A 58,249-nucleotide genomic window follows, 5' to 3' on the forward strand; every position below is an offset into this window, starting at 1 on the left:
CGCCGGTACAAACTGACAGTGATGTCGGAAATGCATGATTGGCTATCGAGATGGATCAGCCAAGCCCTCTGTGGGTCGAGGCCCGTCGGCGTTAAACTGTTATCCTCGATGCATGTGACCTTTCATTTGACCTCTTGAACAGTCTTTTTTGTTGTTTTTTAATCCATTCTGACAAATTCAGCTGCAAAGTTAAATTGATTTCTTGTTATTTTTATCACAGTGTTATTAAAAGTCCTACACCGCTCGATGTCCCTGAAAGTCTCACTTCCTGCCACACTGAGGCATGAATCCAGTACCAACTCGGGCTTGGTAATTAACTTGTTCTAAATGCTGTAGGTCCACGTCTGGCCAGTAGGGGGCAGTGTAGCTTCAAGATCAATTAATATGGCATCACAAATTATTCAACCAATCAGATAACAGAATCGGGTTTGGTTCCAGTGATTGACTGAAACAAGATGGAAATACAAATTTTATTCCAACAAGACTAAAATGCTTTTTTTTTTTTTAGCAATGAAATGAATTTTAGTTTAAAAATGTCCACAAACAGGATCATGTGACTAAATGTGATCCAATGAATGAGGTTGATGTTAAATTTAAACAGTTAATAATCTGTAAGCTATTACTGAACTGAACTCTGATGGAGGTGAGGAAGTCCATATTAGGTTGTTGGCACCTCTGAAAATAAAGATTTCCGTCCTTCTTCGATTGAACCTCTTTGTTTGTTTTGAGTTACACGTTGAAAAGTGGCTCTTTAAAAAGAGAGCAGTTCCTGTTCCTGCAGCTTTCATCAGGTTAACTCCAAACGGTAAGTTTCACCACTGTAAACTATTTAAATGTTGGTTAAATAATCAAATTTGTACATTTATCTTTTGGAATCACAGTATGGAAACGATTTACATAAACCAGTTTTGTCTGATAATAATGTGGGAATAATCATGATGGTTTCACTGAAACTGAACCATTTACGGATTATTTATAACTTTGATTAGTTGAACCTGTATTTCTGTTCCAATGAAGGTTTGATGATTTTCATGGGACTAATTGTTAACAGTACTCGAGTCCTGGAGTTGATCCATACGATCCTGAACAAACTGTGATTCAAGATACTGTATGTGAAATCTGCAAGGCTCTCCCAGGTGGTCAGCTTAAGTCACTGTCTGAAGGCTTGAAGCGAAGGTCATGAGTTCAGAACCAGCACCGGGGAAGAGATTGATGTGGTTCTACTGTTGCAACACATTCTTGAAAGCGTTAAAAAACTCAGTAATTGATGATGATAATGATTCCATCATCATCAGTTACAATCTGATGACTCAGTATTGGGGATAGAGATTCAGACTCTCATATACAGAGTTCTGCAGTTTCACGTTGGAGAGACTCGTTGCCAAGGCGATCAGGAACACAGTTTTTATTTTGGATGAATAATTCTCTAGGTAATTTTTAACTTTTTTTTTCTCTATAATCTGGTTTCATCCTCAGCGCTCTTCCAAGGACAAATGCTTGATTTTCCAGGAATGTTCCATAACGATTCCCACAGCTAGATGGATAACAATAATTAACTTCGGTGTTAAGACTTATCCACTCCCTTGTAGGGAATGATCAGCCATTAAATAATCACTGCAGCGGATTAAACATTTCTGACCGATGGTCAAACAACACAACTAAACGTCCTTTTATGTTTATCATGTTTCACAAACTCGCAGTTATACTTTGGTTTTGTTGAACATGTATGATGATTGTTCTTCTCTTTGGCCAAAAGACGCGTCCGATGACAAAGACCCTGACGATGTGGCTTCTGCTCTTTGCCTTACTCATCCCGTCCTACCTTCCCGTCGTGGCTGTAGTCGTGGATTCAGTTTCAGACTGCGACCAGTTTCTTCTAATGAAAACTCCACCGCAGATCCCAGGAGTCCTGCAGGGTGGCGTCATCCAGACCCCGACGCGATACAAGCCCATTTGCCAGACTTTTGAGAACCAGGCGAGGTATCTGACAGTCTACGACACAGAGAACAAGATCCCAGTGTTTTCTGCCTACAGGTTCCGAGGCCAGAAAGGCAAGAGACCGCCATCAGTCTGGAGGATCGAGCCACAGGTTTGTTGACTCGTTAAAATCCAGCCTGGTCCAGAATCCTCTCCAGACATTCTTAGGCCAATGTCTCAAGAGGAAATCAATGGCTGGAAAGAGCTGCTAACTAATGAGTTAATGGGCCACTTCTGTTGAGATTAGGGTCCGGTGGACCATGTACCTTCAACATGGCTGAACTCTGGCATGTCCCACCTTCCACGGTGGTTCAGTTGTATTTGCAATGTCTTCTCTCCTGAAGTTCAAGTCCGTCCGATAGTCTTTGCGTCATCCTGTTGGGGTGGTCATTAACTGGTACCTGAACCAACTGAACATTCCGTCTTCCGTCTTTTGCAGCTTGAGGAACGAAACACCAACAACATGAGGGTGGAGGCATACACCCACCAGGCCACGAACAGTGACTATCGGAATGCCGGTGATTTTAACCGGGGTCATCTATTCCCAAGCTGTCACGCTTTTGGTACGGACGAAAAGAATTCAACGTTTACCTTGACCAACAGCGTCCCACAAGACAAGTCTTTCAACAGCGGCAGCTGGGACAGGATGGAGACGTGCGTCACGTGCGTTCTGGAGAAATATTGCATTAACAACAATAATGTCATGGAAGCCTTTGTGGTGACTGGGGCAAAGCCAAGCCAGGACAACCGCCTCAACCAAAACGTGAACATTCCCTCCTCCCTCTGGACAGCGTTCTGCTGCTACAGCCGTGTCTTGAAGAAGTGGCTAGCGAGCACTCACTGGGGTGAGAACATACGTGAATCAGGACTGAAATATCTGGAGACCAAGACTTTGGACGACCTCCATCGGGCGATGGGCCCCGTGGGGTCTGGGTTTGAGGTGTTTCCTGGAACTGAATGTCCTCGTCACATGACTGTTGTTGACCTTTACCCTAAACTGAAGAAGCAATGCAACTGCCCACCGTCAGCTGGAAGTACAACCACAGCTGTTCCTGGCACCACCACACCTTCACCCACAGAGGAGGTCAGCACCACCACCTCTGCACCAACATCACCCGTTCCTGGTTCTGCTACCACTCCTCAAACCATCACAGTCCCTCCAACCACCACCAAATTCACTTCACCTACTGGAGTAACCACAACCATCACCCAAACCACCACCACCCCAACCACTACCCCAATGACCACCACCACCCCCACTACTACCACAACCACCACCACCACCACAAAGAGAAAACAGGATTCTTCAGATGAGGATGAGGATGGTAGACAGCAGCACAATGGGAGGGGACAGGGAGGGGATGGTGTATCAGCAGGTGGTGGTGCATCAGCAGTTGGTGGTGCAATATCAAGTGCGGGTGCATCAGCAGTTGGTGTTGCATTAGCAGGTGGGGGTGCATTGACAGGTGCGGCTGCTAGTGTACTAGCAGGTGTTGGTCTGTTAGCTAGTATATTAGCTGGTGTGGCAAGTGGTTCTGGTTCATTAGCGGGTGGTAGCACTCACCTGGGAGGCCCCAAACTTCAATCTACCTCTACCACAGATTATATTCCCTCAACTACTAAAGCTACTGTTACCATGACATCAACTACCACAGCCAGACCAATCACAACCACTCTTTCATGGCCTGGAACTGTCACTGTTAAGAGTGAACCTACCAGTAACACACCAACCGAAACACCAACAATGCAACCCACAACTAGTGAACCCACAACTAACTCAACAACCCAAACCACAACTAGTGAACCCACAAGTCACTCAACAACCCAACCCACAACTATTGAACCCACAACTCACTCAACAACCCAGCCCACAACTAGTAAACCCACAACTAACACAACAACCCAACCTACAACTGCTGAACCCACAACTAACTCGACAACCCAACCCACAACGATTGAACCCATAACTAACTCAACAACCCAGCCCACAACTAGTGAACCCACAACTAACTCAACAACCCAACCCAAAATTACTGAACCCACAACTAACTCAAAAACCCAACCCACACCCGAAGAACCTACCACTAACTCAACAACTCAATCCACAACTACTGAACCCACAAGTAACTCAACAACCCAACCCACACCTGCTGGACCAACAACTAACTCAACAACCCAGCCCACAACTACTGATCCCATAACTAACTCAACAACCCAGCCCACAACTAGTGAACCCACAACTAACTCAACAACTCAACCCAAAATTACTGAACCCACAACAAACTCAGAAACCCAACCCACACCCGAAGAACCTACCACTAACTCAACAACTCAATCCACAACTACTGAACCCACAAATAACTCAACAACCCAACCCACACCTGCTGGACCAACAACTAACTCAACAACCCAGCCCACAACTACTGATCCCATAACTAACTCAACAACACAACCCACACCTACTAAACCAGCAACTAACTCAATCACCCAACCCACAACTAGTAAACCCACAACTAACACAACAACCCAACCTACAACTGCTGAACCCACAACTAACTCGACAACCCAACCCACAACGATTGAACCCATAACTAACTCAACAACCCAGCCCACAACTAGTGAACCCACAACTAACTCAACAACCCAACCCAAAATTACTGAACCCACAACTAACTCAAAAACCCAACCCACACCCGAAGAACCTACCACTAACTCAACAACTCAATCCACAACTACTGAACCCACAAGTAACTCAACAACCCAACCCACACCTGCTGGACCAACAACTAACTCAACAACCCAGCCCACAACTACTGATCCCATAACTAACTCAACAACCCAGCCCACAACTAGTGAACCCACAACTAACTCAACAACTCAACCCAAAATTACTGAACCCACAACAAACTCAGAAACCCAACCCACACCCGAAGAACCTACCACTAACTCAACAACTCAATCCACAACTACTGAACCCACAACTAACTCAACAACCCAGCCCACAACTACTGATCCCATAACTAACTCAACAACACAACCCACACCTACTAAACCAGCAACTAACTCAATCACCCAACCCACAACTGCTGAACCCACAACTAACTCAACAAAAGAACCCACAACTACTGAACCTACAACTAACTCAACAACCCAGCCCACAACTACTGAACCCACAACTAACTCAACAAAACAACCCACAACTACTGAACACACAACTAACTCAACAAACCAGCCCACAACTACTGAACCCACAACTAACTCAACAACACAACCCACAACTACTGAACACACAACTAACTCAACAACACAACCCACATCTAGTGAACCACAACAAAAATGGCCAGTCAGAGATCAGCAACCAGGTCTACAACTACTGGACCCGCAACTGAAACAACCAATCAGACATCAGAAACCAGGCCTACAACTACTCTACCCCCAAATGAAACAACCAATCAGAGACCAGCAACCAGGTCTACAACTAATGGACCCGCAACTGAAACAGCCAATCAGAGATCTGCAACCAGACCCACTACTATGGAACCCCCACCTGAAACAACCAACCAGAGACCAGCAACCAGGTCTACAACTACTGAATCCCCAACTGAAACAACCAATCAGACATCAGAAACCAGGCCTACAACTACTCTACCCCCAAATGAAACAACCAATCAGAGACCAGCAACCAGGTCTACAACTACTGGACCCGCAACTGAAACAACCAATCAGACATCAGAAACCAGGCCTACAACTACTCTACCCCCAAATGAAACAACCAATCAGAGACCAGCAACCAGGTCTACAACTAATGGACCCGCAACTGAAACAGCCAATCAGAGATCTGCAACCAGACCCACTACTATGGAACCCCCAACTGAAACAACCAACCAGAGACCAGCAACCAGGTCTACAACTACTGAATCCCCAACTGAAACAACCAATCAGAGATCAGAAACCAGGCCCACAACTACCGGACCCCAAAATGAAACAACCAATCCGAGACCACAAAACAGGTCTACAACTACAGAACCTTCCACTAAAACAACCAATCAGAGGCCAGCAACCAGGTCTGCAACTACTGGACCCCAAAATGAAACAACCAATCCAAGACCACCAAACAGGTCAACAACTACAGAACCTTCCACTAAAACAGCCAATCAGACATCAGCAACCAGATGTGCAACTACTGACCCCCCGACTGAAACAACCTATCAGAAACCAGCAACCAGGTCTACAACTAATGGACCCGCAACTGAAACAGCCAATCAGAGATCTGCAACCAGACCCACTACTAATGAACCCCCAACTGAAACAACCAATCAGAGACCAGCAACCAGGTCTGCAACTACTGAATCCCCAACTGAAACAACCAATCGGAGATCAGAAACCAGGCCCACAACTACTGGACCCCAAAATGAAACGACCAATCCGAGACCACCAAACAGGTCCACAACTACAGAACCTTCCACTAAAACAACCAATCAGAGGCCAGCAACCAGGCCCGCAACTACTGAAACAGCCAATCAGACATCAGCAACCAGATGTGCAACTACTGACCCCCCGACTGAAACAACCAATCAGAGACCAGCAACCAGGTCTACAACTAGTGAACCCTAACTGAAACAATCAATCAGAGATCAGCAGCTAGGCCTACAACTACAGGCCCTTCCATTGAAACAACCAATCAGAGATTGGTCCACTGCTGCCGTCCACTAACTTGTCCCCGCTTGTCTCCAGCTTTGATGTCAGTCTCCCTCCTGAGATGCATTTGATTGGATGTGGATTTTAATCCAGAATAAAGAGGGCTGCTTCATTCACCGTCTGTCACTTCAAACTGATTTGTCGTGTTTTTGAAACGGAATCATTCTTCAATTTCAGAAAAATGTTTGAAAAGTCCGATTCTGATTTTAAATGGACTTTTGAATTCTTTTGATTGTTCTGCTTTAATGTCAAAAAATAAAAAAAAACAAAGCACAAAACTGCCAATTTACCTTGAGCTGCTAAATATTAAAGGTCCCATATTCTGCTTTTTTTAATCCATGTCATTCAGCTTCCTGATGTCTAACTACACTGTACAGTGTGCCCCCTCACGCATTTGCACATCAACACTCGTGATTTCACCTCATCGTGAATTTTTGGTAGGTAGGTCACATGACACCGTACATGCATTCTATTGGCAGACGACATCCGATCCTTGAGTCTCAGAACGCATGACACAAAAATGCTTTCAGTGTGGGAACAGGTAATAAAGATAGAAGGCGGTTTAATATCTGTATGGGGAGGGTTCATAAACATTTAAATTACTGTAAATAATAAGATATATAGTTTGTCGCTATATCACAGAATTTGTTATTCGCGTGTGGTTCCTGGAACGCATTAACCGCAAGTAACGAGGGTGCACTGTGCTTGAAATGTCTTGCCTCAAACTGATCCCTGGTCCTCAATATCTTTGATTGATCAAATCACTTTGGCCCGGAAATGCTCTGTTAATGGACGTGTCTCTGAGCTCCCTCTATCAACACCCCCTCCTCCTGTCGCTCCCCCCTCGGGTTCATGTGTGTTTTGTTTACATGCGCCACGTGAACGCACGATACCATTCATCTACCATAGTCTGGAACTTCTTTAACTTTCAGTAACTTTATTACTACGTACAGTGCCTTGTGAAAGTATTGCCCCCCCCAAGAACTTTTTGACATTTTTCTACATTTCAGGCTTCAAACTTAAAGATAACAAACTGAAAATATTTTTCAAGAATCAACAACATGTGAGACACAATCGTGAAGTGGAACCAAATTTATTCAACATTTTATATTGTGTTTACAGATAAAAAACTGAAAAGAAGGACGTGCAAAAGTAGTGGGCCCCTGTTCTCTCAGCTCAACTAACCAACTCCAGAAGATCCCCGATGACCTCTGAATGATCCAATGCTGACCTAAATGACTTACAGTGACATCACCAGGCAGGCCCAGGATAAAGTTGTGGAAAAGTTCAAAGCAGGAATGGGATACAAGAAGATTTCACAATATTTAAACATCTCCAGGAGCACTGTGCGAGCAATACCGTATTGGCCCGAATATTAGACGACCCCCTCTTTTTCAAGACTCAATTTTTAAAACAGACTTTTTGAACACCAAATTTAATTTTTTAACAGAAAACATTTACAGTACATCTGCAACAAATGATTATAACAATATATTCTAGAGAAAAAGCATGTTATTTTGCCTCATTCAAATCATGCAAAAACTGTCTATCACTTCATAATATCTGAACATTTGAAGAACATATGAAGTTTGCATCATAACTTCTCCTCAGCTCCCGGTTAACCTGGCCGATCTTCGACCCACTTTTCTCCAGATTGTCGCCACGTTTCTCCATTTTCTGTTGTCTCTTATTTTCTTGTCTTTTCTTTTTTACCGCTATTTTTTATTTTTCTTCTTCGTGCTACCGCTATTCTTATTTTTCTTCTTCGTGACAGGGGTTCACTTTGGCCTGGGGAGATCAGTTCAGCATTCGCTTTAAAGATATCTGGCGCCATCTAGCGTTGTAAATGGGTATAACGCCTAGACCCCGAATGTACGACGACCCCCACTTTTTCAGTCTTATTTCAATGCAAAAAACACCGTGTTACATTCGGGCCAATACGGTAATAATAAAATGGAGAGAACATAAAATCATTGCAAACCTACTAAGATCTAGCCGTCCCTCTAAACTTTCAGTCCAAACAAGGAGGAAATTAAGCAGAGAAGCAACCAAGAGGAACATTATCACGCTGGATGACCAGGAGACATACACAGCTGAGGTGGGACAATCTGTCCATAAGATAAGTATTGGTCATCCATCCATCCATCCATCTTCCACCGCTTATCCGGAATCGGGTCGCGGGGGCAGCAGCTTCAACAGGGAGCCCCAAACTTCCCTTTCCCGGGCCACATCCACCAGCTCTGACTGGGGGATCCCAAGGCGTTCCTAGGCCAGTGTTGAGATATAATCCCTCCACCTGGTCCTGGGTCTGCCCCGAGGTCTCCTCCCAGCTGGACGTGCCAGAAACACCTCCCTAGGGAGGCGTCCCAGAGGCATCCGCACCAGATGCCCAAACCACCTCAACTGACTCCTTTCCACGCGAAGGAGCAGCAGCTCTACTCTGAGCCCCTCGCGAACAGCAGTGTTTCTCATCTTATCTCTAAGGGAGACACCAGCTATCCGCCTGAGAAAGCCCATTTCAGCCGATTGTATCCGCGATCTCGTTCTTTCGGTCATGACCCATCGCTCATGACCATAGGTGAGGGTAGGAACGAAGATTGAACGGTAGATGGAGAGCTTTGCCTCTCGGCTTAGCTCCCTCTTTGTGACAACAGGGCGGTAAAGCGACTACAATACCGCTCCTGCTGCCCCAATTCTCCGTCCAATCTCACGCTCCATTGTTCCCTCACTCGTGAACAGGACCCCAAGATACTTAAACTCCTTCACTTGTGGAAGGACCTCATTCCCCACTTGGAGAAGGCATTCCACAGGTTTCCTGCTGAGGACCATGGCCTCAGATTTGGAGGTGCTAATCCTCATCCCCGCCGCTTCACACTCGGCTGCAAACCGGACCAGTGAGCGCTGCAGGTCACAGGCTGATGACGCAAACAGGACCACATCATCTGCAAAAAGCAGTGATGCAATCCTCAGGCCACCAAACTGTAACCCCTCCTCACCACGACTACGCATCGATATCCTGTCCGTGAAAATCATGAACAGAATTGGTGATAAAGCGCAGCCCTGGCGAAGGCCAACAGCTACTCGGAACAAGTCCGACTTACTGCCGAGAACCCAAACGCAGCTCTCACTTTGGGCGTACAGGGATTGGATGGCCCTGAGGAGAGGCCCCCTCACTCCATACTCCCGCAGTACTTCCCACAGTATATCCCTGGGGACACGATCATATGCCTTCTCCAAGTCCACAAAACACATGTAGACTGGATGGGCATACTCCCAAGCCCCCTCTAGGATCCCTGTGAGAGTAAAAAGCTGGTCCGTTGTTCCACGACCAGGACGGAACCCACATTGTTCCTCCTCAATCTGAGGCTCGACAATCGGCCGGACCCTCCTTTCCAGCACCTTGGAGTAAACTTTCCCAGGGAGGCTGAGGAGTGTGATGCCCCTGTAATTGGGTCGCTTCCCTACGCCTTAAGGCTGTGGGGGGGGAAACTCTGACTGTTGTTTGTGCATATGCACCAAATATCAGTTCAGAGTATTCGGCCTTCTTGGGGTCCCTAAATGGGGTCCTTGAAGGGGACTCCATTGTTCTCCTGGGGGACTTCAACGCACACGTCGGCAATGATGGAGACACTTGGAGGGGCGTGATTGGGAGGAATGGCCTCCCTGATCTGAACCCGAGCGGTGTTATGTTGTTGGACTTCTGTGCTAGTCACAGATTGTTCATAACTAACACCATGTTCGAACACAAGGATGCTCATAAGTGTACCTGGTACCAGAGCACCCTGGGTCGGAGGTCAATGATTGATCTTGTGATCGTATCATCTGACCTTCGACCGTGTGTTTTGGACACTCGGGTGAAGAGAGGGGCAGAGCTGTCAACTGATCACCACCTGGTGGTGAGTTGGGTCCGTTGGCGGAGGAAACCTTTGGATAGACCTGGTAAGCCCAAACGAGTAGTGTGGGTGAACTGGGAACGTCTGGAGGAGGACTCTGTCCGTGAGGCCTTCAATTCACACCTCCGAAGGAGCTTCTGTGCATCCCTGTGGAGGCTGGGGGCATTGAACCTGAATGGTCGATGTTCAAAACTTCCATTGCTGATGCTGCAGCTGAGAGCTGTGGTCTCAAGGTCTTGGGTGCCTCAAGGGGCGGTAACCCTCGAACACCGTGGTGGACCAGGGAAGTCAGGGAAGCCGTCCGACTGAAGAAGGCCTTCAGGGGCATGTTGTCCCTGGGGACTCCTGAAGCAGTTGCAGGGTACCGACGGGCCAAAAGGACTGCAGCCTCGGCTGTGATGGAGGCAAAACAGAGGGTGTGGGTGGAGTTCGGAGAGACTATCGGACGGCACCAAAGTTGTTCTGGAGGACTGTCCGACACCTCAGGAGGGGGAAACGGGGAACCATCCAAGCTGTATACAGCAAAGATGGGACACTGTTGACCTCGACTGAGGAGGTTGTCGGTCGGTGGAAGGAACACTTTGAGGAACTCCTGAATCCAACTACCCCAACTGACCCGTCCTCTGTTGCAGAGGCAGAGCTGGAGGATGATGGGGGATCAGAGTCAATCTCTCGGGGCGAAGTCACCGAGGTAGTTTAACAACTGCACGGTGGCAAAGCCCCGGGTGTTGATGAGATTCGCCGGGAAATGCTGAAGGCTCTGGGTGTTGAGGGGCTGTCGTGGATGACACGCCTCATTAACATTGCGTGGAAGTCTGGGACAGTGCCGAAAGAGTGGCAGACTGGGGTGGTGGTTCCTCTTTTTAAAAAGGGGGACCAGAGGGTGTGAGTATTGGTCATACTCTGCATAAATCTGGCCTTTAAGGAAAAGTGGCAGGAGAAATCCATTTCTGAAAGAAAAACCATAAAAAGGCCCGTTTGGAGTTTTCCAGAAGCCACGTGGGAGACACAGATGACATGTGGGACAAGGTGCTCTGGTCACATGAGACCAAATTGGAACTTTTTGGGCTGAATGCGAAATGTTAAGTTTGGCTTAAGTGTAACACTGCACATAACCCTGAAAACACCATCCCCACTGTCAAACATGGTGGTGGCAGCATCATGCTGTGGGGTTGCTTTTCTTCAGCAGAGATGGGAAGATTGTTAGAGTTGATGGGAAGATGGATGGAGCCAAATACAGGGTGATTCTGGCATAAAATCTGTTGGAGTCTGCAAAAGACCTGAGGATGGGGTGGAGGTTCACCTTCCAAAAGGACTATAATCTTAAAAATAAATTCAAATCTACAATGGAATGGTTTAAAACTAACCATACAAAGGTGTTAGAATGGCCAAGCAAAAGTCCAGACCTCAATCCAATAGAGCATCTGTGGAAAGATCTGAAAATTGCTGTGCACTGATGATCTCCATCTAACCTTAAGGAACCTGAGCTATTTCGTAAGGAGGAATGGGCAAATATTTGTCTCAAGATGTGCAAAACTTATAGAGACATACACAAAAACACTTGCGGCTGTGATCGCAGCAGAAGGAGGTTTTACAAAGTACTAACTTAAAGGGGGCCAATACTTTTGCACATCCTACGTTTCAGTTTTTATTTGTCAAACACAATATAAAATGTTAAATAAATTTGGTTCCACTTCACCATTGTGTCTCACATATTTTTGATTCTTGAAAAATATTTTCAGTTTTTTATCTTTAAGTTAGAAGCCTGAAATGTAGAAAATGTCAGAAAGTTCTTGGGGGGCCAATACTTTCGCAAGGCACTGTATTTCGCTTTTATTTTTCTTGTGTTTTTCTCTCTTGTTAAAAACTGTTGATTTCTCTGCGCTGAGCCTGGAGCCACTTTCTCAGTCAGCCGAACGTGAGTCCGTTGTTCATTATGTAAACACTACATGGGCTGATTCTACTGAGACTACTGTTAAACATTGCAAAGAATTTAAAACACACAGTGTTTGCAAATGGGAGTAATTCAGAGTAGTTGAAGCTAGACTAAGGGCAGAAGTGAGCATTTGTGAGCAGCATTATGTTTTCATGCCAAAAAAAGAGTACTACAGATGCAGTATTTGCTTTGAGGGTGTTGATAGAGAAGTACAGAGAAGGCCAGAGGGAGCTGCATTGTGTTTTTGTAGATCTGGAGAAACAGGGTGCCCAGAGAGGAACTGTGGTATTGTATGAGGAAGTCTGGAGTGGCAGAGAAGTATGTTGGAATGGTGCAGGACATGTATGAGGACTGTAAGACAGTGGTGAGGTGTGCTGTAGGTGTGACAGAGGAGTTCAAGGTGGAGGTGGGACTGCATCAGGGATCAGCTCTGAGCCCCTTCTTGTTCGCTATGGTGATGGACAGGCTGACAGACGAGGTTAGACAGGAATCTCCATGGACTATGATGTTTGCAGATGACATTGTGATCTGTAGTGAGAGCAGGGAACAGGTGGAGGAGAAGCTAGAGAGGTGGAGGTTTGTCCTGGAAAGGAGAGGAATGAAGGTTAGCCACAGTAAGACCAGGGGTGGACAGTAACGGAGTAAATTTACTTAAGTACCGTACTTAAGCACAGATTCTGAGGATTTTTACTTTACTCAAATACTAAAATTCTTTCATACTTATTACTCTTACTCGAATACATTTCCAAGGCAAAGATTTTTACTCTTACTCAAGTTAATTTCTGAGAAGGCTCATGAATACTCGTTACTTCCTGTTGTTGTTGTTTTTTTTTGTTCCCCCTCCCCCTAAAATGCAATTGGCCACACGCAGTGTTCGTCAAAGAAAGAAACCTATCACAGTTCACGTTTTCAACTGGTATTTACGTAAAAGCAGCAATACGTCATCCCCTACCCAATCAGCTCAAGACAAGACCGCGATGGCAATGGCAACTGCGGAGGAAGCCTCCGTTGAATCTGATGAACACGATGAGCCAGAGTTTTATGAGGCGGAGGAAGAAAACCCATGGCCTCATCTTAAAGATATGTTTGAGTTTGTAGAAGTGGAAAAAGGACAACGTGGACTCGGACAAGAAAAAGTACATTTTCAAATGCTTATTGTGTTTGCCGAAGAAAAACTACGTCTCTGCTTTCAACAACTCCACGTCCAACCTGAATAAACACGTTGACGTAAATTAACAGCAGATTTTCACCATGTGTAATGACACTGACATTACCCCCAGTGTCCTTACTTAATCCACTGATTGAAGTCAGCATAGGAAAGGTACAGTTTCATGACAGTACAGTAAGGTCAACTGAAAGGATGAACACCGCAATAACGCTTTTAGGTAGAAATGTGATAATGGTAAAATTATCCGGAATCAATGGGGGTACATTTATTAAAATTATTGTTTTAGGAATGTGACAATTCAAACATATTATTTAACTCAAGTCTCCCTGGCATGAGTAATCAATAGATAAAAATTCATTTTGTGGGTGAAATACTCCTGGTGGAATGAAAGTGACAATGTTAAATGTATTTATTTTTAAGCAGTCACCTTTTGATGCTAATCTGTGTTTACAATTTTAAATAAAGTATACTTTTGCCTTTTAGAGGTCCCATAAAGCACACTCACAACTGACTTCAGCATCCTTGAAGAGGTAAGCTAAATGAGAGCCTGGGACATCTTCCACGGATCTCAAACAGATGAAGCTTCAAGAAACCAAGCAAATATTTCAGAAAAAAGTTGACAATGCAGTACTCAACTTCATAGTCCAAGGTCTTCAGCCCTTCTATCTTGTTGAGCTACCAGCTTTTCAGAGCCTTGTCAAAGATCTACAGCCAAAGATTACCCTTATGTCTCGAACCACTGTCCAGTACAAGCTTGCCCATGCCACAGGGCTGATGAAGGAAAAGATAAAGGAAGATATGAGGAAGGCTTCGTACATAGCTACAACAACGGACTGCTGGTCTGCTAGAAGGGGAAGTTATATTGGAATCACAGCACATTGGCTGGATCCACATAGCTTTAAGAGGCATTCTGTCGCTCTTGCATGCACGCAGTTGAAGGGCTCTCACACATTAGATGTCCTGGCAGGTGCGTTAAATGACATACACTCAGAGTATGAAATCCGTGAGAAAATTGTAAGAACCACAACTGATAATGGATCAAACTGCCTCAAAGTGTTCCGTGTATTTGGAGAAGATGAAAACAACAATGTTGCTACTGAGGAGACAACTGCTGAGGAGACCACTAATGAAGAAGATGAGCCTGATGACCCAGAGACTGAGGAGGAGGTGGACTTCATTGATGTTGATGCTATTTTGGCTGAAGATGATGGTCTCCAGTACGAGCTGCCAAAGCACCATCGTTGTGCTTGTCATCTGTTATAGCTTGTGTCGTCAGTGGATGTCCATGAGGCAAACAAGACCGTGCAATACAAGAACTTTCAAGGTCCACCTTTGCCAAATATCAGGCTCTGTGGAACAAGACATCAAGGTCAACAGCTGCTGCAAAGGTCGTGGAAAAGCACTGCAAACTCCAGCTCGTTCAACATAATGCCACAAGATGGAACAGCTTCTACGTGGCTGTAGGGCGAATACTGAGGATCATCAAAGACCAAGGAGAGGGTGCTGTGAGAGCTGTCTGTGCTGCATTCAATCTGCCAATTTAAGTAGTAAATGTTTGTTTCATTACCTGCACTCACTGTAATACAAATACCCTTTGCTGAACTTGTAGGAAAAATCCTAGTAAAGCATGTGTGAGAAAATGGGGTCTAGTTTTCTCCATAGCACCTAATAAGCACTGTGTCTATCTGTGTCTGTATCTGTGTGACAGGTACAGTCCAGCTGAAATCGCCTTTTTGGGTGAATATGTCACCACCATGGCTCCACCCGTGAAGTCACTGGATATACTGCAGGGAGAATCCAACATTCACCTGGGATGGCTCCTCCCTACAATCACTACTCTCATCTCCAAGCTTGAGAAGATAAGTGGATCGCTCAAATACTGCAAGCCACTGGTTGATGCACTCCTAGGTGGGGTGAAGAAACGGTTTGGGGAAATGATGTCTGACCCAGAAGTGATTGCTGCAGCGATTCTTCACCCAAAGTTCAAGTCATCCTGGACGACTGATGATGTCCTCCAACTAGGGTTCCAGTTGGTCCCCAGTTAAACAAGTTGGTTGGGCCTGTATGGCTCCATTTGGTCTAGTGTGTGTATGGAAGGGGGGAATTGTTTAATAAAATGTAGAAATGACATAATTGTCCTCTTTGATGATTCCATTAATTTTATTTTCATTTTTATAGATGTTGGGGAAGGCTTGGTACAGTATAACATAATGGTTCTACAGACAAGCACATCAGTGTAGGTGGTTTCAAAGAGTTTTCTCTGAAACAAGAGATACAAGTTACTATATATAAAATTGTAAAATGACAGTAATTCAGTCAGGTCCATTCTCATCAAAGATTAAAAAAAATAGGAATTTACTCTTACTTTAAGTACATTTACTCTTGAATACTTAAGTACATTTAAAAGCAAGTACTTTTTTACTCTTACTCAAGTAATGTATTGACTGGGCTACTCTTACTTGTAGGGTAGTAAATTTTGATCAGAAGTATTTGTACTCTTACTCAAGTACTGGGGTCAAGTACTCTGTCCATCTCTGAGTAAGACAGAGTATATGTGTGTGAATGAGAGGGACCCAAGTGAAAGAGATCAAGAAGGTGGAGGATTTTAAGTACAGTGGTACCTCTACTTACGAAATTAATTGGTTCCGGAAGGAATTTCGTAAGTAGAAAATTAAGTAGAAAATTACGTAAGTAGAGATGCGTTTTCCATGCAAATGCCCTAATCTGTTCCAAGCCCCCCAAAATTCCGACACAAATGTTTTATAAAGCATACAAATGCATCAAAACATGTAACAAATACATGTTACAATTAGATTATTACACAATAAATGAGAGTTGTGCATAACGTAAAAAACAAAGAATAGAATAATGAATAAAAATGATGGTCATTTACCTTTTAACTGCTGTTCTCATTGTTTTTTGCCCTCTTTGGTTCATGCCAAACAACAGAGTGAATTCCAGTCCTCCTTCTGAACTTCTCCAACCACCCACGTGATGCCTTAAACTCCTTAAACTTCCTTTTGTTTTAATAACGTGGTGATTGTAGATGCATTACGGCCATATTCTTTGGAGAGATCAACCAAACGCATCCCTTTTTCATGCTTTTCTATTATCTCTTGCATTGTTTGTATGGACAAAAAAAAACTTTTTTCTTTGTCTTTTCTTTTCCTCTTTTCTCCGTCACTTTCTTGGGGTCCATAGTGAATACTCAAAAAGTTAACACAGTATATTTACCCAAAACAGAGAGCCGAATGACGAGGACCCTGCATAAACACCGGTCTAGCTCCACACAGAGGTCCTTCTTAGCCAATGTGATGCCAGGTAGATACTAGGTAATAGCCAATGGCAGAGCAGCTATGAGAATGTCGTGTTCAGGAACCTGTGGGAGCTGCGAGTATCAGCCCATACTGTATTTTTACATTTCGTAAGTCGAAATTTCTACGTAACTAGAAGCAATATTTTCCTGCTGAGAAATTTCGTAAGTAGAAAATTTCGTAAGTAGAGACATTTGTAAGTAGAGGTACCACTGTACTTAAGGTCAACAGTCCAGAGCAATGGAGAGTGTGGAAAAGAGGTGAAGAAGCGTGTACAGGCAGGATGGAACGGGTGGAGGAAAGTGTCAGGTGTGATGTGTGATAGAAGAGTTTCAGCTAAAATGAAAGGAAAGGTGTACAAAACTATGGTGAGACCAGCGATGTTGTTTGGTCTAGAGACAGTGTCACTGAGGAAAAGACAGGAGACAGAGCTGGAGGTAGCAGAGATGAAGATGCTGAGGTTCTCTCTGGGAGTGACCAGGAAGGATAGGATCAGGAATGAGTACATCAGAGGGACAGCACATGTTAGAGGTTCTGGAGATAAAGTCAGAGAGGCCAGATTGAGATGGTTTGGACATGTCCAGAGGAGAGATAGTGAACATATTGGTAGAAGGATGCTGAGTTTTGAACTGCCAGGCAGGAGGCCTAGAGGAAGACCAAAGAGGAGGTTTATGGATGTAATGAAGGTGGACATGAAGGTAGTTGGTGTGAGAGAAGAGGATGCAGAAGACAGGGTCAGATGGAGGCAATTGATTCGCTGTGGCGACCCCTGAAGGGTAAAGCCAAAAGGAAAAGAAGAGGGGTGTTTGCAAATGGGACAAAAATCAGTGGAGACAACAGATGGTTACAGACAGGAGGTAATTAAAGCTGTGGTTCCTGACAATCACCACAGACAATGAGAGATCGCTGGCTAACAACACCAAGGAGCAGGCTAACGCAGTCTAATGAAACATGGAATGTTACCAGAGATGTAAGACAAGACGTATAGTATTCTCAAAGTATATTGAACTGTTGCTGTTGGCGGAAGTCAATACTTTATCTCTGTCCACTAACCTACGTTGCAGTGAGGAGGACGAAAGGAAGCTAGAACCCTAGAACCCTCAAGCACATACCTGTGTATACATTTTTATTCTCTTATCATCTATTTGTTTTTATTTCTTTTCATTCTTCATCGTCATTCTGTGTGTGTGTGTGTGTGTGTGTGTGTGTGTGTGTGTGTGTGTGTGTGTGTGTGTGTGTGTGTGTGTGTGTGTGTGTGTGTGTGATGGTATCAGATGTAGGCTGTTTGTGTCCGTGCACTCGTGCATAAACGACTCACCAAATGTGGTAGGAGAGGCGAGCCGTGATCAGAAGATCACGACGCTGCTTTGACCAACAGTCTTTGAACTAACCGATACCTGAAGAACAGATGAGGCGGTCCGGTCTGGTTTATTAACGGTACCGTGTGCACCACGCCGTCATGGTAAGAACACGTCCGTTCTTTCTTCTGAAGGTTCCTCCTGACGAGGAGGAGGACAACTTGTTAGCTTAGCTTTTTCTTAGCGGTTAGCCTGCACAAAACATTAGGAAACATGTTTCCTGTTGGGGGCGGGTCATTTCATCACAGGTGTCCCAGAAGCTGATCATCAATCAGCATTAGCCGTGGCGCTACTTGGAGCTAGCTACACAGATCGATTTATCATTGTCTCCAGTTTTCCTCTCATTTTTCTCTCCCTCTGTTCTTCTTCTTCTTCTTCTGTGATTAAAGTGTTTTTGCACACAAAAAAAATTCTTCTTCATCCCTCTTTCCAGAGTAAGCTGATCTTTCATGACTAAAGGTCAAAGGTTAGGAGGTATCCAGCAGCTGTAAAATACGAATGAATCTTTAATGAGACAAACTGTTCTGGCGCGGATTAACGTGTGTGTGTGTGTGTGTGTGTGTGTGTGTGTGTGTGTGTGTGTGTGTGTGTGTGTGTGTGTGTGTGTGTGTGTGTGTGTGTGTGTGTGCATGTGTGAAGTTATTGAAGGAATTGATTAATTATTTATGACATTTTGAAAGCCAATAATGTCAGCTGACTGAATTATTGATTGGAACGGGTTCCACCACAGCGGCGTCTCCCTGGGGGACAACACTCGTCTTCACACAAACGAGCGTAAACGTTTTATTTACCAGTAAATGAACTCACTTCCTGTCCCGGTTCTTTCTCCAGATGCCGTGGCGTTCCTCATTCCGCTGCTCCAAGTTCCGTCACGTTTTTGGGAAGCCATCCACCAGGGAGCACTGCTACGACAGCGTGCCGATAACACGCGGTGTCCACGACAACCACTACTGCTCGGCCAATCCCTGCTTCATCGCCGTGGTGACTGAGTGCGCCGGGGGCGGGGCCTTTTTAGTCCTACCCATCCATCATGTGTGTGGTCTCTTCCAGACAATTTACCTACTCCCCTCCTCTCTAGCAATGATGTCACCACGCTAACGATGATGTCACCACTCTACAGACCGGCAGGGTGGACCCTCATCACCCGCGGGTGTGCGGTCATGGCGGGCGAGTCCTGGACGTGAAGTGGAACCCGTTCGATGATCATTGTGTCGCCTCGTGTTCCGACGACGCCACAGTAAGAACGGCGCCATTTGTGTGACAGCACAAACGTACGGAGTCAAGAAAGGACCTCACTACTCGTCTCGTGTGCAGGTGAAGATCTGGGACATCCCGGTTCGTGGAGTCCAACAGAACATCACCAAGGCCAGGAAGACTCTGATTGGTCACTCCAGGAGGGTGGGGCTTATTGAGTGGCATCCAACAGCTGAGAACCTGCTCCTAACCTCTGCCTACGACTACAAGGTCAGACAACAATGATCAAATGAATAGAATCAGGACAACTGTAGAGTTCTACTTGTTTCTAATGGGTGTTTGATTATAGCGCCATCTACTGCCTGCTGCAAGCTCAGCATCCGTGTCTTACTGTGTGAACCTGGACTGTCACTGTGTGAACCTGGACTGTCACTGTGTGAACCTGAACCTGGACTGTTTCACTGAATGAACCTGGACTGTTTCGCTGTGTGGACCTGGACTGCTTCACTGTGTGAACCGGGACTGTTTCACTGTGTGAACCGGGACTGTTTCACTGTGTGAACCTGGACTGCTTCACTGTGTTCCTGGACTGTTTCACTGTGTGAAGCTCCTGACCCCTTTGGTCCAGGTCCTCCTGTGGGACGTGTCCCAGGTGGGGGCGGTTCTCCGGTACCCGGTCCGGGTAATCCTGATGCCCGTCTACCATCGCTACCCATCGGAGACCCTGCTATTGTCTGTTAGCTTCAATGGCGATGGCAGCAGACTGGCAGTCACATCCAAAGACAGACGGGTCCGTATCGTGGACCCCCGGGTCGGCAAGATCCTCCAGGTGCGTCGTGGGGGAGTTTGACCCGTCCTCCAGCGACAGGAGACCCTTCTGTTGACGTGATGACTGTTCCACAGGTGTCCAAAAGTAAGTCCCACCGGGCCACAAAGGTTCTGTACCTGGAGGGGCTAAAGATGCTTCTGTCCACTGGCAGCTCACCCTGGAACCACCGCCAGTTGGTCCTCTGGGACCCGGTAAGTCCCGCCCCCTGACACCCACGCTCTGATTGGTGGACGCATCCACTCCATCCGTGTCTGTGTGCAGGACAACCTCTCCGAGCCTCTGCACGAGGAGGATGTGGACGGGTCTGCGGGGGTCCTGTTCCCCTTCTACGACCCGGACACCCACATGCTCTACCTGGCAGGAAAGGTCAGGAATCCTCTACCCACAAGTCTTTGCACTTCACTTGACCACATTTTTGTTGATGTGTTCGTGTGCTTCAGGGTGACGCCAACATCCGCTACTACGAGCTGAGCAACCAGAAGCCTTACGTCAGCTTCCTGACAGAGTACCAGTCGCGGCTGCCCCAGAAAGGACTTGGTGAGACCCGGGAACCGAATCCTCTGGGATCCAGGGCCAACGTCGCAAAAGACACCTCGCTAGCTGCCATTTTATGAAAACTATTAGCCTTAGCTGGTATTAATTGGCTTGTCTGATATCCCCATGCACCAAAGACTGCTGAGTAGATGGTTTTGTTTTGTTTCATTAACACTAACCATTTCAACGCTAACCAGTGGCAGCACTACCAAGAACTGCTAAATTACCGCTTTGCTGTGCTAGTTGTCAGCATTGATGCTAATAATCAACCGAGTCATTCAATTTCCGAGCCGCTGATTCCTCTTTCGCGGGTCACAGGGGTTGCTGGAGACTATCACAGCGGATTAACAGACGAGAGGTGGGGCGACGCTCCAGACAAGTCGCCAGCGCTTTATAGAATCGGACGACTCGACTTCAGTCAATTCCTTAAATGTCCAAGAACATTTTGGCTAACTTTGATGGGTGACGTTTTCTGAAAGCTAATGATTTTTGACCTGACCTCCTTCGATCAGGGGTGATGCCAAAGCGCGGCCTGGACGTTCACTCCTGTGAGATCTTCCGATTTTACCGCCTGATTGCCATCAAAGACCTGATCGAGCCACTGTCGATGATCGTACCACGTAAACAGGTTTGAACGCCGCTGGCGCCGCCTCGTTACATGATGCCAGAAGGACCGGCGTGTCTCAGGACGTCTCCTTCTGTCCGTCCAGTCAGGTGCTTTCCAGGAGGACCTGTACCCATTAACAGCAGCGAACCGGGCAGCCATGACGCCTCAGGAGTGGTTGTTGGGCGTCAACAGAGGTGGGTGACGGTGACGGTGGCGTGAGTCGTGACGGTACCGCCCATTAGCATCCGCCATCAACACTAGTCTTTTCCGTCCAAGTTAGGCCCGGCACTGATGTCCCTGAAGCCTGGGAGTCTGGTCGCGAACCCTTACCCCGTGGAGATGGGGCTGCCGACGTCCCAGGGGGTGCTGCCGGATCTGGTTGTTGATGCTGAGTCCGAGCCAGACTTGGGCTTCATGGAGGAGGTAGCATATGAGCTAGCATTAGCTATCAACTCTTCCTGTGTTGACCCAACCAATGGCAGCACAGCGCCACCTAGTGCGAAACAAGTTTCTTGTTTAAATTGGTACCGCCCCCTAAGGCTGGCTCACGCTGCCCGTCTCTCGCCAGGACGCCAAATACCCCCAGGAAGCGGATGACCTGCTGGGGTGGCAGCCGGACGAGACCCACCTCCCTCTGTGGATGCATCACGGCGCCCCCCATTGCTGCGCGCCCACGGAGAGGCCGCCGCCCACTAACGAGAGCGAGGTGAGGCTGTAAACGACGTGGAGGTCCGATGGTCGTGGCCTAAAGGCGAGTTCAGTTCATCTTCCTCCTGCCTTTTCAGCTCCTGCGAGCGTTTTACCAACAGCAGGAGGAGATCCGGGGGCTGAAGGAGCAGCTGGACCGAAGAGACGTGAGTGGGACACCCCGCCCACAGAACATCTAAAGACGACGCCCACAGCCAAGGGGATGAGGATGGTGATGATGTTACTAATGAGAGCGTTTGTTTCTGTGCAGGCAAGGATCACCTGTCTGGAGCGAGACTTAGAGAACGCCCAGAACACGAGGGCCGTTTCCTGATTGGATCAAGGAGCATTAAGGACACCCTAAACAACAAGAGGGCTGGCTTCTGATTAAACCAATCAGCATTGATGACACCCCGAAAAACGCATGGGCCGGCCTCTGATTGGACCAATCAGCTGTCAGGTATCACCCTTCCTGACAATTGGACTTGTTCAGTTCAAAATAAAAATTAAATCTTCCCAGAGCCACTACTTAAAAATAAAGCAAATATTTTTCAGTGTTTCTGTACAATATTTCTCATTCATTTTCAACAAAAGTCAGTTTGAGATTAAAAACGGTGGGTTTCAGGTTTTTTTGGCTTTGTCGCGACAAAACGGGTGGAAATAAACGTTCAGAGACGCCCGGAGCAAAAAGTTAAGATTTTATTTACAAAGTCCTTTTTGTTTGTTTTTTTCCTTTAAGTTACAGAAAGTAAAAAAAACATAAGAAAACAGAACCTGGACTAGTTGGTGAAAGAGTGAAGGATGAGATGGAGAGAAAGAAAGATGGAGAGAACCCCCAACATCCATACAAAATTAAACAAAAACTATTTCTCTGAAAAAATATCATTTTAAAAAGCTCTCTTGGCAAAAAAAGAGAAAACAGTTTGCCCTGAGCGTGCTCAGCCTCGGGGGAGGGAGGGAGGGGGTTGAGGGCGGTGCCTGTTGATGACATCACACAGCCTTTCATGGCTGATAAGTGAGTTCCAGAGAGGTGATGTCACAGATGGGGGATAATGGGAATGATGTGCCGTCCATCCCGTGAGCCTCGCTTCAGGCTCCTCCCACTAATCCGATTATTTTAGGATTCTTGAAAAATTTTCAAATTTTTCCTCCCGTGGCAAATTTTACAGTGAATGTTTCCATAAACTGATTCCAGGTGATTTTTCGTGAACGACTGCTTGTGACAGAGACACAAAAAACGCAGTGAAACTTTGAATTTTAGTCAGAAAATCTTTGAATTTTGAGACCCTGTTTGGCCCTGCCTCTGTTTTCAGTCTTTTTTTTTTGACGTTCTTGGTTTTATTTTACGACTTAAGTTGTGAAAAGTTCACACTGCTCGAAAAAAGTTAGTTTTCTAACTACAAAATAGCGTTTTTATTTGTTATTATCATTTATTTATCATTCAGGTATTTTGGACCTTTGGGCTAAATGTTATTGATCTGAAGTTCAAGCTAAGAAAGAACGTTAGCGTCTGGTGGTGAGAATGAAACTCAGATGCGTTTAAGTTCCTTTCAAAATGTCGGAATTTGAAGTTCAACGAATGAATTTTTTTTTTTTTGGGCCACAGGAGGGTTTGTAATTTCCGAGATGCACAAAATTCCGAACAGAACATTTTCTGCCCTCAGTAACGTTTGAGAACGTTTCGGCTCGTGAGAATGATGTCACCCCGACGGGTAATGGGTGGGCGTGTTCTCAGACACATGTGGGCGTGTCCGAGAAACTCTGAGAAGTGAACGCCAAGCGATTGGGTCCGAGGGGGAGGAGCTGACAAAGGCTCAGTGGGAGGAGTCTGGCTGGCGGATCGAAAGGCAGGTCAAGCAGCAGAATGGGGAGCGGGGTCAGAGGAGGAGCGTGAGCATTGGTGGGGGGGAGGAGTCAGAGGGGCTGTCCTTAATCATCATCATCTTCGTCTTCATCCTCAAGGTCCCTCTTCCTCTTCTCTCCTTTGACTGGAGACGAGTCTTCATCTGGGGGGAGAGGAGGGGGGACGTTCAGTTTCTCATCAAACAGGAAACGACCGTAAATCCAGGCAGCTACGTACCGTCCTCTTCCTCCTCCTCTTCGTCTTCATCCTCGTCATCATCCTCGCTGTCCACGGCTCCGTTCACCTCGCCGTCCTGCACGGGATTGTTTACGGATCAATAAACAATAACAAACGATCCGATTGGTCGATCCGATGAGCTAATCCTCACCTCATCGTCGCCGCTGTCATCGTCGTCGTCGTCCTCATCTTCACTCAACACGTCCTCTTCATCCTCCTCTTCCTCCTCCTCATACTCCTCCGACTCGATCACTGAAACGTATTAAAATGACCGTCACTTTTACTTCAGATCAAAACAAATAAATGACGTCATCCGATGGGCGTGGCCGAGACGACGTCAGGAAGAAACAAACAACGGATCTGGAGAATTTGTTGTTTTTGTGTTTGTTTGTTTTTCCTACTCACCTTCCGCCTCCACATCATCCACGCCGTCTCCCTCGCCGTCCGAGTCGGACTCGCAGTCGTCGACATCGTATCCGTCCAGGTAGGTGAGCTGGGGGAGGAGCTTAAAGATGGACTCCCGGTAGTCGGCGAGGTTGGTCACCTCACAGTTGAACAGGTCCAGACTCTTCAGCTGGGGCAGCTTTTTCTGGAGGGGCAGACGGAGAGGGGTTAAAGGTCAGAACGGGCCTGAACAGCGTCAGAGGCCGCGCCGCACGCAGCGGCAGGCTCCACCCACCAGAGGCTCCAGCGTGCTGATGTCTTTGAACTTGTTCCCACTGAGGTTGAGGTGCGTCAGGTTGACCAGCCGCTCCGCCAGGACCTCCAGGCCGCTGGAGATCCGGTTGTCGCTCAGCTCCAGCTGCAGGAGACACACCCGTAAGTCACCACCGCCGCTCTGACCCCGCGGTTCTGTTGGGGGGGTGGGACGCCGACCCACCTCCATCGGCGCCGTCTTACCTTCTTGAGTTTGTCCAGCTTGGGGATGTCGGCTACGCTGGTCAAGCCGGCGTTGATGAGGCTCAGCAGCTCCAGGTTGGAGAACTCTTCCGTGATTCCTTCGATCTTCCCTCCAGTGGCGCGACAGTTGTCCAGAACCAGCTCCTGGACCTGGGGGGTGAGAAGAGGGGGGGGGGTAGATTGTTCAGTTAACGCATGACCAGCTTCCCGATTTAAGTTTGCAGCGGAATTATCCAAGTGAAATGTCATTCTAAATATTATTTGGACTAAAAATGAAATGTCTTCTGTTGTCTGGGGTGTAACATCAACTGGACCGAGAGCGATGCGGAGCCGCGTCCACCGCAGGACAAGGGCGCAGGCTGCGCCGTCTGTTTCATGTTGGAACGCGTCCCAGCGTCTGTTTATAAACGAGCCGCGGCGAACGCGGCGAGTTCCCCGGCTAACGCCTCCAGCTGCCCCCCCAGCGGGGGGTGGGGGGGGGTCGTTCGTTGGGTGTCGGTGGGGGTGATGGAGGCTGGACGCCGGGGGGCCACTGGTCGGTCAGCGCGTGGCGCGTTGCTAAAGTTAGCCGGATAGCGTTAGCCTTAGCTTCCAGGCTCGGGGCTCCGGCTAATGCCTGGAGACGCAGCGATATCAACGATATGTTTGCGATTTAAATTGGCGTTGAAGGTGGCGTTCAAGTTTGAATTGGAATTGAATGTTTTTATGCTGTTAGTGCGTCGGTTCCAACGTCGCTGGTTGTTCGACACAACTACGCGAATGACGCATTTCCTGTGTGAATTTCACGTGAAGCCACATCGTGACTAATCATGTTCACTGTCTGTTTATCGGATGTTTTAACGACAGCGCGGAGAATCCGTCAACATATTAAGAAACACAAAAAAAAAAAAAACACGCGAAGGAAACAAAAAAAATCCGTTCAACAACTTCGAAATCACTCGGCTCCAGGCATTAGCCGGGCCCGGGGTGCGTTCACGTCCATGTCGGCTCACGAACAAGAGGCGCGGGACGGTTGGGTGGACGTATCGATAAGGACCGATTGATTAATGACGTTCATGACGCCATCATGCTGAATAATGTAAATACGAGGAAAGTGGTTAAAAAACTGGAGGTGAAGTCGCACGAATCTGCGCCACGACGTTGTTTATCCGGTGAAATAAGTCCGGTAGTGACGTAAAAATGGCGTTCCAGCTTCGGACTTAAACCGTGTTATAGACGCTTTCTGAGCTCCTAGCTGCTGAATAAATGGTGGAATTATCACTTTGGTGGAGCCGCCGACACACAACCATGTGCTCGGCACCCCTCCTCCTCCAGCCGGTCAAGTTTACACCGCGAAAACAAGACGACAAGCAGCGGGACTCACCTCCGACGGGCACCGGCACCGCAGCTCTAAAGAGACCCGCATCTTCATGTCCATTTCTCCGGTTATAGCCTCCGATTTGGTCTCTGCGATTCGAAAAACTTGTTTCTCTTCGGTCCACTCTTCAGTATAAACACGCGGAACTGTGTGAAGTTCGTTAGAGTGAAAATACAACACTTCCGGGAAACATTGCCAAAATAAAATTCCCACGGGCTTCATAGGTATTTTTTCAAAACAGTCTACAAATTCATACACAGTTAAAAGAACTATTGAACACATTAGAACATCAGTCATTCAAATAGAAAAAATAATTTGTAATAAGAACAACTTTAAAACTATGGAGTATTTCGTTTTACATTTATTTTTAAAGTCATCTATTCCATTTCCGGTTTCGCCATATTTGCCTATATGGAACTTGACGCAGATCCAGGACCAGTGAAACGTTGCTTACGAAAAGTGGGTCAAGCCGTTTGTTTATTTCGCTGCTTTTAAATCAATCAAAAATATAAGGATTTTATATTTGTAATTATAATTTCGGAATAAATTCAATCAGATGTATCACACCCAAATAGGGATTACACGGTTTCTGCATATTTTGAAATTGTTATCTGTAATTATTTTGATTGTTTTTATTTTTTATTATATTTTACGATAACAAACCTTTGTCACAAATTCTTGACAAAAACGCAATATAATGCAATCTGTTGCTCTTCTTCATTCCTTTAGTAAGCTTTATCTGACAAATAAACAACAATGAACGCCAAACATCGTGCTATTTGGAACTTTTTGTGTTGTTTCTGACACACAAAAAATACGTTCTTTTCGCGCGAAACGGAGAGAGGTATAGAATCCGAGTTCTTTCAGAGCCCCTGAATGCATCAATGCATCAGACGTTGATTGTAAAGGGAGGGAAACAGCAGCTTGGAGGGAAACGTGCCACAGCGCCCCTAGTGGCCACTAAAATAAAATACTAAAATAAACAATGGCTGCGTTCAAATTCGGTTCAATCTCACTTAAACCACAAACAAACGCTCACTAAATATTCGTAAATAATATGGTGATAATAAAAGACCAATAAAAGTCTGAAAAGACTAATTATATCTTGTGTTTCTGAAGCTGCTCCATGTTTGCAGTTCTTATCCTGGAATCTGAACACAGAGTTATTGACAGAACACGTTAACCTGTGATAAACATGTTCAACATGTCAGCATGTTTTTATGCTTGAATGCATTTTGTCAGATTTCAGAATTTTTTCGCATGAGTCTTTGATGCCAGCAGGTTTTTATTGATCATCAGTTCCTGATTGAACTGATTGACCATGTCCAGTTTGTTGAACAAAAAAAACAGAAAAAAGTTCTCATGAGATGTTTTCATTTTCCTGAACATTTTGAACACTTCATTTCATTATGAGGGAGCAACTAAAAGGAACCCCTCCATAGATGTTCACCTACTAAGAAAGAGCATAAGTTCTCGTCTCTTTGTTGGTGTTGCTCACGGTTTGTGAAACGTGATAATCATGATGATTATGTCGATGATGATAATGACGATGATGATGATGATGGTCACATTGCTGAACGCTGAGGAGAGCTGGACGAAGCTCTGCACACAGAGATACAGGCTGAGGTTAAGAAAACATAGACAAATATCAGTATTTTCCAGGGAGTCTCCATTATTGCTGGTTTGGGGTTTCTAATGGTATTTCATTGTAATTGCGATGATGTCAGAGTGTCCGTCCAACCTAATGGGCTTCTAAAAACAACAACAAGGACAGATTGGTTCCATTCACCGGCTGTTGTCCGGGCAGAACGACATCCGAGTCCAACAGCTCCGATCTCAGCGAGACCGCAGGGAAAAGGTGAGGAACTCTTTTTTATTATAGGTTTGTAGCAGTGAAGCGTTTCAGAGCAGCGTCTGTTAGCCTCCAGGGCTCGTTTTGTTAGCTCCCCCAGCGCCAACAAACACTTCTCAACACGTTTATTCACTCTGTTTTAGCGAAGGTATTCTTATTTCTGCGTTACGTCTCATTAAAAGTCAAACCTTCTGCAGTCTAGCTGAGAGTATTTGTAAAACGTTCCTCCAGCTTGAAGGAAATCCTTCTAGAGTCTGATTTATTTATTCAAAAACTTGTTTAGGAGATAAAGAAACCGATTCTTCAGGGTCACATAACCTCAGATGTAGAGACAGATCGAGTGATGGATGCTGTAACTGTAGTGAACGCTTGAGGGAGTTCTAAGTCATGTTGAATGTCGGCTCCTTCTGCTTCGAAGACGAGAATTAAAACTTTTCTAAAAAACTTCCTGCAAAACATTTGATGATTTAAAAATGGATTTCAGGAGTGTGATAACGGTTTAGGAGCTTCAGACATTGAGGGGTGATGGATGGAATATGGAATCCTCCTCTTTCTGACCTGTTCTTCCTCTGCCTATCCCCCCCAGCATGCATCTTCATCGCCTCCTCCTCCTCCTCTTGCTGGCTGCGGGGGCTGCTCTGGTTTGTTTTGCCAAGACAAACACTCTTCATGGTTTCCGAGGCTGTGCGGTGAGGGAGTTCTCCTTCGTGGCCCAGAAGCCCGGGTGCAGGGGGCTGCGCATCACCACCGAGGCCTGCTGGGGGCGCTGTCACACCTGGGAGGTAACGCCAGCGTCTCTTTTGTTCATGCTGAACACTCTCCCTGAACAACTGATGTACCTGTGCTTGTGGATCGGGGGGGCTGAGTCGCACCTGTCTCTGTGAACCCTGCAGAAACCAGTACCGGATCCCCCGTTCATCCACCGCCACCACCGCGTCTGTACGTACAGTCAAATGGGTCACATGACCGCCCGCCTGCCGGGCTGCCAGCCGAACGTGTCGCCTCTCTACCACTACCCGGTGGCCCTGCAGTGCCACTGCGCCGTGTGCTCCACCCAGGACACGGAATGCGAGACCTTCTAATGGCAGGGGGCGCACCGCTTCCAGCCAATCACGTCATCAGTAGCTTCACCAATTCAAACGAATAAAACAATGACATCAAAACTTTTGAGTGTGACCGTTTTTGAGGGGTGGGGTTTATATGAATGCTTTCATGTAAGCACACTTTGGATTGTTATCTGAGCCAAAGGTCCCCCCTTGTCTCACTGGTGGGTCGTCCCATCGGTCCCCGTTTAGGTGGAGGTTCAGCAAGGTCCCCACAAAGCCACAAAAACCAGATTATGTGTGACACGGGACTAAAAATCAAAAACAGTCGACATTTGCAGAAGAAAATTTTATTGAAACACAAACCATACAGTGCATTCTTTCTCTTTCCATTGACGGTTCTTTTGGTTCATCAATAGATTTTATTCACAAAATGTCCTTTAGCTCAAATTTATAAATATAAATAATTGCGTACATTCTTTGGTCTCTCGTCTGTGATTAGTGGTTATTGAAAACTAGTTGTATGAACTTTAACATCGACAACGCGCCCAACTTCACGCTGACATCGTGCTTAAAACTTTAAAACTGAATTCAGAGATTTATTGATTAGCATCCTGGTGTTTGATGGGTGATGGACAGAATGGTTTCTACAGGCGTGAACACAAAAGTGTGTCAATCAAGTTTTGTCAAAAGAAAAAAAAACATCCCTTATGTCAGACTTTACACAAACACACACAGTCTGGGTTTGTGGTTTGGACCCGTTCGATTCCGAGTGTCCCAGAATCCACCTCAGACCCGGTCCATGAAGACCTGCCAGATCTTTTGGTATTCAACACTTTCCAACCGTTGTCGCCGTGTGTGCCGTGTCGTGCGTCTTGACGCGTCAGTAGCGGGCCTTGCGACACATGTCGCAGCGACACGCCTTCGCCGTCAGAATCTCGATTTCCTCATGGTGACGACTTCGAGGGCAGTCCAGGCGAACTTTGACCTGACAGGAAATGAGCGGAAGTCGTTAAAAAAGATGCAGGTCGTACTGGAACTGATGCTCCGCCCCCTCCCCTCACCTTAGCGTCCTTGCTGATGGTGCAGCACCTGGAGGCAGAGGTGATGTTGTGCGTGAAGTTGGACGCCACAAGCACGGAGTAGCGTGAGGGGAAGGCGCTGGACTCGCAGTAGCCCACGCAGGCGTGGACCAGGTGGGTGCCTTTGCACGTCCCGCGGCGGTCGCTGCGGATGGTGACGTTAAATGCTGGAGAGAGGCGGGGAGGGAGGTGAGATGTAGCATCAACAGCACATAATAAACATGAGACTACATTACCCAGAAGCCCCGTAACTTACGGTGAAGGTGACACCCAGGCGTGAGGCCGTCGTAGCTCCAACCAATCGGAGAGGAGAGCAGCAGTGAGATCATCGGTAGGATCATCAGGCACCATCGAGAAGTCGTGCACGGTGACATCTGGAAAAAACGGACATCAGATGTTGTTGACTTAAGGTTTGTATGTTTGTTTGTGTGTGTCCACACACAAAGTATTTCAAACCCGTTTGAATACTTGTAAGTATTTCAGAAAATGTTTGTTGGACTTTTCCCAATACCTTTAAAGGCACAAAATGACACGACCCCTCTGCTTTAATTGGCCTGCTATGACAATGATGTATCCCGAGCCAATCAGAGGCGGAGGAGGGCGGGACTAACTGTCCGTTGCTGCGTGAATTGTTTCACCTGTTTAAAACGTTTGCTTCGATCTACTCTGGCGTCCACCTGCGGTGATGTAGTGAGGGGGCGTGTCCTGTAATGAGGGGGCGTGTCCTGTCACGAGGGGCGTGTCCTGTCCCAGCAGCAGCTCCTGCAGGAGTCTGAGCTCGAGCTGACGTTCTCACGTCGCCCGGAGCCTCCTGGAACCCGTCCGTCAGCTGATTAACGGTGAACGTGAGAAAGAACAACGGGGTCTTTATCTCCTCCGTCCGCCCCATTGGACGCCAGGTGTGTGTGTATACGCTAACACACACACACGGCAGCCCCCCAATCAGGTGAGTCATCAGGAGGGTTCATGTGTGGACCCGCACACGGATGCACGTGGTCGTGACACCCTTCCCCCCAACACACACACACACACACAGACACACACCAACACGTGTGTAAACAATAAAGTCAGGTTTTCCTGAGAATCTGAAGGTCAATCCTGACCTTTGACCTCTGGAATAGCAGCTCTTTCCAGCCCACCGTCCGACAGCAGCGACCCAAGGGACGTGTGTGTGTATGTATGTGTGTGTGTGCGTGTGTTTGGGTGTGTGAGGCCATTAACCTCGTGTGGGGCGTTCGCGTCTTTTTCCTCTTATGAGGCGTTTCCACGCCGGAGGGTTAGTCTTTAAGGAAAGTGGGTTGTAATACATTATCCTCTAATTTAGGAGGTGACAGTGGGCGGGACCGCCGACACACACACACACACACACACACACACACACACACACACACACACACACACACACACACACACACACACACACACACACACACACACACACACACACACACAAGCTCTGGGTCATTTAAAGTTTTAAAGAAAATTTAAAATGAGCTTTCAAGCTAAAACTTATTTTTTTTCTAGACAAATAAATTTAATTATTGCCAAATTAAAATTTTTAATTTGTGTCCAAATCTGTTCAGCTTTCAACAAATCTTTAAACAAATCAGTGAATTTAAAACAACAACTACATTTTACATTTAAGTAATGGATTTTATTTGTTAAATAACAGCCTTAAAATAATTCTAATTCACTTCATGTGTGTTTAGATTCTGTAAACAATAACAGGAAGAAAAAGATGCGTTTAAATGAAAACAATATTTTAGGTTCCAAACTAAACTTCGACACGTGAACAAACATTAACATCAACAAACACAAAAGAAAGGTGAGAAAAAAGTCATATTGTTTTTTGTCCCAAACCAAATCAAACTGAATTAAATGAAACATTTAAGCCGCGACATCAAAGCAAAACGGAAACGAGTCCAACCTGAGATGAAAGCGACCAATCAGGATCCGGTCTCACCTGGAGATGCAGACGCAGCTAGTGGTGTGTCGGCGGACAGGTGTGTGTGTGTGTGTCTGCCTTCTCCGACGCTTGCGCTGGAATATAAGTCCCACAGGTGAGAGGCGCTGCCGCCTGAGGACACGCCCCCTCCAATCAGCTGACTCAGAGTCTTTTTCCTCTCTGTCGTCTGAAGCCCGGGTGAAACTTCCCTTGGGGTGACTTACCCTCTCTCTGCCCTCCCCACTTTGCTCTCTGTTTTAAACCTTTGGAGGGGGGGTGATGTGTGTGTGTGTGTGGGGGGGGGGGTGACAAAAGGAAAACTACATCGCTTTTCCATCAACGCACCCGCCGCCATAGCAAGAGTGGCGCTTTGTCCCACGTGAGTGCATCACACGAACGCGGCCTTGCTCGTGTCCGCTATAAGGTCGTCTGGGTTTGTCGTTAGCGGCTGCGGGCCGGAGGGCGGGGCCGGACTCAAGGTATTGTGGGTATGGGTCACCGTTGTGAGTCGTGTTTGCGGTGCATGATGGGTATAACTCCTGGCTCGGTCCAGACGCCAGCAGGTAAACTGAGACCGGTGTCGCAAAGCGAGGGCCAGAACCGCTGCCGAGGAGCCGGCCCCGCCCAGGGGCGGGGCTAAAGTGAGGATGGTAATGTTTCTGAATGTTTCTGAGGTTAAAGTTTCTCATGATGTCAAGCGGATGTGTTTGCGGTGAGCATCATCATCATTATCATCATCATCACTGATGCTGTCAGCAGCTCTGACCTCAGATCAGCTCAGACGAACAAGTTGAGCGAGGCCTTCAGGGTCCTTTTCCTCGTCAAGGAAGTCGTGTCAATGCTTTAGCTGGAGACAGGAGAATCGACCAATTGAAACGCTCCAATCTCACCTGGGCCAATCATATCAGACAGTTTGCGGGCCGTGGCAGCCACCCAGACCCAGATCAGCAGATGGAATTGAACGAAACAAACGAACCCTGGATTTGGCGTTTTTATTAAAACTAAAATTCATTCATTCATTCATTACTAAGAACACACACACACACACTCACACACGCACACACACTCACACACACACCTCCTAAGGAAAACACAATTAACATCGTATGGCCCCTCTACCCCAAACATTCCCAATCTAGTTATGTCAATGGAAAAGGGAATGTGTGACATCACCCCCTCCCACCGCCCCCCCACCTCACTAAACCATTAGTGTGTTGATGTATTTGTGTTGGAGGGCTGCAGTGTGTGTTTCCTCTGATTCCATGCCAACCAGAGAGAGACAGAGAGAGACTATCATCCTTCAGACTTTTTAATTTAAATATATAAATATAATATAAATGATTAAATGAACCTGAATGGCGCCTTCTGATGATGTCATTGTTTACAAGAAATGTTAACGTGTTTGGTTGCAAAATCGGTATCACATGACGACTGATTGCTAGCCAGCTTAACGCTAACGAGCTAATAATGTGTTAAAATGCAGAAATAAGCAAAGAGAATGAAAGTAGGAAAAAAAACAGGTCTGAAAAAATACAATAAAAATATGTTAAAAAACAAGAAGTAAAGTCAGAATCAATTTAAAGTAGTGAAGAAAACATTTTGGGAAAAAAACAATGAGAAACTATAAAAACATAATACATCAGGTTTTTACAGTGCACTTGTCATTGACACGCACATTTCTACACGGTGACTCAGTGACGACTGATGTTTGTGTCGCTGTGCTGCCCGTTGTGCTCGGCTGCCATGGCAATCGTGGCGTCTTGAATGACTGTCATGTCGTTTATGTGTCCACTTCCACCTCGGTTCCGTCATTGTCTCGGTGAGTGTGTGTGAAGGTGTGTGTGTGTGTGCGTGCGTGTGTGTGTGTGTGTGTGTGTGACAAGACATTGTGTGAGTGGTCAGTGTCGAGATGTGTGTGTTATTTTGGGCTCTATGACAAAATAAAGAGAGGATTAGGCAAAGTTTTCCTGTTTCTAAGATCATGTTTTAGTCCAGTTGACCCAGTTACCCCTCACACACACACACACACACACACACACACACACACACACACACACACACACACACACACACACACACACACACACACACACACACACACACACACACACACACACACACACACACACACACACACAAATCTATTCGAGCATGATTTTTATTTGAATTTGGACTATTATTATTATTATTATTATTATTATTATTATTATTATTATTATTATTATTATTATTATTATTATTATTATTATTATTATTATTATTATTATTATTATTATTTATCCAATAAATCGTTACAGCTCACTACAGCTAGCTGCAATGAACCGAAGGCGTATTTCTCGACATCAGCAGCATCGCTCACGTTCATCACGTTTCAAATCGTTCTTCTTCAGGTCTTGGGGCTAAAGGCGTCTCAGGCGGCTCTGGGACTTGAACCTCTGCTCCTGATCATCTCCATTGTTCAGACTTGATCCTTTAAAGCTGACAGACTTGTTGGCACTTCCTTCTCAATGGGCTGACACAATTAGTTTAAATCATTTTTTCCACTTGAAACAAACGAGAGCGGAAAAAACCCAGAGCGAGAAAAGAAGAGTCAAAAAACAGGATGAGAACAGATGGAGAAGAAGAGGAGGACGGGGAGGACAGAACGGCCTGCTGGGTAATTTAGGGACTTGTTGCTAATCAAACTGAAGTACATCACAGAAACACACACTGAGTTATTATTAACCTTAATCACACTTGTTATCCCACCTGTCTGCGTTAACGTTAGCCTGGGGCTACATCACACAAACGCTACTAGTGTGTGTGTGTGTGTGTGTGTGTGTGTGTGTGTGTGAGTGTGTGTGTGTGTGTGTGTGTGTGTGTGTGTGTGTGTGTGTGCGTGTGTGCGTGTGTGTGTGTTTAGAAACGAGGTAGAGAGGAAACCAAAAGGTGGTGATGATCAAAACAAGTTTAATTAATTAACCAGTTAGCGTTTTATTCTAAGCGAGAACCCGTGGAAATTCCACTATAAAACAATAATATCAGACATACCAAACATGTGAAAACCTAACCTAATCATCGGCTGGGGTCCGGCTTCCTATTTTCCTCCGCGCCACCATACTGTTCCACCCCTCATCCGCCAATCCGCTGTGGACCATCTGTTGTGGACCTACACCTCCAAGCCCACCAGTATCACCCCTCATCTATCCATCGGCTGGGGTCCCACTTCCTTTCTTCCTCCGTGCCGCCATACTTTCATCCACGCAGCTGTAATTGTGCCTTGAATTTACCAATGGGAAACATGTATTGAAGACATCAACCCCAATCGTCTAACTATAACCATATTGACACTGACTATCTGGCCTGTCTGCCACTCTCTCTCTGATGCTGTTCTTATCTTCCTTTTATTTCTTTTCCACCCAACCGGTCGAGGCGGATGGCCGCCCAAAAGAGTCTGGGTCCTGCCCGGAGTTTCTTCCTCATCGTGGGAGTTTTTCCCTGCCACTGTCGCTTATGCTTGCTCTGGAGGGTTCCGTTGGGTTTTTCTGTCTGTTAAAGCGCTATGAAATGTCTGCTGCCATGATTAAGCGCTATATAAATAAAACTTGATTGATTGATTGAAAACAAATGTATTAGTATTATCAATCAACTGTTATCTATATAGCGCTTAATCACATCTGAAGACATTTCAAAGCGCTTTACAGATAGAAAGCCAACAATGCCCTCCACAGCAAGCATAAGCGATGGTGGCGGGGAAAAACTCCCTCATTGAGGAAGAAACTCCGGACAGGAATCACGCTCTAGAGGGCGGTCATCCGCTTTGACCTGTTGGTTGGAAAACAGAAATACATTGGAGGGAGAGATAGGTCAAGCAAAAGAGACAGAGAGAGAGAGAGAGAGAGAGAGAGAGAGAGAGAGAGAGAGAGAGAGAGAGAGAGAGAGAGAGAGAGAAAGTGGCAGATAGGCCAGTTTGAGTTTAATGTTCATAGTGCTCTGTCGCTGAATTGGGGGCGGAATTTCCAGGCCTTTAGATATCCTGTCTTCCATCCGTCTTTGTGGAACAGATGCACAAAGACGGCGGCAGTATCGTGCAGACAAAGCATGTGGTTTGACAGTAATAATACATTTTGTGAGCGTAGAAAGATAAAGAAAGAAGTGACAGAAGCTCCAGAGTATCTCCCTTTAACGGGAGAGACATAGAAAAATACCCTCAGCAGCCTAGGCCTATAGCAGCATAGCAGTGTGTGTTATTTCCATTGTAGGCTCTATCAAAGAGGAGGGTTTTTAGTCTACTCTTAAATAAGCTGAGAGTGTCTACCCCTCGGACCGAGGCTGGGAGTTCGTTCCAGAGTAAAGGGGCCAGGTAGCTGAAGCTTCTGCCTCCTGTTCTACTCTTCAAAACCCGACAGGTCACCAGAAATCCTGCATCCTCGGATCGAAGGTCCCTGGGGGGGTGATACACTTCAATAAGATCTTCAATGTAAGATGGAGCCTTACAGTGGAGAGCTTTATATGTGATCATGAGGACTTTGAATTGTATTCTATAATTAATCGGGAGCCAATGAAGTGATGCTAGGACAGGAGAGATGTGTTCTCTCCTCCCAGTTCAGTCAGTCAGCGGGCAGCAGCATTCTGAACTAACTGTAGAGTCCTAATAGAGGAGCTAGAAAAGCCAGATAATAATGAATTGCAGTAATCCAATCTAGAAGTAACAAAGGCCTGAATGATTTTCTCTGCGTCTTTAAAGGATAAGAAATTTCTTAGCATTATTTCGCAAGTGAAAGAAGGCTGTCCGGTATACAGACTTGATATGAGAATCGAAGGACAGATCTCGATCAAAAATCACTCCCAAGTTCCTGACTTTGTTGGTGGAGGATAGAGCAATGCTATCTGAGTGAATTTCAATGTTAGAGAAATCATCTCTAAGATGCTTCAGCCCAATAATAATAACTTCAGTTTTCTTACTGTTCAACATTAAGAAATTGTGAAGCATGCAGGATTTAATATCCCTGAGGCAGGTTCCCAATTTAATTAGCTGATCAGATTCATTTGTTTTAATTGATAAATAAATATTATAGACCAAGTGCACCCAACTGAAGGCGTATTCCTCATAGAACGACTTCTGCGGCGTGAAACCTCGACATCAGCAGCATCGCTCACGTTCATCACGTTTCAAATCGTTCTTCTTCAGGTCTTGGGGCTAAAGGCGTCTCAGGCGGCTCTGGGACTTGAACCTCTGCTCCTGATCATCTCCATTGTTCAGACTTGATCCTTTAAAGCTGACAGACTTGTTGGCACTTCCTTCTCAATGGGCTGACACAATTAGTTTAAATCATTTTTTCCACTTGAAACAAACGAGAGCGGAAAAAACCCAGAGCGAGGAAAAGGAGAAGTGGTTGTGGGGCTTTGTTGCTAATCAAACTGAAACACAGTGCTATGTCTGACACATGCTACGCTAACATTAGCTTTCATCATACACTGATAAATTTCGAAAGGCTTGTTTTGGGCGGCTAAGCTGCACGCTAGTGCTAGCTAGCGCTGCAAGAATTCATAATGCAGCAGCATAACAAATCATGAATAGAAACATCGAACTTAGTTAAAACTCTGGACGACCTGCTGGAGACACAGGAAATGAAAATAAAAACTGCACCGTCATCAAGACAAGAAAAAGCAAAGGCATCAACGTTTCTTTCTCTCCGCTCCAAATGTTTGAAATTCATTCTTTCCTGTTCACATCTTTACAGCCGGTTTAACAAAAAACAAATCAAACGTCCCTCCAGGGCATTGTGTGGACACAGACACACACACACACACACACACACACACACCCACACACACACACACACACACCACACACACACACACACACACACACACACACACACTTGGCGAGTGACTTTAATTCAATCAGAAGAGCTTGAATGAAAGCGACTTCCTGTGAACTGGGAATGACTCAATTTTCTTCATCTGTGTGTGTGTGTGTGTGTGTGTGTGTGTGTGTGTGTGTGTGTGTGTGTGTGTGTGTGTGTGTGTGTGTGTGTGTGTGTGTGACAGAAACAGTTTTCAACAACAGTTTTCACCCCACTGATCCGAGGCATTGGTTCACCTCTCATCTCATCTGTTTCATAATAAGAATCACTGGAGCGTGTGTGTGTGTGTGTGTGTGTGTGTGTGTGTGTGTGTGTGTGTGTGTGTGTGTGTGTGTGTGTGTGTGTGTGTGTGTGTGTGAGAGAGAGAGAGAGAGAGAGAGAGAGAGATGGAGAATCTAAATCTAAAAAGTTTATCTGTGTTCAAGTGTTCATGCTCTGTTATAGATCAGGTTTATTGGTGTTACCTACAGCTGATCAGCTGTTAGTCATCAATAACAAACAGATCCATATTCAGTTTCTGGAGCGTGATCCGGTTCCTCCAGTTCCTCCAGTACCTGGTCTTCCTCCTTCAGGTTTACCAGATGGTTTATCTAGATTCCAGTCAAGTGACATCTCTAGAAGGATCCAGAATTTCTGTAACCGGGTCTTAGTGGACTCTGAGGTCTGCTTGGGCTCTTCATCCTCATCTTCCTCACACATTGACATGTTTTTTTCTAGATTCCTGATCCTTGATGGATCCATCTGACCAGCGACAGGCTGCAGGGTTCTAGTGGACCCCCTCCCATGCTTTATGTTGGGGGGCTCATGATGATGATGTTGGTGATGATGATGATGAACATCAAAATGATGATGATGATGACGGTGATGATGATGATGAAAATGATAATGATGATAATGACAGTGATGATGAAGATGATAACGATGATGACGATGATGATAATGATGATGGCGATGATGATGATGGTGAGGATGATTAGGGCCGGCAGTGGCTAATTGGTAAAGCGGCAGAGCAGGTCGTCCAATGTTCCAAGATCGGCGGATCGATTCTCGCTCCCGACCAGCCGCCTAGAGTGTGAGCTGACAGTGGGAGGTGTCAGCTCACCTCCTGAGCAGTGCCGAGGCGCCCTTTGGCGAGGCGCCCTTTAGCAAGGCGCCGTCCCCCTTCACAAGTTTCTCATTGGCTGCCCGCCACTCTACCTCCCCCTGCATGCCTAAAGGCCCACTTGTGTGTGTTTGTATCTGTTACAGGGCCTGTGCATACTGACATATATGCGTGTTAATTCAAAAAATTAAAGTGTGCTCTTAATTTCTCTTCGGGGATTACCGTAGTATACAAAATGAAAAAAAAAACTAATGGTAATGATGTTAATGTGATGATGATAATGATTATGATGATGATTTATGGAGAGTAACCACAGAGACAGCAGGTCTGGCTTAAGGTCTTCAAACCTTTTAGTGTGACGCCCTCTAGTGGAGAATCTGTCTGTCTTGCCTTCGTGTCCTCAAATGACCTTTTGCTCGGTTTGTTGGACTGAATTGGAGGAAATGGTTGAATAGTAAACGAATTCAGTTTAATGTGTAATAGATGTGTGTGTGTGTGTGTGTGTGTGTGTGTATGTGTGCATGTGCGGGGCAGGATGTCCCACATGACACTAACACACCCTCTCCTCACCCTCCTCCTCTTTTGCTTGCCTCACCCACTAAGAGTTGTACTTCTGCATCCGCAGTTCTCCTGTCGTTATCCTCCCGTTCTGCCGCTCTCCTGCAGTCCGACCTGGTTCCGATGTCCTCGTCTACTCCTTCTGTTCTCCTGAACACTGGGGCCCGGATGCCCCACCTGGGTTTTGGGACCTCCAAGTTGAAGGCCCCTGAGGACGTGTTCCGGGCGGTGGACGCAGCGCTGGCGTCCGGCTACCGTGCCTTTGACTGCGCCGCCATCTACGAGAACGAAGCCCAACTGGGTCAGGCTCTCAGGAGCCTCCTGCCCCAACACAACCTGACCCGTAAGGAGGTGTTCATCACCAGGTGACGGTATTCAATAAATCAACTTTTATTTATAAAGCGCTTGATCACGTCAACAGACAATTCAAAGCGCTTTTACAAGCGTCAGACTTTTACAGATCAACAAATGTTACCACGACATCAGCCTTGTTTTCTCTGTCAAGCTAAATCCTAAACAGAACCAGGTTCTGCTGAATCCACCGGGTCACTTTGGGGTCACCTTGGGGTCACCTCCGGGTCATATTTGGCTTTAGTTCAGCAGTTGATAATTAAAGTCATGAATTATGATGTGTATGACGTAGTCATTTAAAATGAGCCTGTTAGCACTTGTTAGGGTGTCAATAATGACAATGACTTGACATCGTTATCATGATCGTTATCATCGTCGTCATCACTGTTTGCTGAAGTGGTTCTGATGAGGATAAAAAACAGGACAAGTCATACAAACTAATGACGGTTAGCTGCATGCTAACATGAGGTACGCCCCTTTCTCCTGCGGCGTTTACTTCCTGATCAGGTCTAAGGGGGAGTAGCTTGTGCCCATCATGCCAAGCATCGACACAAACTTTTCCTTTGAACTTGACAGTCATCCTGCGTCGCCTTTTCTCCTCTGACCACGCCTCCTGCTTATTACCTCCTATAGCAAGTTGAACTATCGGCATCAGGGCGGGGCATCCATGGAGGCGGCGCTGCTCAGCCTGACCCGGTTGGACCTGGACTACATCGACCTCTACCTAATCCACTTCCCCCACACATACGGCCTGTCGGAGTCTGACCAGCAGAACCCAGGTAAGGGGTGGGGCTTCCATGCTATAAGAGGAAATGTGACTATATTTGGTCTGTTTGACTGCTCCTCCTGGTTAATTCCTATTTGCTGCAGTCAACAGAGCTCAGAGCTGGGCTGCGCTGGAGGAGCTTCATGCCCAGGGGAGGTTCAAGGCCATAGGAGTTTCCAACTACACCCCAGCTCACCTGAAGCAGCTGATGCAGCACTGCAAGGTCCCGCCAGCGCTGCTGCAGGTAGGCCACGCCCCACCAGGACAACAACACCCAGACAGAAGCAGTGGATGAAGACATGTGTTCCTGCAGGTGGAGTTTCACCCGTGGTTGTGCCAGAAGGAGCTCCGGAGTGTGTGTGAGGAGTATGACGTGTGTTTCCAGGCCTTCTCCTCCTTGGGGAAGGGGGCGCTGTTCACACAGCCCATCCTCACAGAGGTGGCAAGCCGGAACCGATGCACACCTGCACAGGTATACACACACCCACGGGCATGTGGGCTAAACAGAACAGCGACCCCTCAGGTCTGGTGTTCCTCTACAGGTCCTGTTGCGCTGGGCCGTGCAGCAGAGAGTCCCAGTCATCCCTAAATCAGCCAATCCGGACAGGATAAAGGAGAACGCCCAGATTTTTGACTTCGCACTGAGCGCCGCGGATATGAAGATGCTGACAGCGCTGGACTGCGGGTGGAGGTGTGCCATGGATCCGACAGGAGTGGCCTAGACGACGGATGAGTTGTGACTTTAAAAAGTCACACGATTAAAGCACTTGCACATAAAACACTCTGAAAAGTTTTTATTTAAGACGGCATTTACCAGAAGATTCACAGCAGTAGAGAAAATTTACAAAGTCATTAAAATTTTTAAAAAAAGAATCAACAACGACAACCAAACAAAACAAAAAAAACCCACATCAGAATTCATTTTTCTCCACGCTTCCAGATTCAAGTAGTGGTAAAACTCCAGAAACCCAGGCAGACGATTTCTCCGTGGTGCGTTCACTGACACTAAGGGTTGAGGCGGCGAGCACCTCTGCATTGTTGTGCTTCTTTGTTTAGTGATGTGTGACAGATGTGGAGTTTAAGGCGGTAAATTATTCTGGTCGCGCGTCATGACGCGTTCAAGGCGGCTCAGATGATTGCAGCTCCGCTGGACTTTGTTATGAAACCTCACAGCTGTTTTAACTTGTGTCGAAGGACAAGAACGGTCGTAAACACTTTTAGTGATGTCATAAATCATGCTGACGACGTGATTGGTGGAGGCTTCGGTTCAGGTTCGGATTGGTCACATCGGACCAACAACACAGTGGAAGTGGACTCACGTCAGATTGTCTGGAATCTCCTGATTCAAATGTTTCTCCAACAGCAGAAAGTCGTAAAAAAGACGACAGACTGGCCTGAAGGCCAGAGCAAGACCCGACCGATCGAACCCAGAATCATCAACCCAACATCAGGACACCAACAGGTCAGGATGGGGGAGGATGCACGAGCCTGGATTCACATTGCAGATAACACATGCATCTGGTCTGAATCTGGTTTAAGGCCTTTATACCTGTCTTAAATCTGGTTTAAGGCCTTTGAACCTGGTGTAAATCTGGATTAAGGCCTTTATGCCTGGATGGAGTTTGGTTTAAGGCCTTTACAAGTAGTCTCAAATCTGGGTTAAGACCTTCACATCTGGTTTAAATATTTTAAATCTGGTTTAAAATCTTTACGCCCGGTTTGAATTTGGTTCAAGGCATTTGCACATGGTTTCAAATTTGGTCTAACGCATTTACACCTGGTTTAAATCTAGTATAAGGCCTTCACACCTGATTTGATGCCTTTAAATGTTTTGCAGTACTTACATCTGGTTTTAATTGGGATTAAAGCCTTTAAACCTGGTTTGAATTTGGTTTAAGGCCTTTACACCTGGTTTCAGGTATTTATGCCTGGTTTAAGGCCTTTATCCCTGTTTTAAATCTGGTGTAAGGCCTTTACACCTGGCTCAAGTCTGGTGTAAGGCCTTTTTGCCTGGTTTGAAGCCTTCACCATAGGTTTAGATTTAGATGGAAGCTTTTACACTCAGGTTAAATCAGGTTTAAAGTGTTGCTCCCAGTTAAAAGCATTTACACATGGTTTAAGCTAGGTTTAAAGCTTTTGTGCTTGGTCTAAATCTGGTTGAAGCCTTTACCATAGGTTTGCATCTAGATTGAAGCCTTTACACCTGCTCTTGATGAACCTCGTAATGGAGTCTAGCGTCGGTTGGGTTTACAGTTCATCTTCAACAGACATCACAGGAATCACAGCTGAGGATTGTACTCTGCCTATTGCTGCGTCGGCCAGACGTTTTAAATTAGAACCATTCATAATAAAATTCTGACTAAACCACATATCTGTAACCTCTAACCCACCATCTGATAAAATCTTAACAAAATATTTACACATAAAAATCAGTGTTTTTTGCTCTTCCTAGGCATTATAAAGATAGACTAGTGGTTTGTGCTTTATATATGTGGGTTTGATGTTCTCAGATATGATGGAGCCCTGACATTTAGAAAGATTGTCCTCATACAGATTGTTCTTCTGATAGAAATTTGAACAAAGACTTTGATGATAGTCAGTAGTTAGAGTTGTGGTTTTTGGTTTGCGTGGCCAACGGGCTGAGGTGAACACTTCGTCCCTCCTTTTTTAGACTCAGCGGGTTATTTTGGCACTCGTGACCTCCTCTTCCTCACAAGGAAGGAGAAAGGCGATCCCAAAAGCATCACGGACATGATTTCATTTTTCACGCCATCAACAGGTTGCATAGCGTTGATGGGAGAATCGGAAACGTGACACCTCTGATCCGGCCTGTGGGGCTCAGGCCACCGCTATCACCTGACTGATCCGTCCAGATCGAGACGTCCTAGAACACGAACATCACAACCAACATAGATACAAAATGTTTCACGATGAAGCTACCAAAGACATAAAGACCACATGACCAGGACGCTAATCCACGCCTTTATGCTTGGCTCTTTTCCCTCTTCTTATTGTTCACATCACAATTGTTCCCTTGGCTCCCCCCCTTCCCTCTGCCCCGCCTACTCAGTGCGGTGAGTGTGGTTCTCGTGGTGGTTGTTTTCACCCTCCGTCTCCTGGTGACTAAAGAGGTAGCTCCACCAGCTCCGGGAGTGGTGCATCGGTTTGGCCGGCCCGTCACTCCTCAACTTTTTCATTTCCTACACCACACACGGGAAGCAAAGTTAATCAGTTTTGTCCAGTGGGATTAGATCCCATCATCAATCCATTCTCTAATCCCGTTCTCACCCCTCGGTCCAGCAGGCTGTCGAACTCGTCGCTCATCCTCCGGAGCTGCCGGCCGTATTTCTTGGCCGCCCACAGTTCAGGGGGAGCTGACTTGGTACGCCTCCGGAATCCATCTGTGGGCGTGTCAGCCTCATCCTCGCCCCGCCCCTCCTCGTCTCTTGGGGGGTGGGACTCCGAGTTGAGGCGGAGTCGACCGCCTGCTGAGAGGGAGGAACAGGAAGTGTATCGCACGAGTTACATGGGTGAGAATAGTCCAGGTGAACCTCGGCTTATGTCGAAACTAGTTCGGGTTGAATTAGCTTACAGGCCAAGTATTTCCCCCACTATAAGGCGCACCTAAAAGCCTTTAATTATCTCATAAACCAACAGTGCGCCTTATAGTGCGGAAAATACTGTAATCGGGAACAACGTAACTCTAAACGACGTGAGTTGAGGTGAATCTGTACGTGGAGTTTAAACTTTAAACACTGCCTTGGTGTTTCTCCATCTTTCATCCCCCGTTCTCCCACCTGACATCTTGAGGTCCGGTAGGGTCAGCATGTGGCGTTGGCGAACTGGGTTCTGATGGTCCTGCGGGTGCGGCGACTGGCTGCTGTCCCGCTCCTCTACCTCCTCAGAAGGGTCCGACTCGCTGTCGCTGGAGATGGAGAAGTTGGTTGCCATGGTGACATCTGGAGAGGAAGAGTTAGAACCAATGACTAACACGACCAGAACCACAGCTAACACAGTTGGTTTTTTTTAACATGCTAATGAATGTAGCATCTAGCATGAAGCATGTGTGCTAGTCACACCACACATCAGCTGATTATTCAGGCGGATAAAATGGCATCATCTATTGTCAGGCTGCTGCTGCCCCCCCCGGAAAACACACCCAGGCTAGCTGTTAGCCGCTCCGAATGTTTTCACACCGAACAACAACAACAACAACAACAACAACAACAACAGACGGCTCTGACATCACGAACCGGTTTGATACCGAGAATGACGCGTTGTTGTTTGGTCCAACCAGCGGTTGCACGCGCCTCCGTCTCGGGTTGTTGTTGTCTTAAGAGGACAAAAGGAACTTCCCAGAGGGCGGAAGCTCCGCGCGGCTACGTTAGCTCCACCGAGCGGGGCGACAAGCGTTCCGAAATACGTCTCCTTACCCGAAATGCTTATCGCGTGAGGCCGGGAAGCGCGCGTGTGTTCCGGACTGGCCTCGTGCGGCGGCAGCTGCTTGTGTTCCGAACCGCCGCCGTGCCTTTCTTCATGTAAACAGTTCAGCCGCGCGCTCACCCAATCGCTACGCGTGGACGCTTCTCCGCTGCGCGGTGACGTCACTGTTGCGAGCTAGGACTGGGGCCGGAGCTTTGTTTGTCTCTCCGGCTCGCCGTAGAGAGCAGAGTACAGGCGCGCAAGGCTTGTGTTCCCGGCTTTTCTGTCCGGGTGGGGCTCGGTATAGAGACGGAGGGAGGGCCAGCAAGTTCCGTTGGCAAGAAAAACGACCTAAATTAACAAATATAAAAATATTTATGGTGTAAAAGTAATAAGTTACAGACAGCCTTACTGTAATCCAGCTGCTGCTGGTGTTTCTATCGTTTTCAAACAAAGTTAGGAGCTCAGGTGAAGTAGATGTATTTCCACAATGAACTGTACTTTTATTATAAATTAGTTCACCCTATTTGTATTTTTGATCATACCACTTTTTTTTTTTTTAATTCTTAATTCTTGATTTCTGCAAACAGCAACTGACAAACACAACAAACGCGCCCGCACATCGTGCCTGATGTCTGGAGAGAAAATGCGCTCAATCCTGCCTGAAGACTTTATCTGTCAGCAGGAGGGCGATAAGAACTAATGTCGGGAGGAGTCCACGGAGAAGCGATGTTGCACAACAAGTGAGCTTTGCTTCTGGTGGATGTTGAAGGCGATAAGGAGAAGGGTGTGGTGAGACCTGCAGGTGAAAAAATATCTAGGAGATTGCGGCTCACACTCAAATGCGGACAGTCAGGTAGCATGTCACGTGATTCATTAAAACATCTGTTGAACGTCCCTCAAGTTCAGCTCCAACTCCTTCCTCTTTATTTCTTGTGACATTCAAAGGGACAGTAAAGTTAATTTTAAGTGACGTATGTTATTCATCATTATGAAAAATACAAGAAAAAATAAATTTTTATATATGCAGCATCATGGCTTTGGTCAGAAAAGCGTAAAATCTGCGCCTTTCCGCATTCAGTGGTCACGTGGGCGTCATACGTCACTGGCACCCAACATAGCTTGGCAGCCATAAGAAACAATGCAATCCACGACGAGATTAACTCCAAAAATATCATGGTTACCTGTGCGGTGAATGGTTGTGTCAACAGAACATCAAGGAAACACAAAGACATACACACAGTTAACCCTCTAGCGACTCATCCCAGGTGTCTTCATCTGAATCACATTCTGACAGAGATATCCATCTAGTTATAGTGTGTAGTGTATGGAAAAGTTAATCGCGCTACCGATGCTAATGCGCTAGCCTGTCAATGGGATTTTCCATATTATGTTAGCATTGAGCTATCGGCCATGCGTTACTGGTGGACTGTGTGGAATGAATAGCAACTCTATATTAATATGTCTTGCATTTACGACTGTATAAGGATCAGGACCTGCCATGCTGTTTTTGTATGTTTTATTTCAGTGTCACAGATCTCAGTAACATGACCTGTCTATTGATATTGTTTACTTTTCACAAGTGCCATAATCGCACAATAATCTGGTCATTAAAACATTTGTAAAATACCTCCAGTAGCTCCAGACATGAATTAATTATCCACTTAACCTTGGGAATTCAGAATAAATACTATGGGTTGTCCGAAAATGATTTTACCTTCAAATCTCTTTGTAAATCCTCCAAGGTAAAGTGCTCATGACAGATCCTCGGATCCTTGGTCATATTGACCCGGTTTATCCCTGCTCTCCATTTCCTTCCTAGCTTCCCAGAAGGTATTCTAAAGACGGATTGGTCCTTGTGTTTGTGTTTAATTGATGTTCTGTTGACACAACCATTCACCGCACAGGTAACCATGATATTTTTGGAGTTAATTGTGACGTGGATTGGATTTTTTTATTATGGCTGCCAAGCTATATTGGGCGCCAGTGATGTATGACGCCCACGTGACCACTGAATGTGGAAGCTGCAGCGGCGCAGATTTTGAACTTTTCTGACCAAAGGGATGATGCTAAACATATAAAATTTATTTTTTCTTGTATTTTTCATGACGATGAATAGCATACATGTCATTTAAAATTAACTTTACTGTACCTTTAATTCCTGTCAGTGAAGGCGGTCACTAACAGTACCTCCTCTGACCGACAGGTGGAGGCAGAACCCAGCCTTTGCGCCCGGAACTCGGAGCGCGCCCCCGACACCTGCTGCCTGATTCGTTAAAACGATCCGATACGTTGAGCTGGCTTCATGAACCCGCTTGATTCATCAGACTCCAGATGACACCTGGACGTAACGTCGTGAAAAGCTGCTCCCGTGGCGCGTGGTGGACGCGCGTCACACCGAACATCTTCACGTGGACGCGCGCGAGCTATCCGTGGCATTACGCACCGTTTTCGACCTGAGTTTGAGGCGACGCGGCACCGTGTGGTTCTGGTTCTGTAAATCCAGACAGAACCGGAGCGGGTCTGAGTGTAAAGCTGTTCACACACCGGCACCGGAGCGGGCCGGCGGCACGCTCCTCGTCCGGTTCTATTCCCGGTGGGATTATAGAAATAATACACGCCGGTTCTCTTTTTGGTTGGATTTGGGTGTCGTCACTATACAGATGTTATCCGTTTTAATCTGGACGCGCGCGCACGTGTGTGTGTGTGTGTGTGTGTGTGTGTGTGTGTGTGTGCGCGCGGCGTGTTGGCCTATAGATTAAAAGCTCCAGAATTCAGAAACCGTCCAATTACCGTGCGTGACGCATGATCCTCGTGTGGAAACGATCTTTTCAGCACACAGGCGAAGTATGTGTGTGCGTGTGTGTGTGTGTGCGTGTGTGTGTGTGTGTGTGTGCGTGTGTTTGCCTGTAATCTGTAGTCGTACAATTAGCATCCATTTATATCCCCATGCGCAAACCCTGCCCCTCATCTGGTGGTTATTTTGGGAAATGAAGGCGTGTGTACTCCCACACTGTCTCCAAACCACCACTCAGTGTGTGTGTGTGTGTGTGTGAGTGTGTGTGTGTGTGTGTGTGTGTGTGTGTGTGTGTGTCCAAACGTTCCTTCTAATTTAAAGCCGTCTCTTTCTGCCGCAGCTTTCTGCTCTTCATCCTTTAAAACATCCCCCTCTTCCCTCTGCAGACCTTCAGCCTCTGGAGCGGGTGAGGAAGACGAGGGGCAGGAGAATGAGGAAGAGTTTAATGTGGAGGAAGATGAGGGTAATTCCATTACCTGTTTCAAAGAAAATTAAAAAAAACAAAAAAAACAAATAAAGCCCAGAAATACAGTCAGGAAGTGGAGGAGGTTAGAAAGCAATAGATTAGGTAGGAGGAGGAAAAAAAGATAGGACTGTTCCTGGTCCAGATGTGGCGCAGCGTTTGTTCCAAGGTAAGCTAACTGCTATGTTAATCATCACTCAGCAGAAGCAGTTTATTTCCTGTGAAATGTGGTACACTTTCCTGTTCTAAACAAATCTGTAATGGAGCCCGACGCCCTCTACTGGTAGATCTGCAGCTCCTTATGGCTCAGCTCCTGAGAGGAGAGCAGTGCATTGTGGGAAATGATAAACAACGATGGACCTAAACAAGCTGGAGGAGGTTGAACACCGTCCTAAAAATAATCCTGAGCGAACCGCTATAAAGCACCTGTAATTAACCTCCCCCCCACACACACACACACGCACACACACACACACACACGTCCTGCTATTTTTCAACCCTTTAATAGAAACAATCACAGGCGTGTTGTTTTCATGTGGCTGGAGGGCGTCATGGTAACACACAAATGTGCTCCACATGTGAACCAACGTTTACGCTGACACCTCATTATGTGTGTGGGGGATGCTAACAGCTAATGGCTAACCACTTCAGGCTTAAAGCCAGAAATAATTTGATGTAGCTTTTTCACGGGATCCATTGGCCGTCGCCGTCGCTCTGCTGCCTTCATGGTCTGCAGTTTGTTTAGGTTTTCTTGGCTAATCCGTGACGCTCCACTAAATGTGTTTCGCTAAACACATTTCACGCTTTAGCTAAGTCTGGTGCCACAAAATATTAGCCACGGCAGTGCCGCCATCCGGCTAATTCTTCACTTCCTGTTAGGCTGACCTGTTTAACCCACTGACTCCAGCTGCAGAGATGAACTTGCCTTCAAATGATCTGTTTGGCTCTGATTGGTTCAGTTCAGCTGGTCAGCCAATCAGTGCTCAGGACCAATTACGGTGTGTCTCATTCTATCGGTTAGCCTAGCTATTAAACTAGCGTGCTACGTTTAGCGGCGTCGCTCAAACAGGAGAGAATCCATTAAAATCAAGGTTTCTGTGATTGATTGTTTTTCTGATCATGTATTGACGAACCTTCATCTGATCACAGGTGTGACATCACAGCAGGTGCTCCACCTCAGATTTTATTGCTCCACCGTCCTCCCATCCTCCAGACGACAAGGGGTTTGTTCATCCTCATTAAATGTTCCTTTTTTTGTGGTGGAGAGAGGTTTTAAGACAGGACAAAGTACATAAGTATAAAATATTTATTTGTCAATTCGCGGTGCACTGGCGTCATGCCCGGAGTGTCCCCTGCCTCACGCCTTATGCCAGCTGAGTTAGGCTCCAGCTCCCTGTGACCCGCTACGGCAGATGAAGCGGCAGAAGATGAATGAATGAATGGCCCGCCATGGAGCTTTGAACCGTTTGCGACAATTGTGCCGAAAACTGTTTCATTACTCGACGCCCCATTCATTTAGAATGTGGACCCCCTCTTTGGCAGAGCGACTGTATTGCAACCACACAACGGTCGATTAGCACAGAAAACAGAACTTTGAAATTTCCTGTATTGCATATATTTTCTGAATAAAACTGAATATAATCTAATTCAGTGTGTTAATCCTTGCTTTTTATATTGTATCCATATACAGTATTATAGGAAATTGTTTTATGATGGTTGGTCCTTGCACGGTTCAATAAAGCAAAAAGAGATATAGATAACATGTTCATGTATATTTAATATAAGTACATACATATGTATATGGTGTGGCGGTGGCTCAGCGGTAGAGTGGGCAGTAGAGCGGGTCGTCAAATGTTTCAAGATCGGTGGTTTGATTCCCACTCCCGCCCAAAAACACCCGTAGTGTGAGGTGACAGTGGGAGGTGTCAGCTCACCCTCGGAGCACTGCCGAGGCACCCTTGAGAAAGGTGCCATCACCCTTTGCAAGCTGCTCATTTGGGCGCTCCACAAAGGGGCCGCCGCCACGCTACCTCCTCCTGCATGCGTACAGGCCCCTTGTGTGTTTGTGTGTTCAGGGCCTGTGTACTAACTAGTGTGCCACTAATTTCCCTGCAGGGATTAATTCAGTATATAATTTTTTTTTTAAATTAAATTAAAAAATATGTGTTTGTGTGCGTGAGTTACATAGGATGATTAGTGTCACTGGAAAAAAGCGAGGTCTATGTTGTTAGTTAAAAGTCAGGATTCCGAGACATCATCACAGCACCACCACCGGCTTAATTTTTTTGTCTGGATCGGTAACGCCTCATCATTGACGACGTGTTGTTATTGTCGTAAAGTGCAGGGAACAAAGCAAACACTTTACCTGCAAATTAAAAATGAAGTGTGTGTGGTTTATTATTTTCTACTGTGTGAGCAACAGAGCCTGAAAATAAGTTTCTTAGAAATTAAAATGTACCTTGTTGGGCAGCACCACTTCTAAATATTCTCAGACTTCGGATCTCTTTGTGGTTAGATCCATTGTAAAGTAATTACGACGCACTATATCAGCAGTCAGAACGCTAATGTGATCAATCCAAGAAATATTGACACGATTGGAAACGCACCGCGCTGTTTCATCCATTTTAACACATCTGGGACCGGCCGGTGTTTCGGATCACCCATTGATCCGGACCAATAAACTGTTTCACCTGGTGAATGTAACGCCAGTGTGTTTCGGAACACTTGGTGTGCCAAACGTCATCAGTCACATGGTTTTTCCATGTTTGAAGCAGGCTCCGGAGCAGTGTTTCACATTGGAACGCCCGCCGAGTCCAGGGTGTGTATTGGAGCCCTGAACAAAGCGGACATTATTTCTGATATTTCTGTTGACCGCAAAGAGTAAAATACACGAGACAAAAATACGGAAATACGCAGAGTGAGACGCAAAGGCTTTTTTCTATCTTAGGCTAGTCCGGTCATCGTCCATTTGCACAGAATGTATGTTCTTCACTGAAATGGTAAACTAAATGTCCACAACTGCAATAATGCCTCATGTGGGATTCAGTGTGTAGGACGGGTTGACATACGAGGTTAGACAAGAATCTCCGTTAACTACAATGTTTGCAGATGACATTGTGATCTGAAGTGGGAGCAGGGAACAGGTGGAGGAGAAGCTAGAGAGGTGGAGGTTTGTCCTGGAAAGGAGAGGAATGAAGGTTAGCCGCAGTAAGACAGAGTACATGTGTGTGAATGAGAGGGACCCAAGTGGAAGAGTGAGGTTACAGGGAGAAGAGATCAAGAAGGTGGAGGATTTTAAGTACTTAGGGTCAACAGTCCAGAGCAATGGAGAGTGTGGAAAAAAGGTGAGGAAGCGTGTACAGGCAGGATGGAACGGGTGGAAAAAAGTGTCAGGTGTGATGTGTGATAGAAGAGTTTCAGCTAAAATGAAAGAAAAGGTGTACAAAACTGTGGTGAGACCAGCGATGTTGTTTGGTCTAGAGACAGTGTCACTGAGGAAAAGACAGGAGACAGAGCTGGAGGTAGCAGAGATGAAGATGCTGAGGTTCTCTCTGGGAGTGACCAGGAAGGACAGGATCAGGAATGAGTACATCAGAGGGACAGCACATGTTAGAGGTTTTGGAGATAAAGTCAGAGAGGCCAGACTGAGATGGTTTGGACATGTCCAGAGGAGAGATAGTGAATATATTGGTAGAAGGATGCTGAGTTTTGAACTGCCAGGCAGGAGGCCTAGTGGAAGACCAAAGAGGAGGTTTATAAATATTGTGGAAAAGGACATGAGGGTAGTTGGTGTGAGAGAAGAGGATGCAGAAGACAGGGTTGGATGGAGGCAACTGATTAGCTGTGGCGACTCCTAAAGAGAAAAGCCGATAGGAAAAAAAGATGTACAGGGCCCTGTAACGCACACAAGCACACACAAGGGGGCCTGTAGCCATGCAGGGGGAGGTAGAGTGGCGGGCAGCTCCTACATGGTGCGCCCCACGTGAGCAACTTTGTAAAGGGGGACAGCGCCTTGCTCAAGAGCGCCTCGCTCAAGGGCGCCTTGCTCAAGAGCCCCTCGGCAGTGCTCGGGAGGTGAGCTGACACCTCCCACTGTCAGCTCATACCCTGATCTACTTTCAGGGTGGGTCAGGGTACCCTGAAAGTAGTACCTGCCTAGTACATAGACTAGTGCATGGAGAAGGCCAGTGTGAGTAAGACCATAGATCAAAGCTAGTGCATAGGTAGAGCAAAGCACTACTTTTAATATTAACAAACATTTACTCATCCTATGTTTACCCACACAGGTGGTTTTATGAAGACTAACAAAACAAATTTAGTTTAAATTATGTTTAGCAAACAAGTCTCACCAGAAACCATAGCATCTCATCAAGACAGACAGTAGTGCATTATTTAAGCCAAGTAGCTTACCGTATATATGCGCACAGTACATTATGTCTGTCCTGAAGAGAGACCATGGACAACGGACGAAGTCTTGAACCCCCTCTTTTCGTGACGCCATTTGTGGTGGAGAGAGGTTTTCTTAAGACAGGACAAAGTAGATAAGTAAAAAATATTTGTCAATTCACATCATGCATAGGTTGAGGAGAAATCCAACAGTGTTATCGATGATGTGGACAACAATGTCAACAGATACTTATCTAACAGGATTTCTGGTAATGACATCCCAGGAGTCAAGCTGGCACTCAACTCAACTGAAGTCTGTCAAATTCTTACAGCCAAGCTCTGCTGTGTGTGTGTATTTTTTCTTTTTCTTCTGTGTTTTGTGTACTTACTGTGCTGTGTGCGACAGAGAAATTAATTTCCCTGACGGAACCTCCTTAAGGGATAAATAAAGTTATACTCTACTCTATTTTATTATATTAATTCATTTTAAACCTTCCACCACAGTTTTGACATCGGCGACAGACGGGAAGTAGGATGGAGGATGCATCTCGGCCTTCATCCTCTTCCTCATCTTCCTGCTTCAACTCCAGATGGTTGATGAGGAGTTGGCGTCGCTCCTCCTGTTTTATTAATGCTGTCTGACCGCCGCTCAGACGCCATCAGGTGGAAATTGAACCTTAAAAGCCTGACAAAAAATCCGAGGTCGGTCAAACTCGTTTAACATTTCCTATTCTACCACCAGCGGCGTGGAGGCAGGACACTGGACGTTAGCATCATTGTAAGCATTGCCGTTAGAATCGCCATACCTGGAATGGGATTAAAACGGGAAATTGGACTCCAGCATCAGCGACCCCTGCTGGTCATCTCCACCCACTGTCGGCATCTACGAAGCTACGAGACTCTCAAATTGAGGTCTGAATGTTTGCTGGTTGACCCAAAGTGGGTGGGAACAGATCCACAGGTGGGACTGGGATCATGTATCGTTTACAAGCAGGAAGTGATTTAATTGTGTTCTATCTTGCATATTTTAAGCGGTGTGAGAGAGAAACCGTGGCGCGCTGCGTTCTCTTACCTGACATATTTGCTCGCTCTCTTCTCATGGTGGTTTAGCATTTCACGGCTCCCCATTGGCCCCTACTCAGCATGACTTACAACAGGTTGGTTCTGAGGAGGCTCATGAATAATCAGGAGCCATAGAGGCTTCATCAGGTGAGATGAGATCCATGGGCGGCGGCAGAACCTCATCCAATATGGATCCGCCTTCACAGGTCCTACACAGGATTCTGGGACAGGATGTGAGGAATTGCGTCTCCATTAGCGAGTAACCGCACCGCCTCTGTACCCAAACGGACCTGATGGTGCCCTTTAGAAACCAAATCCTTTCCACGGCTTTGACTTCTTTTGCTTTCTCACCAAACGTCGGATGAAAGGTTGGTTCAGAAGAAGGAGCAACCTCAATCGTTTGGAGTTCCGTCGTTTCAGATCATACGTCAGTTATCCAAAGCGTAGACAAAAAATCAATCAATCATTCAATATTTTACTCCACTTTAAATACTGGAATCATCAAGTCACTAGTAAACTGTTAAAAGCATTTTACTGTACAATAAATCAGAATAAAACATTAAATATATTATTAACCCGTAGCAACCCCCGTGATCCACAATGAGGGAGAAGCAGCTGAAGACACACTGGCCTTAATGGCATCCAGATTTGTGAGTGACTGAGAGTGGTTTCCATGGTAACAAATGTGTCAATCAGCTGGTGTGAACAACAGGTAAAGAACTTACTGGGTCTGAGTTCACGATCAAGGGAAGAGAACTTGAGTTCTCCATCTAGAGCTCCTCCTTCTACCAGGCTCAGGTGCCGCCGCCAGCAGTCCTGACACCTTCATTTCGCGCCTTCATTTCAAGTTTCCACCTGTCTTGAATGTTTCCTCCACCTTTTCCTCTGTTGGAATGCTTTTCTGTTTTCTTGGTTTCCTTGGTCTTGATAAAGGGTAACTTTCCCCAAAGTCCTTGACGTTAGCAACCAGAGTGGGTGCGTTAGCGCGATGTAGCAGAGTACGATGTCATAACACTTGTGCGTGTTGAACTTGGTCTTGCAGGAAACTGTTTTTATTTCTCAAGCTAAAGAAACCACTGAATTTTTCATGAGGAGCATTCACCCTCCGGGCAGGACTGCTTCATTTGCCATGTCGTCATCTTTTAGCTGCGTTAGCAGAGTAAGGCAAGAATCTACATTTACTCCCTCATCACCGTAGAAACCGTAAAAAGACATGGTACAAACCGATGATATGATTTCAAACATATTGATTCCACTCTTAATTTGAAAGCGTGAAATCCCCTCCAGCTGATTTCACTCATTCAGAACTTTGGTGAAGTATAGTCGCGTTTCATGCAAGTGTCTGGTGCGTTTGTTGTGCCTCACCTTTATGCCCCAATCAGCTGAGACTCGCCCTGCGGCAGTTCAACCATACAGCTTCTGTTCAGGTAATCAATAAGAAGCGTTCGATCACCAGATAGCCGTTAGCATGTTTTATTCAGAAATATGACCTTTTGTTGGTTTATGCCTTCTGGGTCAATCTTTATTTGTTTCTCAAGGTGGAAGAGCAACTATATAATAAAAGTTATTAATATTCAGATTCCTGGCAGTGCCTCAAGACAGAAAGAAAGGAATAGCAATCATTTACTGATGTCCATTCTGTTCAGCAGATGGAGAAAGAAAGACATCCTCCAAATCCAACTAGTCATAAATTGTTGGTTCTCCAGGACAACACATGTTAGCATTCATTGATCGAATGTTGCTATTTAAATAGCAAAACATTACAGTTTAAACAAATCAGTGTAGTCTTTCCATAAAGCTAATATTCAAAGACTAATCAGGGGCTATAGATCTGCTGCTATAGACTCTGACCCATGCTGGTTCATCACCCTGAGCAGTCTAAGAGTCAAAGGCTTCCTGAAACCAAAGACTTCCTGACACCAAAGACTTCCTGACACCGAAGACTTCCTGACACCAAAGACTTCCTGACACCGAAGACTTCCTGACACCGAAGACTTCCTGACACCGAAGACTTCCTGAAACCAAAGACTTCCTGACACCGAAGACTTCCTGACACCGAAGACTTCCTGAAACCAAAGACTTCCTGACACCGAAGACTTCCTTAGACCGGAGACTTTCTGAGACCAAAGACCTCAAGACAATAAAGACTACCTGACAACAAAGACATCGTCACACTTCACACGAATGAATGATGTTATGCTATTTAGTATTTTGATTTGACTTAAAATTCTTGTAATTTTACTTTGAGGGATTCTTGACAACAATGAAAACACAACAATTGTGTGTGTCATTATTCTGGACTGGGTTTTACCACAGTAGCGCCAGATCATCATGTTGTTCATTCATGTGTGTGTGTGTGTGTGTGTGTGTGTGTGTGTGTGTGTGTGTGTGTGTGTGTGTGTGTGTGTGTGTGTGTGTGTGTGCGTGCGTGTTGTTTGTCCAGCTTTGAACTCAGTTGTGCATTTGGCTGGAACGTGTTTAGTCATGGTTGGTTGTATGTTCTCTCGCCAAACGTGTAAGAGATCGGGTGGAACCCTTCAGCGTGTGTGTGTGTGTGTTTGTGTGTGTGTGTGTGTGTGTGTTTGTGTGTGTGGGTGTGTGTGTGCCTGTGTGTTGTAAAGGTCATGCTTCACACAGAGACAGAACTCTGATCAAGTGTGTCAAAAAGACGGATCATGTAAAATATTCCTCTCATTAGTTGCACTCCTCCTCCTCTTCCTCCTCCTCTTCCTCCTCCCCCTCTTCCTTCTCCTCCTCTTCCTCTTTCTTCTCCTCCTCCTTTTGCTCCTCTTCCTCCTTCTCTCCTCCTGCTCTTCCCCCTCTTCCTCCTCCTCCTCCTTCTTCTCTTCCTCTCCCTCTTCCTCCTCTGATCCAAGATGCCCCCCCCCCAGGAAGTCCTCCCTGCTCCTCCTGGGCGTTGAATATGATCTCTCCAGTTGGTTCTGATCCAAACCTGGTTCTAACTGGGTCTACCTCACTGGTCCTACAGAACCAGAGCCCCTTAACCTGCTGGAGCGGGTCGTGAAACGAGCTTTGGTCCCTTTTTTCTCAGAGCAGATTGTCAGATTTGAGACGTTTTATTCACTTTCAGTTCATAGATGTGAGACTTAGAACAAGTCAACAGAGAGAGAGAGAGAGAGAGAGAGAGAGAGAGAGAGAGAGAGAGAGAGAGAGAGAGAGAGAGAGAGAGAGAGAGAGAGAGAGAGAGAGAGAGAGAGAGAGAGAGAGAGACGGGGGGTAGAGAGACGGGGGGTGGAGAGGGGGTGACTCCGGTCCTCGTGCTCTCGGTCGCCGCCGTTTATTCCGCTGCTGGATGAGGGACTGAACGGAGGGGAGGATGAACCGACCGGAGGAGGAGTGACTGAACGGATCCCGATCCGGAGCTCCTCGGCCGACCCGACCCGACCCGACCCGACCCGAACCGAACCGGAGCGGTGAGTGACGCGAGACGAACCACGTATTGCGGTGAATGATCGTCGCGTGTCGTGGTGGCGGTTTCCCCGCGACCGCAGCTGTCAGACGTGTGTCTATGTGTGCGCGCGCAAGGCGCGAGCGCACGCAAGGCGCGAGCTCCGATCACTTTGACAGATCCGTTAATAGCGGCGGGTGGCGCGATCCGACCGGGCGGCGCGTGAACACGACCTGTCGGGGCGAGACGCGGCGCGCGCGCAGGAACCCGTCGGTCAGGTGGCGGAGCCCCGGTCGGCGGGAGGGACCGGCGGGGATCACGGTGAGTAACACCCCCCGGAGCGGGACCGGGTGGGAGCCGGAGGGGGGGTGTGATCATAGCTGGTTCAACAAGGGTGGCGCTCCGGGTCAGGGGGCGCAAGACGCGCGGGATCAGGAGCGATGAAGATGAAGATGAAGATGAGGTACGGACTATTTTTAGTGTCAGACGTGGAGTTTTGATGAAGAGGAGGAGGAAGAGTTTAATGTTGAATATTTAATCATTTTAATAATTTAAAGTTCAGTCTTCATTCCCATGTTTTTGTTACATCAGCATAAATCAGTCAGCAGGTCCGATTGGATCCAGATCCAG

At 46.4% G+C, this 58,249-nt stretch overlaps 9 protein-coding genes across 12 annotated transcripts in view; 6 read left to right on the top strand and 3 right to left on the bottom strand.

Annotated features, from left to right (window-relative positions):
* The window catches only part of tec (tec protein tyrosine kinase), an 8,526-nt gene extending 8,279 nt beyond the window's left edge, over positions 1–247 (top strand). The window contains exon 18 of the mRNA XM_068307826.1: positions 1–247. This exon is cut by the window's left edge and continues 331 nt beyond it. The gene's annotated coding sequence lies outside the window, so the exon portion shown is untranslated.
* A 5,264-nt stretch (positions 248–5,511) lies between these two features.
* LOC137590989 (integumentary mucin C.1-like) lies at positions 5,512–6,986 on the top strand. The gene has a single exon (XM_068308844.1). The coding sequence runs from the start codon at positions 5,512–5,514 to the stop codon at positions 6,589–6,591; it is 1,080 nt and encodes a 359-aa protein (XP_068164945.1). The 3' UTR covers positions 6,592–6,986.
* Positions 6,987–18,310: 11,324 nt separating this feature from the next.
* coro2ab (coronin 2Ab) lies at positions 18,311–22,728 on the top strand. The gene is made up of 14 exons (XM_068307931.1): positions 18,311–18,448; positions 19,176–19,376; positions 19,465–19,581; positions 19,659–19,808; positions 20,167–20,367; positions 20,442–20,558; positions 20,629–20,733; positions 20,808–20,904; positions 21,414–21,529; positions 21,612–21,702; positions 21,789–21,931; positions 22,077–22,214; positions 22,294–22,362; positions 22,467–22,728. Exons 1-14 carry the CDS (start codon positions 18,446–18,448, stop codon positions 22,527–22,529), a joined length of 1,611 nt encoding a protein of 536 aa, XP_068164032.1. The 5' UTR covers positions 18,311–18,445; the 3' UTR covers positions 22,530–22,728.
* A 152-nt stretch (positions 22,729–22,880) lies between these two features.
* LOC137590354 (acidic leucine-rich nuclear phosphoprotein 32 family member D-like) lies at positions 22,881–26,704 on the bottom strand. The gene is made up of 7 exons (XM_068307929.1): positions 26,539–26,704; positions 25,176–25,325; positions 24,955–25,077; positions 24,681–24,864; positions 24,427–24,527; positions 24,276–24,351; positions 22,881–24,201 (listed from the first exon to the last, which is right to left on the bottom strand). Exons 1-7 carry the CDS (start codon positions 26,590–26,592, stop codon positions 24,125–24,127), a joined length of 765 nt encoding a protein of 254 aa, XP_068164030.1. The 5' UTR covers positions 26,593–26,704; the 3' UTR covers positions 22,881–24,124.
* Positions 26,705–26,939: 235 nt separating this feature from the next.
* Positions 26,940–29,536, top strand: LOC137590355 (glycoprotein hormone beta-5-like). The gene is made up of 4 exons (XM_068307930.1): positions 26,940–26,991; positions 28,260–28,390; positions 28,971–29,166; positions 29,278–29,536. The coding sequence occupies exons 3-4, from the start codon at positions 28,972–28,974 to the stop codon at positions 29,464–29,466; spliced, it is 384 nt and encodes a 127-aa protein (XP_068164031.1). The 5' UTR covers positions 26,940–26,991; positions 28,260–28,390; position 28,971; the 3' UTR covers positions 29,467–29,536.
* A 774-nt stretch (positions 29,537–30,310) lies between these two features.
* gpha2 (glycoprotein hormone subunit alpha 2) lies at positions 30,311–31,398 on the bottom strand. The gene is made up of 4 exons (XM_068308845.1): positions 31,306–31,398; positions 30,766–30,883; positions 30,492–30,676; positions 30,311–30,415 (listed from the first exon to the last, which is right to left on the bottom strand). The coding sequence occupies exons 1-4, from the start codon at positions 31,396–31,398 to the stop codon at positions 30,311–30,313; spliced, it is 501 nt and encodes a 166-aa protein (XP_068164946.1).
* An 8,605-nt stretch (positions 31,399–40,003) lies between these two features.
* On the top strand, positions 40,004–41,848 carry LOC137590803 (aldo-keto reductase MSMEG_2408/MSMEI_2347-like). The gene is made up of 5 exons (XM_068308590.1): positions 40,004–40,328; positions 40,948–41,093; positions 41,185–41,324; positions 41,394–41,552; positions 41,623–41,848. The coding sequence occupies exons 1-5, from the start codon at positions 40,087–40,089 to the stop codon at positions 41,800–41,802; spliced, it is 867 nt and encodes a 288-aa protein (XP_068164691.1). The 5' UTR covers positions 40,004–40,086; the 3' UTR covers positions 41,803–41,848.
* Positions 41,849–41,859: 11 nt separating this feature from the next.
* Positions 41,860–45,694, bottom strand: badb (BCL2 associated agonist of cell death b). Of its 2 annotated transcripts, none has more exons than XM_068308591.1 (4): positions 45,514–45,694; positions 44,878–45,039; positions 44,369–44,568; positions 41,860–44,280 (listed from the first exon to the last, which is right to left on the bottom strand). In XM_068308591.1, exons 2-4 carry the CDS (start codon positions 45,029–45,031, stop codon positions 44,143–44,145), a joined length of 492 nt encoding a protein of 163 aa, XP_068164692.1. In that variant the 5' UTR covers positions 45,032–45,039; positions 45,514–45,694; the 3' UTR covers positions 41,860–44,142. The 2 variants fall into 2 exon arrangements, with proteins under 2 accessions (XP_068164692.1, XP_068164693.1); XM_068308592.1 differs by having other exon boundaries at positions 44,369–44,565; positions 45,514–45,692.
* An 11,794-nt stretch (positions 45,695–57,488) lies between these two features.
* slc8a4b (solute carrier family 8 member 4b) overlaps positions 57,489–58,249 on the top strand; it is a 30,816-nt gene continuing 30,055 nt past the window's right edge. For 2 of the 3 annotated variants that reach the window (XM_068308306.1, XM_068308308.1), the window contains exon 1: positions 57,489–57,644. The gene's annotated coding sequence lies outside the window, so the exon portion shown is untranslated. Of the gene's footprint in view, positions 57,645–57,836; positions 57,941–58,249 lie in introns of those variants that run through there. The other variant, XM_068308307.1, reaches the window with a different exon arrangement.

The sequence above is a fragment of the Antennarius striatus genome, chromosome 23, assembly GCF_040054535.1.
Source record: "Antennarius striatus isolate MH-2024 chromosome 23, ASM4005453v1, whole genome shotgun sequence".
Lineage (NCBI taxonomy): Eukaryota > Metazoa > Chordata > Actinopteri > Lophiiformes > Antennariidae > Antennarius > Antennarius striatus.

Coding starts and splice junctions, on each gene's coding strand:
- LOC137590989 (XM_068308844.1), top strand. CDS start 5,512: ATGGAACCCCCACCTGAAACAACCAACCAGAGACCAGCAACCAGGTCT.
- coro2ab (XM_068307931.1), top strand. Junction 19,582..19,658: donor CGTGTTCCGACGACGCCACA/GTAAGAACGGCG, acceptor TCTCGTGTGCAG/GTGAAGATCTGGGACATCCC. Junction 20,905..21,413: donor GCTGCCCCAGAAAGGACTTG/GTGAGACCCGGG, acceptor TCCTTCGATCAG/GGGTGATGCCAAAGCGCGGC.
- LOC137590354 (XM_068307929.1), bottom strand. CDS start 26,592: ATGGACATGAAGATGCGGGTCTCTTTAGAGCTGCGGTGCCGGTGCCCG. Junction 24,352..24,426: donor ATGACAGCGGCGACGATGAG/GTGAGGATTAGC, acceptor AATCCCGTGCAG/GACGGCGAGGTGAACGGAGC. Junction 24,202..24,275: donor AGAGGAGGAGGAAGAGGACG/GTACGTAGCTGC, acceptor CTCTCCCCCCAG/ATGAAGACTCGTCTCCAGTC.
- LOC137590355 (XM_068307930.1), top strand. CDS start 28,972: ATGCATCTTCATCGCCTCCTCCTCCTCCTCTTGCTGGCTGCGGGGGCT. Junction 29,167..29,277: donor GGCGCTGTCACACCTGGGAG/GTAACGCCAGCG, acceptor TGAACCCTGCAG/AAACCAGTACCGGATCCCCC.
- gpha2 (XM_068308845.1), bottom strand. CDS start 31,398: ATGGGGCGGACGGAGGAGATAAAGACCCCGTTGTTCTTTCTCACGTTC. Junction 30,677..30,765: donor GCCTGGGTGTCACCTTCACC/GTAAGTTACGGG, acceptor GCCTCTCTCCAG/CATTTAACGTCACCATCCGC. Junction 30,416..30,491: donor CCATCAGCAAGGACGCTAAG/GTGAGGGGAGGG, acceptor ATTTCCTGTCAG/GTCAAAGTTCGCCTGGACTG.
- LOC137590803 (XM_068308590.1), top strand. CDS start 40,087: ATGTCCTCGTCTACTCCTTCTGTTCTCCTGAACACTGGGGCCCGGATG. Junction 40,329..40,947: donor AAGGAGGTGTTCATCACCAG/GTGACGGTATTC, acceptor TACCTCCTATAG/CAAGTTGAACTATCGGCATC. Junction 41,553..41,622: donor ACCGATGCACACCTGCACAG/GTATACACACAC, acceptor GTTCCTCTACAG/GTCCTGTTGCGCTGGGCCGT.
- badb (XM_068308591.1), bottom strand. CDS start 45,031: ATGGCAACCAACTTCTCCATCTCCAGCGACAGCGAGTCGGACCCTTCT. Junction 44,569..44,877: donor ACCGGACCTCAAGATGTCAG/GTGGGAGAACGG, acceptor CCTCCCTCTCAG/CAGGCGGTCGACTCCGCCTC. Junction 44,281..44,368: donor ACAGCCTGCTGGACCGAGGG/GTGAGAACGGGA, acceptor TGTGTGGTGTAG/GAAATGAAAAAGTTGAGGAG.